The 57,034-nt window shown below is 40.5% G+C and overlaps 2 protein-coding genes and 1 pseudogene across 2 annotated transcripts; 1 reads left to right on the top strand and 2 right to left on the bottom strand.

The window, feature by feature from the left end:
• Positions 1-447: 447 nt before the first annotated feature.
• LOC117475438 (interferon-induced GTP-binding protein Mx-like) lies at positions 448-23,563 on the bottom strand. The gene is made up of 12 exons (XM_034121636.1): positions 23,138-23,563; positions 12,810-12,947; positions 12,521-12,675; positions 5,155-5,293; positions 4,541-4,739; positions 4,383-4,461; positions 4,167-4,289; positions 3,925-4,066; positions 2,301-2,459; positions 2,115-2,191; positions 1,782-2,039; positions 448-1,075 (listed from the first exon to the last, which is right to left on the bottom strand). Exons 1-12 carry the CDS (start codon positions 23,322-23,324, stop codon positions 803-805), a joined length of 1,929 nt encoding a protein of 642 aa, XP_033977527.1. The 5' UTR covers positions 23,325-23,563; the 3' UTR covers positions 448-802.
• Positions 15,765-17,066, top strand: LOC117475441. Its single transcript, XM_034121639.1, has 2 exons — positions 15,765-15,977; positions 16,113-17,066. Exon 2 carries the CDS (start codon positions 16,281-16,283, stop codon positions 16,905-16,907), a length of 627 nt encoding a protein of 208 aa, XP_033977530.1. The 5' UTR covers positions 15,765-15,977; positions 16,113-16,280; the 3' UTR covers positions 16,908-17,066.
• A 5,236-nt stretch (positions 23,564-28,799) lies between the features above and the next one.
• Positions 28,800-56,270, bottom strand: LOC117475337 (annotated as a pseudogene).
• Positions 56,271-57,034: the final 764 nt, after the last annotated feature.

The raw sequence follows: 57,034 nt of genomic DNA, 5'->3' as shown, positions 1-57,034 counted from the left end.
ATTGAGATGAACTATTTGTATGCATGGTCCTTGTTTAATAAAGACATAAACAATAATTGACATTGTATTGTGCTTATCATGTATTAGCTACATGAGAACTACAGAGGTGTCTATCTTCTACATAGAAAACATCGGCAAAGTTCAAACTGTACATTTGACAGACAATCCCTGTTTGTGCGGACACCAAGGCAACAGGTCAAATGTCTTCTGGTGACACTTCAGTCCAAATAAGACATTATTTGTAATATTATAAATTACAACTGTTCTTTTCTTTATGACATACAGCAATGTCAGTGAAGCGATTTCATGCAGTTGTACTACCGAAAAAGAAAAAGATCACTATAACAAACATGCCAGTTATTTTAATATGTTTGGACCTTATGTAGATTACTGTATCTGTGGCATGACATTCAAGCAATACGAAAGTTGAATGAAAATAAGACAAGATAAAATATACCTTTTATTGGTGCCCGTAGGGAAATTCAGGTGTTAAAGCTGCCACAGATTAAGAGAGAAACAAAGGACAGAACAGATAAGAGTTCACACAAGTTCAATAAGAACATAAGAGTAAACATGTAAGTGATATATAATATGAATAAGAATAACAAGTCATATTTATGAACAAAATTAATTAAAAGGCAAAGAATTAATAAGAATATAAAATCGGATCACTTATCAATAGCCACTCTTTATTTTACTTGCTGTTCTAGCTTAAGTGACTAATAATATCACAAATCTGCAAAAGAAAAGAAATGTGATGAATGTGAAAACCCAACCTACTCCTTCCATCAGGAATCTGATTTTAAGGTTTACGCTTTACTTGGGTTGTGTTGAAGTTGTATATGTTCATGCTGAAGTCATTCAACAGAACACGGGCCCCTGACATGCGCTTCAGGCTATTCTGAAGTTGTCTTCTCTTTGTTTCCATTGAAAAGTCCTCTTGAAGCAAGCACTCAGTTTTCTCCTTGTCCTGAGGCATCTGCAGCATCTCCCTGCGCAGCTGGAGGGCAGACTCCTGCATCACATGGTAGCGGATCACCAGCGGGATCTGGTCAGCCAAACGCTGGCCAGCAATCTTTAGTTTGGAGAAGAAACAAGTAGATATAACACAATGTTTAAAAGCCACCTTCAAAACACTTAACAAATAAGTGTGCATTTAATTGGGGGGTATAGATTCAAATGCATGCTGTTTTCCTTTCCATCTTTATATAGTAGGTGCAATATTTGGTGTATTACATTTGCGAGGCAGAACAATAAAAAGTACTGCATGTAGATAACACCAGTGGTGAAAAGTAACTAGTACATTTAGATTTAGACATATTTGTACTCTACTTAATGCTACTTTATTCTTCTACGCTGCCACATTTCAGAGGCAAATATTGAGCTTTTTACTCCAATACATGTATTTTAACACTCGTATACACTCATATATCAAAACACATAATATGCTGATATGGTATAATGCAGTACTGTACTACTAATCTACACAGTATTACACATATCTGAATTACTCCACATTGACCAACTACAATATATATTGCTCTCACATGTATAAAAACAGGATAATATAGTAAACAAAATAATATAATACTGTTGAAAAGAACCTGCAACAAGAACATTTAACTTAGCTGATAAAACTTCTTTATATTACTCTGAAATGGGACATTCTGCAGTATGAGTACTTTTACTTTTTGCACTTTAAGTATATTTTGAGGCTAATACTTTTTTACTTTTACTTAAGTAAAGGATCTGAGTACTTCTCAACACTGGATATCACTTACTTGGTAATAGGATTTAAGGTGTTTGAGCATCTCTTTAAGGGTGGCCCCACTGTTACTGCTGTTCACAGTACTGCTGGTGCTCATAATTTGTGCACCAAAGGGTGACGCAGCAGGCTGTTGTTCTTCCCTCTTCCTCTTCCCTAACTTCTTGCCGTATGTGCTGTCCTGGGTGTAAACAATCATCTCCATCTTAAACTGAGTCCTCAGCATGGACTCTGCAGCAGCCTCCTTCTCCTTTGTGATGGCTTCGATCTTCATCTGAAGGACATACACATTTGTCAGTAAACATTCAACAATACAGTACAGTAGCAAATGTTGCAATTCATTTGATACCTGGGCTGTTCTGATGAGGTTGGGAAGTCCAACGAGGCTGCTCTGCGCCAACTCTAACAGCTCCTTCTTCACAATTTCTGATTATTTTTTTTTTAAATCCAGAAAATAAAGATCAATTAAAAATAACTCAAAGGTCTCACATTTTCAGATGGTCTGCAATAATTGTAGGATCATGATAAGACATGCCTGTTACTCCCTTGAGTTTCAGTACAGCAGGCTCTTCCAGCCGTTTGATCTGCTCTTTGACCATGTCCTCAAACGTCTTGTAGTTGATGAAGCCCGGCAACTCTCTTCCACGGTACTTTCGTTCATACTGATTCACCTCCTTCTCAATATTCCAGTGGACTGCAATACAGATGAATACGAGAAAGAAAATGTAGACATAATTACACTTCCAAAGTCTATTCATAAAGTGAGAAGGAGATGGAAATGTTTTATTATCTTGCTTAATGATTTACTTAAAATATATGAATTAACCTGTTAAGCACCAAGCCTGTTTTTCATGTTTCAGGCTCGAAAATGACATGCCCAAAACAAATGACTACAACTTTTTAAAGAAAATTCAGATTTTACATAGTAAAAAACTGTAAATTATAGTGTCCGTCCAAAAATTATTTTTTACAGATAGTGAAAACTACCCTTGGATGATGGGTTAGTAGACTAAAAGCTTTAGGAATCCAAAGTACAACATATAATAAGTACCCTGTATCAAGATTGATGCAAAACAAGTGACATTTGACCTTTTTAGAGAGGTTTAGCCAAAACCACTCCACCTCTGAGGTGATTTGGGTGAAAATGTTTTTTTTCTCATATCTCTGGCCCCCCTTGGTCGATTTTGATGGTTGACACCTCTTTCTGACCGTTAGAGCCAATAGAATCGAAGGGGGAGGCCCCCACACACACACGTTGTGAAGAGAAAAGGTGGGGGCTGCGCGCATGTAAATGTGCAGCAGAGTGAAGCGATCTCTAGCTCTGGCATTTGGAAACGAAAAAGCAGTTTTATTGCTTATGGATTATCAGAAATAATTTCAAAGAGGACACAGATACATTGGATGAACCTATGGATTAACTGCAGCATCGTTTTTTCATCGTTTTAATGCCATTGAAGACCAGTTTTGACCAAGGTAAGCCATGTTAGCGTTTCTAGCTACCTAGCTCCACATGTTATGATGTACGCTTTCGTTTATAGCGTCGCAAATGTTTATCACTGAATGTTGAGGTTTTTTACACAGATTCTGTGTCTCCAGGAGACCAAAAACGAGTGGTTGGCTGTGCATCTAGGATAAGTAATAAGGGAGTTATTGTGAGTTTAAGTGCCGTTTTAGGTTAAATTTTTTCGCTCGTGGCTAATTCAGAGGCTGAGTGTTAGCATTGTGGGTTTTTTTTTGGATTTTTTTTTTTTAAAAGATCAGTTAGCTGAGTTTCTTCCCGTTACATGGATATAAAACATTCATAGTTTATTAAATATTAAGATTCCTTAGACGTTGTTTCCTGCAAATGACGCGTTTATCCGCCCGGTACCGGGGGGGGCCGTGCGTAACAGGTTAACAGCTTTGAAGAATCAGGAAAAGGTTTATTGCCATGCAGGTTTACACAAGGAATTTGCTTTGGTGTATAATGCTGCATACATAAACGGGTCAGAGGAAGTCAATTGTAAAAAAGGAGCAAATATAGAACTATTTGTTAAAGCTATTTTGAAAATATTATAAAAGTAAAAATAAATCTTTAACTTTAAATTATCAAAAGGTTTACAATATGGAGTATGGGAACATTACAAGTGTAATACTGACCAACTTGATAAGGCACTTACATGTTACTCCAGAGTCCTCTATGACAACTTTCCATGCAGCAAACTCTTTCCTGAGAATGGAAAAGATGTTTGGCCTGTCTCCAAATTGGAGTTCCTCCCCTGTGGTGAGACTGATGGCATCCTGTGTAAATGCTGTCACTCTCTGAAATATGACAAGTTTAGATATAAAAGAAGGCTAGTTATTAAGCTTTATTAACTATATCTAGAATGTGAGTCTGAAAACTGTCAGCTGGTAAACTCACATCAATGAGATAACCAATCCTCTCCATTGCGTCTGGTGGGGGTCCATGGCCACATTTGTCCAGATTTGCCTGAGTAGTCTTAAGTTTCTTCTCTATCTGTTCTTCCAGTCGAGGCAGAGATCTCTACAAATCACACATGGTTAAGACCAGTGACTTCTGAAAAGGGCAAAGCAATCTGTAGTTAACCATAAAGGTGAGGCACAAAAAACTAGTTACCTTGATATGATGCACCAGCTCAAGAGTGAGTTTCTCCGCCAGTTTAGGAACAGTGGCATGGCCTTCATCGTAGAGAGTCCTGCAGCAAAAGTTAAACCCTTCTTAACCAGTGAAACTGCTAATCATTGTAATTAGTACGTAAAAAATAATTAGCTTACTTGAAATAGGCATGTTCGCTGAAGAAGGCTTCCTCTCTTTCTAGCGCTTCAGTAAGAGACACTTTGTCTTTGATCTCCTTCTGACCCCGGCACTTGACGATCATGTAGCCTTTCTTCAGGGGGAAAACCTCATTATGGACAATTTGAACTACTGAATCCTCTGTGCCTTTGTCCACCAGGTCAGGCTTGGTCATGATCCCTAAAAGAGAAAGAGAGGGAGAGTCCACTTAGACCTACAAAAGTACATGAACGTTTTGAGTGAAAAAGAGTACAACTCGGTTTAGTCAATAAACCTCATCCTCATTGGTTAATTAAGGTTGGTTCAAACTCATTACTCTACAAACTGTGGCACTTACTGCGTGTTATGTCTGCAATGTACAGTATTACCTGATCCAATGATACTTTGCAATCTGATTTTCTTTCCTCAAATGTACAACTTTAATCTGTTTACTCTGAATATAAGACCACTAACGAGGCTCCATTATATACATAGTATATATATATATATACATATATATATATATATATATATATATATTTTTTTTACCTACAATAACTTACACATTCGTTCAAAATAATCCAAATCATTCTTAAAAGGCCAAGCTATTTATTACCCAGAGTCCTCTCTCCTTCAGGATCCACCTCCTGGGCCATCTTCAAAGCTTCTGTGGTTGCGATGTCCACATTGCAGGGGACAACCACCAAGCTGATGGTTTCTTGTCTTTTGATGAACCTTTGGATCAGGCTCTTTATCTGAAAGTATGAATTCATATCATATGAAGTATAATAATTTAAATCAGTGAGGATCATCCCAAAGACAGCTAAAGAGCGGCTTTTCCTCCTCCAAATGTTGTGGAGGTTAAACATGGACTGAAGGATACCCTGCAACTTCTACAGGGCATCAATATAGGATAGTGGTGGTCGAATGGATCGTGAGGTGGGGTGAAGATCGGAAGGTTGTGAGTTCAAATCCCGCCAGGAACACCACCACTAGTGTGCCCTTGAGTAAGGCACTTAGCCCTTAGTTACTCCAGGGAGAATGTCCCTGTAATTGGTAATTGTAAGTCGCTTTGGATAAAAGAGTATCCTGACCATCTGCATCCAACCCTGTCTCCTAGAAATTACGTTCCCACAAAACTCTCAATTCTCAAATACGTTTCGCAAGAAACGTATTTCCTTCCACGTTACGTTTGTTATGAACATATCTTAAATACGTTTATTTTCTACATATCTTCTAGAAACCTATTTTCTCTCACATGACGTTTGTTATGAACGTATCTTAAATACGTTTGCTTCTACCTATATTTGCCATTTCTTTTCTAGCTTATAATAATGATAATAGTCATTTATTAATATCATTTTAGAGCAAACTTATTTTCGCGCTGGCTGGCGGCTGACTTTTCAGTTGACCAAATCCGTTATTATGCTGGTTAATGGTTAATAATCACAATATTGTTTGTAGTCGTTTCATACAGCATTCTCATTTACGTTTAACAAGAAACGTCTTTTGTCCCACGTTACGTTTGTTCTGAACATATCTTAAATACGTTTATTTTCTACATATCTTCTAGAAACCTATTTTCTCTCACATGACGTTTGTTATGAACGCATCTTAAATACGTTTGCTTTCTACCTATATTTGCCATTTCTTTTCTAGCTTATAACAGGGTTGCCAACTTTGGGTACCTGGCTGGAGTGAGATTTTGATATCATGGGTTTAATTTGGTTTAATTACACATATGCGCACGAAATGACTGCTATCGTGTCAGCAGCGGGACCTTGGCATATAGGATATATATACAATATATACAAATACACAATAATGGACACAGACTATAAAGGGCACACAGTTTCATTCACTAATGAAAGTCAAACATGTTTGTTTCCACTGTTTTATTGTGTGCCTGTCGCGATAAGCAATTAATTGACTTATCGTACGATAAATAAAAATGAACTCGATAACTTTTCTGACCTCGATAAATTGCCATTTACATGAGGATGTGACTAGCAGTTTGAAAGGATGTACTTGAATTATTATTATATATTATCATTATGTCAGTGGTCTAAAATGGTCATACAACGGTGCCGACAATATTATCGTTTATCGCAATAATTTCCGGGAAAATGTATCCAACAAAATTAATTATCGTGAGAGGCCTATACATGAAACACACACACACAAACAAATCTACAGACTTACTCCAAACTGCCAAATATATTAATTAACACACTCTCACTCTCATATACTCTTTGACTCTATTTTGGCCTAGTAGAACAATAAGCAGCAGACTTTTACTTTTTTATAATTTCTACTGGATCTTAGATCTGCGCATGCGCAATACGGGTCGGCAGTTGCGGCTCCAGAGTATTTTTGTTGCGTAATCTATGGTAGGGCTAACGCATACAGTGGTGGGGCTCAAGTCAGTATTTGCAATGTAATTACATACACGCTCCCCCCTTGACAGTGAAACGCCACGCGTGAGGTTTAGATTATTTCCCTGTCTCAATCCAAATTGAACTGTATGAAATAAAAAAGGCACATTTGTCTTGTAGTAAATTAAAAGGGCGACCTGGAGCCAATCCTGCAATTTCCCCACAAGTGAAAGAGTTGACATGCTGAAAACCCAACCCCTGCAGGGGGGTCTGGGGGATTCTCCCCCAGGAGATTTTTTAAAATACTAACATAAAATACACATTCTGGTACTCTCTTGAGAAGAAAAATAAATAAATCTATTACTACACGACATATTTAAAAAAATGAATGCCATTTTTGTTTTGTGTTACTTTGTTCTGAAAGCTGAACCTGCTGCTCCTCACAGAGAGAAGAGGAAAGAGGCTGTGTGAATTACTTTACATTGTGGATAAGGGTGGATAGCCCCCATTGTTCTGTGTGTCAAAATGAAAGACAGCCCACACACCTATCAATCATCAAACCGTTGGGTCTTATTTCATTACATGTTGATTTCTATCAACACGTAATGTTGTATCGATGTATAGAGATGTACTACCGCAAAAGTATTCTCCGTCGGGACTTCCTGCAACAACACCACGCCGTTATCGTGATTCTGATTGGCCAGAAGACATTATCAAAGATGTTCTATTGAGAAGACGATCACTACGTGACAAAAGTTTTCAAAACCGTTTCTAGTCTTCGGTATTCTTGTTTTTGGCGTGAGAATAGTTTGGGCAGCGTGAGAGCGTGAGATTGAGAGTGAAAGCGTGTGTCACACGCCAGATGCGTGAGAGTTGGCAACCCTGTTATAATAATGATAATAGTCATTTATTAATATCATTTTAGAGCACACATTTGAAATCGACGATCGGGCTTGATATCCTATGGTTAAATTAAAATCAGTAGGCGAGGCTGTAATTTCGCCAGCTGCGAGGCAGAGTTTTAACATGCCAAAAAGCTGCTGTGTCGTTTATTGCACCTCAAACACCTCAAACTTCCTCTAAGGACAGCAGAAGAGCTCTGTGGCTTCAGGCTTGATCGCCGTTCAAATGACAGCGTTGGTTTCCCCAAAAGTGGGTGGGGCTGTGACGTAGATTTTACTCTCATCTATTATTCAAAACCATTCTATTTAATCCAAACGTAAATTACATGCCAGTGTTTTATCTTTTTATTAAGCGATTTGTTTATGTTGTTTAACTCATAGATATATATATAAAAATATGTTTTTATATATATCTATGGTTTAACTGGGAATGTTTTCACATTGAACCGGAAGTACGTCACTTCACTTTGTCTTCTTCGTCCCTTTTACGTTCCAGACAATGCATGGCTCAGCGTAACAGACTGAACAGCGACCCCAGGTGTGTCTACATTGGAATTACATCTTCATTACTGAAGGCAAGATACTTTACCTTGTGTTTGTTAACTGGGTTTTTAATGCAGTTGGCTTTTCTTAATGGTTACAATATTGCTATGAGTTACAGTATATATCTGAAGCAAATTATGCTTCTGAAGATGTGTAGTCAATTCCACCCTTCAATGTAGCATAAATGTGAACTCTCATTACAGGAACAATACCGGAAACAGACGTAGGAAAGATCCTCAGCTCGCTGATTGGATGTTTTAGCCGCAATGCACGTTGGGATATGGTGTTTATGCGATGTGAAATCCGAAAACATTAAAAAAAATAATAATAATACTTTATTCCGAGTGTTCTTGCTTTTCTCTTTGAAAGTCATCACATAACGGCATTGTAATACACGGTTCGGCTGCATTAAATATTACACATCTGCCATAGTTCTTTATTTATAGAGCCCTGATGAGAAGACTTCTGGACAAACAGGAAGAACTGCCGCCGAAACTGAATACGTGACGTGGATCATAAATATATCAACAATTAAACAACATCTTACATTTCTTTTCACAAAATACGTCTCCTTGCAGTATCAATACTAATACGGCTGACTTTTATATTTGATCCAATTGGTAGATAGGTTATATTTACACCATAACGGTGCACAGCAGATAGAAAAGGACTTGTAGTTTTTAAAGATATTACTGATTTTCTTTGAATATAAGAATGTAAATACTGAGTTGAGAGAATAGTCAGGGGATTTGGGTGATGGGAGACACATCTCTGGAATCACAATTTCAATAGCTTACCATTAAATGACGGATATACCTTTCTGTCTGTGATGTTTTACAAATCAGATATTAATGTGTAGAAGTAAACATGAGAAATAATATAGCAATATCCTGTACAATTATGTAAAAACATGAATACAACTACACATCTTCAGATGTTATACATACATAAGTGTCCTACACTAATAATACAAAGTTATTATTAGTATACTGTGTGTACCTTGTGTGCACCGCCTAGTGGTTAAAGCACGTTATTTAATTATTTTTGTTGAATAATGTTATTTTTGTTGAATAATGTTATTTGATGAATAAAATATTAAGAGTACATACTTTCATAGGGGGAAAGTAGAAGGTCAATGATAGAACTATAGAATATAAAAAATCAAGAAGATACTGTAAGTGATCTCTACAATAAAACAGTTTAGTGCCTGATGTACAAAGATATTAATATGAGGATGTGCAAAACAGACAAACTAAATAACCTTTATTAACACATTAAAGAATACTTTAGGTTTTCTTTCAAATAAGAAAAAAGCTTTGGGGGTATCTATCTACAGATAAATATTAAGCCTGACAAAGTACTTAACGTCTAATATATTGCTTTCCTGCAATGTTAACTGTGTTGAAGCACTTATTTTAACTGATATTATATATATATTAATTATACTCTTATGTATGTAGATAGTATAAGACATGTGCAGAATTTGAGTTTAATGCTGGAGGAATACACACATATTGATATATGTCTTGTAATGCACTGTTGAGGAACCTGTGACCCAAGTTTTTCATTAATTGCATAACTTCAACATAGTTGTGTATATGATATGTCAATAAACCTTAGAAAATCTTGAAAGGGATGTGCAAAATAGCTATTATATACAGTCTTTAATTAACTATTAGTAGAAAATAACGAGTAATGAATATACTTTATAGAGATCTGCAGATAAATGTTTAGTCTTCTCAAGCACCAACTAATATCTCTCCTGATTGTTGGCACTTGACAATCACCTTTCCCTGAATTTTACTCAGGTGTAACTAAAGTCTGCTTTAAGGGTTGTTTATATTTCACATCATTAATCAGAATCTGCAAAGTAACTAAAATAAATGTAGTGGAGTAAAAATACCAGGTTAACCTCTGAATTGTAGTGGAGTAGAATTACAAAGTAACAATGAGCTGGCATGTGGGTATATATTAATGCTTCCCATTATGGACACAAGCGATTTTCACCCATTTATTAATTACATGTTTTACATTTGTACACACCAATTTGTTTCCTATCCCCTAAACCTCCAGGGCTGTACACAGTTTAATACTGTCAACTTCTAATTTTGGGAAAAACGAAAACGTCTTTTAAAACTACAATTCCCAGTAGAGACGTGCCATAGAACATGTTGCGAAACACAATAGCCAGCATGTGTAGTTCTGGGGGGGCGTTCGAGTCCAGTTTTGGAAAGTCTGCCGTGGTTTCGTTCCATTTCAAAGAGCTGTTTGGCGCTCGGCGTAACCTTGGCGCACTGCCACTCCAACATCCAATCCCAGAGCTTGAAGATTAATCACGGGGTTTGTCAACGGGACTGTAGTCCCAAACGATAGCTGGGGATTATGGGTAGTGTAGTGTCTTCGGCCATCCTAAACTCTGATTGTTTTTTCGGATTTCATATCGCATTAACACCATATCCCGACGTGCATTGCGGCTAAAACATCCAATCAGCGAGCTGAGGATCTTTTCTACGTCACTTTACAGCCCTGCCCACTTTTGGGGAAACCAGCTGTCATTTGAACGGCGATCAGCCTGAAGCCACAGAGCTCTTCTGTTGTATACTGTCCTTTCTTCTTAGAGGAAGTGCAGAAACACGTAACTCTGGATTTTTTTTAATGTTTGAGGTGCAATAAACGACACAGCAGCTTTTTGGCATGTTAAAACTATTATTTTCTGCCTCGCAGCTGGCGAAATTACAGCCTCGCCTACTGATTTTAATTTAACCATAGGATATCAAGCCCGATCGTCGATTTCAAATGTGTGCTCTAAAATGATATTAATAAATGACTATTATCATTATTATAAGCTAGAAAAGAAATGGCAAATATAGGTAGAAAGCAAACGTATTTAAGATACGTTCATAACAAACGTCATGTGAGAGAAAATAGGTTTCTAGAAGATATGTAGAAAATAAACGTATTTAAGATATGTTCAGAACAAACGTAACGTGGGACAAAAGACGTTTCTTGTTAAACGTAATTGAGAATGCTGTATGAAACGACTACAAACAATATTGTGATTATTAACCATTAACCAGCATAATAACGGATTTGGTCAACTGAAAAGTCAGCCGCCAGCCAGCGCGAAAATAAGTTTGCTCTAAAATGATATTAATAAATGACTATTATCATTATTATAAGCTAGAAAAGAAATGGCAAATATAGGTAGAAAGCAAACGTATTTAAGATACGTTCATAACAAACGTCATGTGAGAGAAAATAGGTTTCTAGAAGATATGTAGAAAATAAACGTATTTAAGATATGTTCATAACAAACGTAACGTGGAAGGAAATACGTTTCTTGCGAAACGTATTTGAGAATGCAGTTTAGTTTTGTGGGAACGTAATTTCTAGGAGACAGGGTTGCTGCATCACATCCTGGTATGGCAGTTGCACCCATTTAATTGTAAGACTTTACAGGTGAAAAGTGCACAGTACATAACCAGGAAGGAGCTGCCATTCGTGGAGGACCTTTATACCCAGTGGTGAAGGGGGAAAGCACATTTTTATCGTCAAAAACTATGCTGTAACTATGCTTTGATTCAACTGATCCAGGTAAATATCTTATTACCTACCTACAGTAATGTCCCACTCCCCACCCAGCATTACTTCTTCGGCCAACTTGTATGGCTACAGGTTACAAATGACAAAAACCTGCCAACCACTGTAGTATTATCACATTGTGAAGAAGCAGTACCATTTTCATTTAAATTGACTGTACACATGTTTCTACCTTAACAGAATCCGTAATATTGATTTATTTAATGAGCCAATATTATAGTTGTTCACTATGTATGTGTTACAGTTTGGTTACAACTTGTTAAATCAATTGTATTTGTGTGTATTTCTATGATAGAACATAATTCGAATGAAGCCAATTTGCCCAGATGTAAACAACATTGTGATGAGTGGTACTTGTCATTTGAGTTGTCCACAACAAATAACATGGGAGAAAATGCTTCCACTTCTGGGGTCTTCTGCCATGAACTGATGTGTTGGGGAATTAGACATGTAACCTGTTAAGTGTTTTTGGCATCAGAGCACTCTGGGAACACCAAAGTCATTTGAGGATTCATCTTTGAGTACCATAGTTGTCTCTGGACCAAAGTATGGTCGAGCATACCTGATTTTCAATGTTTTCTTTTTGTCCCTTTACAGCCACCCTGGTGATGCCGGGCAGGTCAATGAGCGTCAGGTCGGGAACATTAGGAGAGGCGATCTCCAGACTGATGAGTTCATGACTGATCTCAGACCCGGGCCCGGCTATTTTATTCTGAGCTGAAGAGAGAAGACACGATGTATAATCATATCTAAGGATGGATGTGATTATTACAGAAAATAAAACTGCCTTCAATCTTCATCAATACTTGGCTTGGATAGTGACATTGATAGTAAAACAGTGTATACTGTACCTTCTCTAATCTTCTTCTCCACACCTGCAAGGTCTTTTAGCTCTTCTTCAAAGTCCTGGTAGCTTATCTTCCCGTACCACCCCTCTCCTTCTTTCCTTCTCTTCATCTTCAGTTCGAGAGGACATCTTGTCACAATGCCTGAATTAACGTAAAGTGAATACAGAGACAGTTAAATCCAGGAGTTCTCGGGGAAATTATAAAAGAAGCCCACAGCAGAAATCCTTTCAAATAAATAGTTGGATCTCTAATAATTTAATCTTGTCAAAAGGAACTCTTTGAATAAAAGAGTTGAATAAAAGATTCATTCAACTCCACGCTTTCTCCCTTTCAGCTTGTATAACTTGTATATTATTAGTATCATTAAGTTCCCTGCAAATAACAATTTGCTATTGAGATATAATGTAGTAATAGTGAGAGACCAATAACCAGTGGCGAGCCGTCAGGGCCCTCTAGGCCCTCTGTGAGGGCCTAAGATATTCCAAAAAATAATATATAAAAACATTAAAAAAAATAATATTTTTTTTAAATATATATGTTTTTAATATTATTTTTGTTATATTTTTCATTAGTTTTACCGAAAAAAACTTGATTTAATAAAATAACATTTCCAAATAAATAAATCCTTCGAATCTGCCTGTTCAGTCTCTGTTTGAATGTGGGTTACATGAAAGAAGCTCACCTGGCCCTCTCTGCGATTCACAGAGGGCCCGCTATAGTAACTGAACGAGAGAGTAATGTCAAATGACAGTACAATTGACCAATCATATCTTCCCTCTAAATGGGTGGGTTTTATTATCGCGGACTAGATGACAAGTTCCGCCCGCTGTGAAACTTTTCTTGTTTCCATAGCAACAACAACTTCCTGTCAACAGCGTGAACTCGCCTTCAAAATAAAAGCATGCCAATTTACACTTAAGACATACAACTGCAACGAAAGTAACAAACACAATGCAATATCATTTTCAATGTCAAAGAACACAAATTGGGTTCACAGGTGTTGTTTTGTGTGGTAGAGGGTCGCTGTCATTGATGCGTTTTGCACCCTGGGCCGTTGTTTTGATATTCCGCTGAAGTATACGCTGTGACGTAATAACTCTTTTTTTTTCTTTTTTTCGAGGGAAGGGGTGGGGGTCAGAGGGCCTAGGTATAAAGCTCACGGCTCGCCACTGCCAATAACCAACCAAGGTAACACCCGCCCACCTTATCACCTGAATCTCCTCCTAATTAGGTTTAACCATTGTGTTCTTTTTAACCAAATATCTCTCAGAGGGGCGTGGGGAGTGGCTCCTTATTTTCATCTAAAGTAACAGACAGAGAATCAGCACTTTTGAAACAGGGCTGAAATAGAGGGGTTTATGGGATTCTACAATGCATGATCTGTTTGGTATTTCAAGCCAAACACTTCAAACACATGTTTTGTATATATCTGAGACCTATAATATATTCATGAAAAACAGTATTATAGGGGACCTTTAAAGGTAGGGTAGGTAAGTTTGAGAAACCGGCTCGAGATACACTTTTTGTTATATTCCATGGAATGCTCTTAACATCCCGATAGCAATGAATATCTTAAGTGCTTTGACAAAAAATCCATTAAAATATGTCATCTGTGGAAGCCGTAGTACTGTAAAAAGCACGACCAATCATTTTAGCCGGCCCGGCTAAAATAACTGGATGGCCTACCTGCCTGTCTATGGGATTAGTTTTGTATCATAAAGATAAAGCAACACTTTCTCAGAATAAAGCAAAACTATGAGTTTAAAAGAAAAAAAAACTGAGTCAAGCAAAGTAAAATAAATTTCAAAAATAAAACTATAAAAGTTGCAAACAAATCATTTGTGTAATCATGTAAACTATAAGTATTTTTTCTTTGTTTTAACATAGGCTTTTTGTTTGCAGTTCTTGTTTCTTCTTTCTCAATGATCAGACTTTTGCTCTCGCTCCTTCACTTTTTGTTTGAGATTCTGACACAAACCTCCCAGGTGGGCGGGACTTTCAGGGGTGCGTCCCCATTGGCTACTCAGTTTTTGAGTTAAGGCCCAGACACACCAGGCAGTCACCAGAGAACTTGCCGACGCCGACGCCGACTGTTGCGTCGGCGAGTTCTCCTGCGTCTGGCCATGTGTCGCACTGGAACACACCGCAAAGACTTCAGCCGAGCACGTACGAACTGCGCATGCGTGAGTGGCAATAACTCTCCTTACCAGCAGGCGGCGGTAGTGTGTATTCGTCATTCAAAATAGGCAACAACCGGAAGACAGAGAAGAAGAACAGACTGTGATATAAACAAACAACAAATAGCGTGTGCGTTCCATTTTCACTCTCGTCCATCGAAAACATGTTTCGTGCGGCACTGGGGCTATCAGCCATTGGAGTGTTGCTTGTGCAAGACATTCTCAAGAAACAGTATCTCAAGAGGCAGAAGCGAAGAATTAGGAGAAACCGCACTAAATGGGTGAAATCATGGATACTACAGCGAGAAGCTCATGGGGCTTTCCCGGACCTGTGTCGAGAGCTGGAGTTAAATGAAATGCCAGATTTCAGAAATTTTGCTCGGCTTTTTCCTGTTCAGTTCCACATGTTGGAGGAACTCATCACTCCAATCATCCAGAGGGAAAACACCAACTACCGGGATTGTATCTCCGTGGGGACACGTCTGATGGTTACGCTGCGATTTTTGGCAACAGGTATGCAAGCTAAAGATGTTGCTATATTTAAAATTGCAGCACTTTGTATATTATTGTGTATTGTGCTTTAGTAGTAATACCGCAGTGTAATGTAGATGTACTAGTGTAAGTACAAAACCAAAGTACCAAAGTACCGCTTGGTTGCTTGAGTATTTACCAAGGGATCAATAAAGCGTTATCTTCTTCCTATAATAATGCATGTTCAAATATTTCATTATTATATTTTGTATCATTTGTCTGAATCTTCATAGTAGCTAAAGTAATCAACTATCTTGTAAACTATAACCTGTAGTTTTGTAGCTAATGAGTGTTTTGTTCAGCTGCTTGTGTAGATAACTCAGTTATGTGTTTGTTAATATTTGCAGGGGAAAGCTTCAGGAGCCTTTCCTACCAGTTCCGAGTGGGAGTGTCAACCATCCGGCAATTCGTTCCTGAGACCTGTCCAGCCATTTACGAGGTGTTAAAAGAGAAATACCTGAAGGTATAGTGTGGATGCTTACTAGTTTTACTGTGCAAACTGTATGTAATACAGTGAGGTCTCTAGGCATTTGAACAGCAAATGTTTGGTTTGCCATATGAAACATGGCTCTTAAAAAATATATGTTTTGTTTTTCAGTGCCCAGACACAGTGGAAGAGTGGCAGCAAGTAGCTGATGGATTCCAGGCTCAGTGAGACTTCCCAAACTGCCTAGGTGCCCTGGATGGGAAACACATCAACACCCGCCCCCCTCCAGGAACTGGATCAACCTACTTCAACTACAAACATACATTTTCCATAGTGCTAATGGCACTGGTCGACAGCAACTACAAGTTCTTGTATGTAGATGTAGGTTGTAATGGGAGGATTTCAGATGGTGGTGTGTTTGGTGGATGCTCACTGCAGGATGCCTTGGAGAACAGGACATGCAACATCCCTGCACCTGCACCACTTCCTGCTTCTGACCAGGCGGTTTGTTACCATATTGTGGCAGATGAGGTATTTCCCCTGAAAGAGTACCTCATGAAGCCCTATCCGAACCGCAGGCTAGCTGTAGAGCAATGCATCTTCAACTACAGGCTGTCGCGGGCTCGGAGGGTGGTAGAAAATGCCTTTGGCATCCTAGCCAACCGTTTTCGGGTCTTCCTAGCCACCATAAACATTCAAGACACTGCCAAAGTGGAGGCCATTGTTTTGGCTTGGCACAACTTCCTGCGCACAGAGAACTGTAGCGCATACATGGCGGGAGTTGTTGACCAGGAAGGACCCGATCATGGCACTGTCCCAGGAAGCTGGAGACAAGACCCTGACCTACGGCAAGCCACCCTGCCACCCACCACCAATAATCCAGCTCGAGCCAAGCAGCACAGGGATGAACTATGCCAATATTTTAACGGTATCGGTGCAGTGCCTTTTCAGTGGGATAAGATATAGCACCATCTTTTTCTCTCATGGTGGTTTGGCTCATAAAGGGGTTGTGTTGTGATATTTTCCTCAAGCTTTGGTAAAGTGTATTCTTTGAATGCAGATTTGGGTTCTGCCCGCTCTGTTGATAAAAGCTCATTCTAATGTTGTGTTATGTGTGTATGAAGGTACGAAATAAAGTTTTGCATTGCCTATCCTGCTATTTGTGTTTATTCTTTTAATCACACAGCGATAAGAAACAATAACAATGTGCCTACATAACTGTCAGTTGCAGCCCTAGCATTAGTATTGGTTATAGTAACAGCTACAACATTAAAATACTTCTAGGCAGATTGAGGAGGATAATGGGAGAATGAACAGAGGGGCAGAAACATCCATCTGAATAATAATAATAACTTTATTTGTATAGCACCTTTCATACAGGGGATTGCAGTTCAAAGTGCTTTACATCAGTACAAAATAAGACATAAAATCAGTGTAAAACAAGCAGCAAGAGCAAAGCATAAAGTGGGATAAAATAATGCAGATATATTATATATATATATATATATATATATATATATATATATATATATATATATTGTAATCCCAACAGGCCACCTTGTTTATGGTTTGATTCAGTTTTAGTAGAATATAAAATACATGAATGATGAAATGAGCACATAAAGTGCAGACATACTATAAATCACAGTTAAAAGACCTGCATCTGATGATCGCAGTGTTCTGGCGGGTGTGTAGTTTATTAGAGTCAGCAATGTAGTAATGTAATAATGGCCACTTCTTGCTAAATTTACATTTCCATGTGATGCTTTTATCCGAGGCGCCTCACAATAGGTAAATGAACAGCGGTAGACAGTATCTCATGTACTTAGACACTGTACTTAAGGAGAATGTTGAAGTACTTGAGACTAATCCTGCAACTTTATACTTCTGCTCCACAGCAGTTCGAGTATGAAGAAACCATCACGTATGAAAGGCTATATGTGAATAGAGGGGCAGAAAACCGTCTTGCACATTTACATTTCAATCTTGAACAAAGAACAGCGGTAGACAGTATCTCATTTACTTAGACACTGTACTTAAGGACAATGTTGAAGTACTTGAGACTAATCCTGCAATTTTATATTACTGCTCCACTCCCATTCAGTGTACTTTATACTGCGCTACATTTATTTGATAACTTCAGTTAACTTTGAAGATTCAGAACACTACAAAATATAATCAAGACATATTTTATCATGTATTATTATAGGTTAAGATAAAATGTGATTGATCCCATGGTGAATTTCCTAAGCTACCCAGCAGTATATAATGTAATTTAAATCAGCTCCTCCACTTCAGCTCTCTGAAGCAGAAATAAATCATTCTATGTTGTGTTATCTAATGGCTGTAGTATGAAGGTACGAAATAAAGTTTTGCATTTTGCAGTATCGGTAGAAAGTGGTTTATTATCAAAATAAACAATAATAATACAAAAAGTAAACAATCAACAAAAATACAATACAATAAAAATACTATGCAATACAAAAAAAAAATGTTATTGCCACAACTGTCTGTAAAAAGAATTAGCCACATCTTTAAAAATGAGTGAACTTTAAAAAAACGAGTCACATGTGAAGACAAGACAAGTGAAATGTCTAGAGACAAGTGAAATGACTAGAGGTTTGATTTCCCTCTAAGTACTCGAAGAAGGCATTTTCCACGTGATTCAGGAAGGGTCTAATCTGATGAGGTGGCAACAGCCGCAGTCTGTGTTCAAACACTTTGGAATGGGCCGCGAGTACGTCATCAAGTCCACTCGGGGCCAACTGTGCCAGAGTGTTTGTTATCCCCTCCAGCAATGTTTGTGACGCCTCAACGACAGACTCCTCCTGCAAATCCTGCATCATCCTGCGCTTCGCCGGAGTCCTTCGAGTGCTGAGTGTGCTTGGCCTCTCTCTGAGCGGTGCCGGTGCCGGTGTGGTGCAGATGGTGGATTCTGCCAGGGGGGTGCAGGGCTCAGCATCAGAGTGGAAGGACTCCTCAGTGGTGCTGGTCAAGGTTTCACTGCTGGTGCCACTGCTGGTGCCACCGGGGGGTGATTCTGCAGCCACCAGACGTTCCTTAAAAAATGTTAAATAAATTCACAGTTAGTTGGATTTAATACCATGGCTTCTTAAAACTGTTTACTAAGCATTCATAACAAAACAATACTCTGATATGTGTGTGCCATTAGTTCGGGGTGTGGTCAAGTGTGAGAGGCACATTGTAGACACATTGTGATGGCTCTATTCAGATGCTAAAACATACTTCTAGAAGATTCAGAACACTACAAAATATAATCAAGACATATTTTATCATGTATTATTATAGGTTAAGATAAAAGCGTTATTGATCCCATGGTGAATTTCATAAGCTACCCAGCAGTATATAATGTAATTTAAATTAGCTCCTCCTTTACCAGCTGCAACATTAAGGTGATGAGCACATCAATAATTATAATACAATAATATATATATTATTCTGTTATTGTTATATTTACCACTGTAACCACCAAATGAATGCAAATAATGTTTTTGTAAATGAAAGAAGCAAGAAACACTTATTTGTCCTCAACAAATAAAATAGTTACCGTGATGGTGAGGTTCGAAGTACTCTCCTTCCTTTTGTGTAGGGCTCTAAAAACTGCAGCCTGGTCATGATCCACTGCTGTCTGCCAGTCCTTTGTGCTCCACAACTACCCGAAGGGGCAAGTTTCCTGTACCGGGTGTACTGGGTTTGCAGAGAATCCCACTTCTTCCTCAGCTCTTTCTCTGAAGCACACAAATAAACGATGTAAGCATTGTGGCTAGTTAGCATGTTCAAATCATATCTATATGCAGTGCCAAACAAGTAGCAACAGCTAGCAACAAGATAACAACAAAACACAAGGTTGAAATAACAAATTACATTTCACATACGCTGGCAAACAATAAAAAACCAACAGTTTCTGCTAAAGAGCTCAATTGATGAAAAAAGAGATTCTTACCTGAGAAACCAAGTTGAGATTCAATCTCTCGCCAGAGTCCGGTTTTCACTACTCGGTTTGAGTACTTTGTCTCTGTAATGTCGTACAGAGCTGGCCTCTCCTGGATCAAGGTGATGAGCAGGTCTTCGATTCCTTCATTCCAGATCGCCATGGTGACAAATAAACCGATGAGATGAAAATGAATAGCCTTCTGTGTGTGTGCCTTCTTAAATCGTTTGTTTACGTCCCTCACTTCCGTTTCGCTTCTCATTCGCTAGCTGAACAGCCAATCAGAGTGGTTTCTTGGTCCGACTGCTTGTGTCCGACACACGGCCGATTCAACATGTTGAATCGGCCGTGCGTCGACCGTGAAAGGCCAAATAAGGCGTGTCACGGCCAACGGTTCGGGACACACCAAATTGAGTTTGTGCGACAGGGCACGCTTCGTCGTCCGACTAACGAAGACGGCCGATTTCGGCCTGGTGTGTCTGGGCCTTTACAGCCCAGTCCTCCAGCGATTGTACAGTGCAGGCAGCTGCGGTGCGGTAGCTGAGCGTGGACAGAAGACCCCCAGAAGAACCAGCATTTCAATTATTATAATACTACAAGTGAAAATATATGTAAGTATTGATCATTTGTGTTGTTTGTGCTGTACTATACGGTCTGTTTCTTTATTGTGTTAGTTAAGTGAGAAGTAAAGAAAAGCTGTGTTATGAAAGTTAGCTTTTGCTAACTTTAGATCCATAACAATGCAAGCTAGTAGCCTAATAGCAGGGACAGTTAGCTACAAAGCGAGCAGTGAGTGAGTGAGCGTTCAGACACCGGCGCACACACTCAAACGGACTTGTGTGCCTGTCTGACTCTACCAACAGGCTTTCATGATTCTGTTTAGATATGCAAGTATAAGCCATGATAGCTTATTTTTTTAACACGCTAATTTGATATGAAAATCAATGGAGGCTGAGTTAACTTTGTAGGAAAACCTACCGTCCATGATGCCCCTGAGCTGTGTTTTATTTGTTAACTTCATTTTTTTCATTTCCTAAAACATTTATTTTCCTCATATTAACAGTGTGGATCATTGAGACAGCGTGGTGTCCAGAGGTCTTATCCTGTTTTCCCACTTCCTCTGAGGGGACAGCACGGAGGGGGGGCATGAAGAGAGACCTGCACCATCTTAATCCACGCTGGCATTGCTGTTATCACTGGCTCAGTGTCATTTCATTTGACCACATTTCTTTACATATACATTTAATAGATGTTATTATTATCCACCTTTTTGTTTTATGTCCTTTTATTTAAAACATTCTTTGAGACTTCATCTTCTGGTTCAAATTTCAATAAATGTAATTTGTATAATCACTCTTTTGTCTTTATTCTACATGAAAATGTTAGAGACAGGGTTCATACACTTTTTCACCAATGATTTTCCATGACTTCTCCAGGACCTTTACCTCATTTTCCATGACCAAAAAAAGTACTCTTTCTCAGCGGTACCACTGAAACATTTTTATTTTAACATGGTAAGCTGGAAAATAAGGTCTGCATATGAAACATGTTGTGCCTATCTAAAACAAATCAAATAGTAGGCTTACTAGCTCCTACAGACTAAAGCCACTGTAGACTAGAGGGTGTGATTGTAAAAATCTCTCACCAGCAAAACACCTCGACAGTTAAATGCCATTTTACGTTTCATTACTATACGATACAGTATTTATTATCGTTATAGTATTACTATTTCGGCGATTAGATGAAATATAAATTATATTTGATGCAACTTTGGTTACATTTCCATGACTTTTCCAAAACTTTGGGAAAAATATTGTTTTCCATAACTTTTCCAGGACCTGGAATTTGCATTTTGAATTTCCATGACTTTTCCAGGTTTTTAATGACCGTAGGAACCCTGTAGAGATTCCATTCAAATCTGTTGATTATTAATATCTTCCTCAGGCTAGGAATAGTAGGCTATGTCGAATTTTTAATGCTAAATGTATATCATTTTCTCACAGGATATAGAATGAGACAACACAGTTTTTATCCATTGTGTATGAATGCTTCAGCTCTTCAGACCAACATAGTAAGATGTGAGCATGTTCCTAATTGTGTTGGTATGCAACCTAGGTCTGGTCTGTTTAATAAAGCAAATCTGCCACTTTTATATTGTAGAATTTGTTCAATTAAAGCAGTCTTTAATTGTTTGTCCTAAACATAGCAATATATGCTCTTGAAATGTAACATGTCTTTGAAAAAATAATAGTATGCAGTTTATATTGTGTATCACCTTTAGCTTGAAAATACATAGATGTGTTTTTTTAATCTATAAAATAAATAAATAGACAGACAGACACTTTATCAATCCCAAATTGGGAAATTATTTAACAGCAGCAGTGTGTTCAGGTATTAAAATATTTAAAGTTGGAATAAAGTATAAACTACACAACACAAGTATAATGCACAGCAATCCATAAGATAAGTCCGATATGTTCATGAAAACTCCCCAGGAGACACCAACACAAACGTGGCCGAGTGGACTCCGGAGTTTGCTGCATGAGTTGCACTGTATAATCTGTGGTGTAGTGGGCTGTCACTCAAAAACTGAGTAGCCAATGGGGACGCACCCCTGAAAGTCCCGCCCACCTGGGAGGTTTGTGTCAGAATCTCAAACAAAAAGTGAAGGAGCGCAAAAGAGAAAGCTGCAGCGAAAGCTGCAGCGAAAGCAAAAGTCTGATCATTGAGAAAGAAGAAACAAGAACTGCAAACAAAAACCTATGTTAAAAAAGTATTACACAAATGATTTGTTAGCAACTTATAGTTTTATTTTTGAAATTTATTTTATTTTGCTTGACTCAGTTTTTTTCTTCTTTTAAACTCATAGTTTTGCTTTATTCTGAGAAAGTGTTGCTTTATCTTTATGATACAAAACTAATCCCATACCTGTCAGCCTTCCATCTGTGCACAAATTTATCTCGTGCCCTCATTGGTCATGTGCGCGTTCGTGTGTGTTGGAGGAGGGGCTCAAGTGGCAGATTTTCTCCGGTTGTGTTATTTCAAATTCTAGCGATCTCGAGCCGGTTTCTCAAACGTACCTACCCTACCTTTAATGTCTAATAATTGTTATCACAATACTTTTTGTTTTCAATGAATCATTGAATTGATCCACCGCTAATGTTAAAGTAGGCTATGTGTTTGGAATTAGTTATTTCTAGCTATTAAGTCAGAAGTAGAAGTGTTTTTTATTTATTTAACTTACCACTTCCTCTTGGTAGAGCTACGCCTGACAGCGCCTCCAGCACGGAGCTCTTCCCCGAGCTTTGGTCTCCAATGACGGCGATAGCAGGCAGAGCCAAGTCCTTCTCTACACCCAGAGAGCGAAGAGAGTCGATGAGGTCGATGCAGGGACGCACCTTCTCCTCATACTGTTGGTTCAGAGTGTTCATAATGATGACTTCTTCTATCCTGTCAATACAGTTCTTGGTTGAATCTGCAGTAGCAGCAGGTCGGATGCTGATATTTGAGTGTGTCGGATGCGAGCTGCCGGGTAGCCTGTGCAATGAAAGGATAGGTTTCGTTTCTTTACCCGAGTTTCATTTCTTCGCAAAGTCTTTTCCAATCTTGTACAGCAGGGGCTGACCGGCTCGGTTCGCTGCCGGCACCGCCCTTTAGTTTTTTAAACGGCATCATTTAAGTTGGGCTGACAGGCGACAGTTTCCCCGCAGCGAGGCTCCCCCCGCCCTCCTGTTGACAGTTCACGAGCGTCTAGAAATCCCCCCCCACCCCCTTTGTTGTTTAAATTGGAGTTTATTGGTAGAATTTCGTACTTGTAGCCAACTGTTATTGCCATTCAGTTTCATGAAGTCTATTATTTTTTTCAACCAAGAACCTAAATACAATTCTCAGTAACTTGATTAAGCCAAAATATATTTTTTGAAAAAAAGGCACCTTTTTAAAACGAACAAACATGCCAGTTATTTTCATATTTTTAAACCTTATGTAGACTACTGTATCTGTGGCATGACATTCGGGCAATAAGAAAGTTGAATGAAAATAAGATATGATAAAATAGACCTTTATTGGTGCCCGTAGGGAAATTCAGGTGTTAAAGCTGCCACAGATTAAAGGTGGGGTAGGTACATTTGAGAAACCGGCTCGAGATACACTTTTTGTTATATTCCATGGAATGCTCTTAACATCCCAATAGCAATGAATATCTTAAGTGCTTTGACAAAAAATCCATAAAAAAATGTCATCTGTGGAAGCCGTAATACTGTAAAAAGCACGACCAATCATTTTAGCCGGCCCGGCTAAAATAACTGGATGGCCGACCTGCCTGTCAGCCTTCCATCTGTGCACAAACTTATCTCGTGCCCTCATTGGTCATGTGCGCGTTCATGTGTGTTGGAGGAGGGGCTCTATAAGGAAATGGCAGATTTTCTCCGGTTGTGTATTTTCAAATTTTAGCAATCTCGAGCCGGTTTCTCAAACTTACCTACCCCACCTTTAAGAGAGAAACAAAGGACAGTACAGATAAGAGTTCACACAAGTTCAATAAGAAGATAAGAGTAAACATGTAAGTATCAATATGAAAAAGAATAACAAGTCATAATATTTATGAAAAAAATGTATTAAAAGGCAAAGAATTAATAAAATCGTATCACTTATCAATAGCCACTGTTTATTTGACTTGCTGTTCTAGCTTTAAAGTGGACCTATCATGCTATATTTAAATGATATATTGCAGAGGTGGGGACTCGAGTCACATGACTTGACTCGAGTCAGACTCAAGTCGCATATTTTTTGACTTGAGACTTGCTTGACTAACATTGATAAAAGACTTGACTTGACTTTGACTTGGTATTCATGACTTGAGACTTGACTTAAGCTTGAGACAGATGACTTGAAAGGACTTGACTGTTTAAAATTAAATATTTGCGTCAGTTGACATGGCAGCGGCTAGCATTACTCCAAAAATAGTGAAGTTTGGATTCAAGGATTATGTTGTCGATGACGCTAATAAGAAGAGAACAGCGGTATGCAGGGTCTGCAGCATAAAGATCAGTGACACGACCACCACAACATCCAACTTCATTCGTCACTACAAAAAAACCCACAGAGAAAGGTGCGTGAATGTGTTGTGTTAGCTAGGAAGCTAACGTTAAGTTTAAGCTACATTAGACTTGGTTTCAAATCGATTAAGCATTGCAAAGAGAAGACAAAACGGTAAATTAACACTAGAACCTCCAAGGGATTCATTTTGACTAACCCTGATACTGACGGGCTGTCAGGAGAGGGAGAGAGAGAGAGGAAAAGAGATGCCTCGTTTATTTCCCCTGTGTTATTATCAGAAGTTACTGTAAACTTTTGAATAATGTAGTTCATCTACTTTTAGTAGTTTGTTTAAATGTATTAATTATGTTGTTTTTGTTTGTAGAAGTGCATCATTCCTTGATTTATTGTAAAATGAATCTGAACTTTTTGATCTGTTATGATGATAAACTGAAGCAATTTTTAAATTAACCCAATTAAGTGAGTTTTAAATCGTCCTACTTAGTTTATAAGGAAATTATGAAGAGGAACAAATGAAATGATTTGAAAATGATATCTATGTAGGTGCTGACGCTGTTGGCGGTTCTAGTGTTAACAGACATTTAAATTAAATATGTGTAATGGTAAATGCCATATATGATTTTCTTACCTGGAATTCTGCCTTTTTGAACAGACTTTTTGATTGAGTCCTAGCTATATTGTCTGCAGTTCTAGGGTTAATATTAATCTAATATGATTGTCATCGGTCTAAATTCGATTTCAAATGATTAACTGTGTATGTAATGAAGATCATAGTGTGGGTTAAATCCATTTTCATAACCACTGTCTTTTAACTGATTTAAATGCGGAAACTGGGCTTATTCATCAGAATTTCGTATGACTTGACTTGACTTGCTTGACCTGAGCAATGACTTGACTTGACTTGATTGACTCTCACCACAGTGACTTGGGACTTGCTTGATACTTGTAGGTCAAGACTTGAGACTTGCTCATGACTTGCACATGTAGGACTTACTCCCACCTCTGATATATTGTAGGTGTATAAAACTCCCCCATTACTTGGACTATTCCTTGCACCCCCTAACATAGGCCCGAATGGTTTCAACCATATTGCAGTACTAACTCGCACTTGTTGACGTAACAGGATTGCACGGACAATAGTAGCATCGGACAATTGAGAGTGTTGTTAACTTTGTGTGTTGTGGACATGCGTGTGCGTGCATGAAAATATAAGTGCATATATTCTTGCCTAGTTCTGTTATTTGTGGGTTAATGTTCATAATACAGAGCTTACTCTGCAATAGAAGGCAGTTAGCAATAGCCGCTAACTTTGCCATGCTGACTATGGGACAGCACGAGGTGCGGCCGCACCAGGCACGCTCCCTCACACTGCATAATGAACAATGTAACGCCAAGTTGATGCAGGGGCCAATGTATGCAGTGTTCTTTATATTGTAGTCATTATAGAGACTTCATTGTGTGCATTCCTGTATGTTGTTCATGCGTGATTGTTTATAATAGTTAATTACTTTATGTAATAACGTGTTACTTCTATCGCCATTCTGTTGCGGCCTTTGGCCAATAGAGGGCAGCATAGGCCAGCTAATTGTGCCATTTCTTTATCCACCTAATTTACTGTGTAACAATGTCACTGGTCATTATCCCTCTATAATACATGTTTATTCATACCTGTTTATCTTTATATTACAGATACCACACCCATCCAATTACCATTGCATGTACCATTCACTACCCTGGACAATTAATAAAGTAGTTAAATTGGAACAGCCTGTGGAAAGCCGTTCTTCCTCGCACGTCTGTCGCCGACACCTTCTAACAGAGGACAGGAAAATCTAGCTGCAGCACGACCCGTATACTTTTGCACGCCGTGTTCTCAACAGTAGGGCCATACCTATATAAGGTATATTTATACGTTTCTGTTTTCAAAATACCAAACGTACAAAAGTGCATTTTGCATGATAGGTCCCCTTTAAAGGTAGGGTAGGTAAGTTTGAGAAACCGGCTCGAGATCGCTAGAATTTGAAAATACACAACTGGAGAAAATCTGCTACTTCCTTATAGAGCCCCTCCTCCAACACACACGAACGCACACATGACCAATGAGGGCACAAGATAAGTTTGTGCACAGATGGAAGGCTGACAGGCAGGTAGGCCATCCAGTTATTTTAGCCGGGCCGGCTAAAATGATTGGTCGTGCTTTTTACAGTACTACAGCTTCCACAGATGACATGTTTTTATGGATTTTTTGTCAAAGCACTTAAAGGGGACCTATCATGCAAAATGCACTTTTGTACGTCTTTTATACATGAATATGTGTCCCCGGTGTTCCAGGGAACTCACCAAGTGTCAGAAAACACAACCCTCTCTATTTTCCTCCATACCCAAATCTCTAAAAAAGGGGCTTTAACGGATCTGATAAAAACTGATCCAGATTTGAACACTTCACTGACGTCAGTAAAGTGGCGCTACGGCTATTGGGCCAACTCTCCACCTATCGGGAATGTGGGGTTGGGCCACGGCCGGCCATTGCCGCTCGAAAGCGCTGGAGACGCTGTAGTACATATGCCAGGCCTGTAAGTGGCGCTGTAGTCTGCCACAAAAGCAGCGAAGAAGACTTTCCGCGCATGGGTACCATGGTTACCCTTCTGTTTATTCTCCGCTGTGTTTTTTTTCCTCCCTCCCCGAGGCAAGAGTTTGCTCCCGCTACTTTAATTCAATGCAATCCCTCCCCGTCGAGGCAAGCACTGTAATTCTCTCCGCTTAGTCCACCAGCATATGACAAACACCCACCTCTCCGCCTCTTCCAAGGAACGAGGGGACCGTGCGGCAGAGTTTCAGTTAGGTTTTCTTTCGCTGGTCAAGATGTCCGTTAAAGTTGAAATCTTCCGGACAAAATTAGAAAAGTGCCGGTCAAAGGTCTTCTTTGTTATTTATTGAGCTTTAAAACAAATGAATAACGACTCTATAGGCCTATAATAATATAATAAAACACGGAGGACGGAGATCTATTTTTCTCCCCCTCTTCTGACTTTATCAGAGCACGGCTCCCCTCTCCTGCAGGGGGGCGTGGTCAGCTGTAGCTCACAGAATCAGCCCCGTAGACAGCAAACAGCAAATAGAGCGAAATGAGGCATGGCTAAAATGCATGATCTGTTTGGTATTTTGAAAACAGAAACGTATAAATATACCTTATATACTGTAGGTATGGCCCTACAATATATCATTTAAATATAGCATGATAGGTCCACTTTAAGATATTCATTGCTATCGGGACGCATTCCATGGAATATAACAAAAAGTGTATCTCGAGCCGGTTTCTCAAACTTACCTACCCTACCTTTAAAGGTGGGGTATGTAATTTATTTCAGATACACTTTTTGTTATATTCCATGGAATGCTCTTAACATCCCGATAGCAATGAATATATTAAATGCTTTGACAATAAATACATAAAACAATTGCATCTGTGGAAGCCGTAGCGCTGTAAAAAGCACGACCAATCATTTTAGCCGGCCCGGCTAAAGTAACTGGATGGCCTACCTGCCTGTCAGCCTTCCATCTGTGCACAAACTTATCTCGTGCCCTCATTGGTCATGTGTGCGTTCGTGTGTGTTGGAGGAGGGGCTCTGTAAGGAAGTGGCAGATTTTTTCCGGTTGTGTATTTTCAAATTCTAGCGCACTCAAGCTAGTTTCTCTTGGCATTTAATTTATTCATTGCTATCGGGATGTTAACAGCATTCCATGGAATATAACAAAAAGTGTTTCTGAAATAAATTACATACCCCACCTTTAAGTGACTAATAATATCACAAATCTGCAAAACCAATGTGATGAATGTGAAAACCCAACCAATTCTTCCATCAGGAATCTGATTTTAAGGTTTGTGCTTTACTTGGGTTGTGTTGAAGTTGTATATGTTCATGCTGAAGTCATTCAACAGAACACGGGCCCCTGACATGCGCTTGAGGCTATTCTGAAGTTGTCTTCTCTTTGTTTCCATTGAAAAGACTTCTTGAAGCAAGCACTCGGTTTTCTCCTTGTCCTGAAGCATCTGCAGCATCTCCCTGTGCAGCTGGAGGGCAGACTCCTGCATCACATGGTAGCGGATCACCAGCGGGATCTGGTCAGCCAAACGCTGGCCAGCAATCTTTAGTTTGGAGAAGAAACAAGTAGATATAACACGATGTTTAAAAGCCACCTTCAAAACAATTAACAAATAAGTGTGCATTTAATTGGGGGGGTACAGATTCAAATGCATGCTGTTTTCCTTTCCATCTTTATATAGTAGGTGCAATATTTGATGTATTACATTTGCGAGGCAGAACAATAAAAAGTACTGCATGTAGATAACACCAGTGGTGAAAAGTAACTAGTACATTTAGATTTAGAGATATTTGTACTCTACTTAATGCTACTTTATTCTTCTACGCTGCCACATTTCAGAGGCAAATATTGAGCTTTTTACTCCAATACATGTATTTTAACACTCGTAGACTTGTACATATATCAACACACATAATATGCTGATATGGTAAAATGCAGTACTGTACTACTAATCTACACAGTATTACACATATCTGAATTACTCCACATTGACCAACTACAATTCTATATTGCTCTTAAATGTATAAAAACAGGTAAATATTTTGTTTACTGTTTTTATAGTAAACAAAATAATATAATACTGTCGAAAAGAACCTGCAACAAGAACATTTAATTTTGATACTTGAAGTACACTTAGCTGATAATACTTCTTTATATTACTCTGAAATGGGACATTGTGCAGTATGAGTACTTTTACTTTTTGCACTTTAAGTATATTTTGATGCTAATAGGATCTGAGCTCTCTACCTTTAGCTATCCTGTTTTTGTTTTATGTTTGTCAGAATGTCTCTGCTCTGCTCGTTTACGATCGCCAAGCTCTCCTCCACCTCAGACCCTCACTGGAGTTGATATTGCTGCCCAAACCTACATCTGGCAACCATAAATCGTCCCCCCCCCCCCCTCTACTGTCGAATATTCCCACCTACCTGCGCCGGTTGCCCTGCATCCTGCCTCGCCGAAAGCGCTTTAGACAACGGGGAAAGCGTGGTGGTGCACTGGTCCATCTTAAGGCATACCTGACGGCTTCTTCTGGGACTTATCCACGCCTCGGATGTCATGGCCCTCCCGCTGCACGCCATGTGAGGGATCGATGGATTCACCCTGTTTTTCCGGAGCTGCGGACTCTGCTGGGCCCGCTGGCAGCTCCTCCTGCCCGACTGACTGCTCCCGGCCCGCGCGGCGTTCAACACGCACATCTTCGTCAGCTGAGACGCACTACACCTTCGGCAAGCCCGGAGCGAAAACTTTGCATGGCTTTGCTAAATGCTAGGTCGATAGCAAACAAAACGTTCCTGCTAAACGACTTCTTCACCTCTCGTGAACTGGATTTTATGTTTCTGACGGAGACCTGGGTCCACGCTGGCGAGTATACACCGTTCTCTGAACTTCTTCCTCCTGACTGTACATTCTTCAGCTCCCCCCGTGCCACCGGCCATGGTGGGGGCATAGCATCAGTGTTTAGAGCTAGCCTCCAATGCCGATTGCTTCACACTGTAACTAGCTATGCTAGCTTTGAGTTGCAGCTTTTTGAACTGAACCCGGCCTCGCCTATACTCTGCGCAGTCGTGTATCGTCCGCCAAAGTGCAATAAGGATTTTATAAATGACTTTTCTGACTTTCTGTCTGGGATCATGGTGAAATATGATCGTGTTTTGATCTCCGGAGACTTCAATGTCCATGTGTGTTGCGAGTCCAAACCTCTGGTTAGGGCCTTTTTAAATCTCCTTGATTCAAACCCATGCACAGTACTGAAACAGCCCTTTTAAGAGTTTTTAATGATCTGCTCCTAGCCGCCGACTCAGGTAGCCCAGCTGTCTTGGTGTTGTTAGACCTGACAGCTGCCTTCGACACTCTGGACCATAGCATCCTGTTGTCACGGCTTGAACAGTCCGCTGGCATCACAGGCTCTGCCCTTGCATGGTTCAGGTCCTACCTGACAGACCGTAGCTTCTCAGTGCAGCTAGGTGCCTTCTCATCAGCCATAGCCCCTCTTACCTGTGGGGTTCCCCAAGGCTCGATTTTGGGCCCCATCCTTTTTCTACTGTACATACTACCCCTAGGTTCAATTCTCACAAAACACAACATCCCCTTCCACTGCTACGCCGACGATGTACAGATCTATCTGCCACTCAATTCAAATGTTAACTCATTACAGCTATTGATGGACTGCTTAGCAGAGATCAAATCCTGGCTGAGCCAAAATGTCCTCAACCTCAATGAGAGCAAGACTGAGGTTATCTTTTTTGGACCCCAACCTCTAGCCTCCCAGGTTGATATTCTGGGCTCCCTCAAAAATAATATCCTCCCCTCTGTCACGAACCTTGGAGTGACCTTCAATAGCGCTTTTAAATTTGATAAGCAGGTCAGCAGCGTAGTCAAAACCTGCTTTTTTTAAATACGACTATTGGCCAAGACTAAGTCGTTTTTATCATTTGAGGACCTGGAAAGGGTTATTAATGCCTTTGTTACCTCGAGGTTGGACTACTGCAACGCTCTGTACGTGGGTATGGACCAGGCGTCAATTAAACGCCTGCAGCTAGTCCAGAACGCAGCTGCACGTCTACTCACTGGCCACAAAAAGCGTGACCACATCACCCCAATTCTGGCCTCACTGCACTGGCTTCCAATTCGGTTCCGAATTGATTTTAAACTCCTTTTATTTGTTTTTAAAGCACTAAATGGGCTGGCTCCGGCCTATATAGCTGAACTCCTCCAGCGCTACACCCCAACAAGAGCTTTAAGGTCTGCTGACCAGCTGTTGCTGATAGTGCCCAAGACCAGGCTCAAAACCCGAGGGCACAGAGCCTTCGCAGCAGCTGGCCCGAGGCTCTGGAACAATCTGCCCCTCCATGTGAGGTCGGCCCAGACCCTAGGGGTTTTTAAATCTACTCTTAAGACACACTTCTTCTCCCTGGCCTTTTAGTCAGAGCGGAGCACGACTCCTGACTTTTCCCTGTGTTTTCTTTTTAAATATCTGTTGTAATTTATTGTCTTTTATTGTGCTTATAGAAATGTGTTTTTATGTGATTGTAGTTATTACATGTACAGCACTTTGGCCCGACCAAAAATCGCTTTTAAATGTGCTCTATAAATAAACCTTGATTTGATTTGATTTGAGTACTTCTCAACACTGGATATCACTTATTGGTAATAGGATTTAAGGTGTTTGATAATCTCTTTCAGGGTGGCCCCACTGTTACTGCTGTTTACAGCAGGCTGTTCTTCGCTCTTCCTCTTCTCTAACTTCTTGCTGTATGTGCTGTCCTGGATGTAAACAATCATCTCCATCTTAAACTGAGTCCTCAGCATGGACTCTGCAGCAGCCTCCTTCTCCTTTGTGATGGCTTCGATCTTCATCTGAAGGACATAAACATTTGTCAGTAAACATTCAACAATGTACAGTAGCAAATGTTGCAATTCATTTGATACCTGGGCTGTTCTGATGAGGTTGGGAAGTCCAACGAGGCTGCTCTGCGCCAACTCTAACATTACATTACATGTTACTTGTTAGATGCTTTTATCCAAAGCGACTTACATACTCAATACTGTGGACAATCCCCACAGGAGCAATTTGGGGTGAAGTGTCTTGCCCAGGGACACAACGACATGCTGACTGCAGTGGGGTTTGAACCTATCCGAACACACGACGCACAACCCACTGCGCCACACACCTCCTAACAGCTCCTTCTTCACAATTTCTGATTTATTTTTAAATCCAGACAATACAAGATCAATTTTAAATAACTCAAAGGTCTCACATTTTCAGATGGTCTGCAAACATTGTAGTATCATGATAAGACATGCCTGTTACTCCCTTGAGTTTCAGTACAGCAGGCCCTTCCAGCTGTTTGATCTGCTCTTTGACCATGCCCTCAAACGTCTTGTAGTTGATGAAGCCCGGCAACTCTCTTCCACGGTACTTTCGTTCATACTGATTCACCTCCTTCTCAATATGCCAGTGGACTGCAATACAGATGAATTTGTGAAAGAAAATATAGACATAATTACACTTCATAAGTCTCTTCATAAAGTGAGAAGGAGATGGCAATGTTTTATTATCGTGCTTAATGATTTACTTAAAGGTGGGGTAGGTAATTTTGGAGAAACCAGCTCGAGATCGCTAGAATTTGAAAATACACAGCCGGAAGAAATCTGCCACTTCCTTAGAGAGCCCCTCCTCCAACACACACGAACGCGCACATGACCAATGAGGGCACGAGATACGTTTGTGCACAGATGGAAGGCTGACAGGCAGGTAGGCCATCCAGTTATTTTAGCCGGGCCGGCTAAAATGATTGGTCGTGCTTTTTACAGTATTACGTCTTCCACAGATGACATTTTTGTATGGATTTTTTGTCAAAGCACTTAAGATATTCATTGCTATCGGGATGTTAAGAGCATTCAATGGAATATAACAAAAAGTGTATCTCGAGCCGGTTTCTCAAACGTACCTACCCCACCTTTAACCTGTTACGCACCGCCCCCCCGGTACCGGGCGGATAAACGCGTCATTTGCAGGAAACAACGTCTAAGGAATCTTAATATTTAATAAACTATGAATATTTTATATCCATGTAACCGGAAGAAACTCAGCTAACTGATCTTTTAAAAAAGAAATTCCAAAAAAAAAAACACAATGCTAACACTCAGCCTCTGAATTAACCACGAGCGAAAAAATGTAAGCTAAAACGGCACCTAAACTCACTCATAACTCCCTTATTACTTATCCTAGATGCACAGCCAACCGATCGATTAGCATCTCCTGGAGACACAGAATCTGTGTAAAAAACCTCAACACTCAGTGATAAACATTTGCGACGCTATAAACGAAAGCGTACATCAGAACATGTGGAGCTAGGTAGCTAGAAACGCTAACATGGATTACCTTGGTCAAAACTGGTCTTCAATGGCATTAAAACGATAAAAAAACGATGCTGCAGTTAATCCATAGGTTAATCCAATGTATCTGTGTCCTCTTTGAAATGATTTCTGATAATCCATAAGCAATAAAACTGCTTTTTCGTTTCCAAATGTCAGAGCTAGAGATAGGTCCACTCTGATGCTAAATTACATGCGCAAAGCCCCCACCTCTTCTCTTCACAACGTGTGTGTGTGATGGACTCCCCCTTCGATTCTATTGGCTCTAACGGTCAGAAAGAGGTGTCAACCATCAAAATCGACCAAGGGGGGCCAGAGATATGGAAAAAAAAACATTTTCACCCAAATCACCTCAGAGGTGGAGTGGTTTTGGCTAAACCTCTCTAAAAAGGTCAAATGTCACTTGTTTTGCATCAATCTTGATACAGGGTACTTATTATATGTTGTACTTTGGATTCCTAAAGCTTTTAGTCTACTAACCCAGGGGTTCCCAACCTTTATTGTGCCAAGGACCGGCAGATACATTAAAAAAAAATCGCGGACCGGTTGTCAATTTTAACTGATTTTAATATTTACTCACCACCAGCAGGTAGCAACAGAGGCTAATTGTATGTAACAGCCTGAACAAATACTAGAACAATATGCATCCAAAACATATTAACAAAGTTTAAAAAAGAACCGGTGTTGTTTTTTGGTTTTTCGGAAAACCAAAAAACCGACGTTATTCAGTTTTTAAACCAAAACGGGAAAACAGATAAATCAACATTTTGGTTTTGTTTGTATGATTTACGGATAATCCAGTGAATGCTGGGAAAACGAGGAGAAGGCGCATTATGAAGGAGATGTCCGGTCGCCAGTGTGTGTGTGTGTGTGTGTGTGTGTGTGTGTGTGTGTGTGTGTGTGTGTGTGTGTGTGTGTGTGTGTGTGTGTGTGTGTGTGTGTGTGTGGTGTGTGTGTGTGTGGTGTGTGTGTGTCACTGGCATTTGTTTTCAGAAGATATTATGATAGTGTCGTTCGTTCCGGTGCACTCCCGACAGCATAGCACTACATCGAGATTAAGATTAAACTAATTTATTTTGGGAACAGCCGCATATGCCGGTGTCGGACAGACACAAACACACCGAACACACAGAGCTGAGCTGAGCAGAGCACATACACACACACATCATGCGCCTTGGTGACTGACTGGACATATCCTTCATAAAACTAATAAAAGGGGGAGTAATCGGGCAGTTCGATGTGTGTAGATGTGTGTGTGGTTAACACGTAGCAGCCTGCAGTCACTCTTAAACTGTTCTGATTAAGTTAAACACAGCGAAGGCGGTGCGTAAAAAGGCACAGCTCTTTACCGAGTATACGTCCCGCTGCCTCCTGATGCTTCAGCCATTTCATGAAGTGAAGGAGGGTTTCCTTCTATAAAACAGCTGCGGGCAGCAGATACCGTGAGAGTCCCGGACATTAATTCATAGATCAAGGCAGACTGGTTTACTCTCCTGTTTTGCCAATCCGGTGCTTAAACAAATAGCTCTACACTCCTGGCCGACATGTCCTTAAAATGAAGTCCGAGTTTGAAATATATCTCAAATAATGTATGCACCACCATTTCCCCACATAAACATAACAGTCTGCAATCAAACGGTTGTCTCCTGTGCGCTCCTCTTCCTACTTGGCGCACCGGTAACATGCTCGTGCGCACAAGAGGCTGAGACCTTAGGCTGAGCCGCCGAATCCCTCGGAACATCATAAAAGCCATTTTCAACGGTTTTCTGGTGAAAGATTAACTAGCTACTGGATGAAATAATATGACTGGTGGCATAGGTGCGAAAATTAAACACTTTTTGAAAAAAATATTATGATAAAATATTTTTATATATTTATAATTCTGCAAATATTACGATAAACTCACAGCTATTTCGCGGCCCGGCAGTAACACCTCCGCGGCCCGGTACCGGTCCGCGGACCGGGGGTTGGGAACCCCTGTACTAACCCATCATCCAAGGGTAGTTTTCACTATAAGTAAAAAAGAATTTTTGGACGGACACTATAATTTACAGTTTTTTACTATGTAAAATCTGAATTTTCTTTAAAATAAAAAACATCTATATTGATTCTGACACTTCTACATCCAACTCACAGATGTATCCTTGCTTTGATAAAAGAAATTATTCATATATCCCTTTTAGAAGTTAAGTTGTAGTCATTTGTTTTGGGCATGTCATTTTCGAGCCTGAAACATGAAAAACAGGCTTGGTGCTTAACAGGTTACTATATATTAATTAACAGCTTTGTAGAATCAGGAACAGGTTTATTGCCATGCAGGTTTACACAAGGAATTTGCTTTGGTGTATAATGCATATAAACGGAGTCAGAGAAAGTAAGTTGTAAAAAAGGAGCAAATATAGAACTTTGTTAAAGCTATTTTGAAAATATTATAAAATAAAAAATAAATCTTTAACTTTAAATTATTAAAAGGTTTACAATATGGAGTATGGGAACATTACAAGTGTAATACTGACCAACTTGATAAGGCACTTACATGTTACCCCAGAGTCCTCTATGACAGGGCTTCTCAAACTCCGGACCAAACTGCAAATCAATCCGGACCGAACTCTGTGTTCCATTATAAAAAAAAATAATTAAAAAATAATTCTGATTCTGATAAATTAATGTACATCATTATGTACGCGCGTCTTGTGTCTGACGCATTGTGAGAATGAACGTGCATATATATTTACTTGTGTGCGCGAGCGTGACACGCATTGCAGTTAACCGCAAGTTTACCTTGACTTTCTAATACTTCTAATGCCTTTTTTGCCGAGGTTCAAGGCATTGACTACAGACAAACAGTGCCATTTCTCCCACTAGTTCAAGCCATCATACTGTATGTATGTATTGAATGTGTGTGTGTATATTACAGGGGCGCCGTTTGCCGACAGGCAAGGCAGGCAAGTGCTTGGACCAGAAGGGGGCCCCCAAAGAAGGTAGATTAAGAAGGTCCACAGCAACGACAACATGAAACACCCTTTAATTGACTGACATGTCGGGAAACCCCCTCAAGGGGGCCCCATGCATAGAGCGCCGTAAGAAACATTTTCTTAATTTCAGTTTCGTTGCTCCGCTCTGGGGGGGGGGCTTTACTGGCATTGATCCGGACCAGTGACCTTGTATAAAGTTCACAAGTGGACCTTTAATAAAAAAGTTTGAGTACCCCTGCTCTATGACAACTTTCCATGCAGCAAACTCTTTCCTGAGAATGGAAAAGATGTTTGGCCTGCCTCCAAATGTTAGTTCCTCCCCTGTAGCGAGACTGATGGCATCCTGTGTAAATGCTGTCCCTCTCTGAAATATGACAAGTTTAGATATAAAAGAAGGCTAGTTATTAAGCTTTATTAACTATATCTAGAATGTGAGTGTGAAAACTGTCAGCTGGTAAACTCACATCAATGAGAAAACCAATCCTCTCCATTGCGTCTGGTGGGGGTCCATGGCCACATTTGTCCAGATTTGCCTGAGTAGTCTTTAGTTTCTTCTCTATCTGTTCTTCCAGTCGAGGCAGAGATCTCTACAAATCACACATGGTTAAGACCAGTGACTTCTGAAAAGGGCAAAGCAATCTGTAGTTAACCATAAAGGTGAGGCACAAAAAACTAGTTACCTTGATATGATGCACCAGCTCAAGAGTGAGTTTCTCCGCCAGTTTAGGAACAGTGGCATGGCCTTCATCGTAGAGAGTCCTGCAGCAAAAGTTAAACCCTTCTTAACCAGTTAAACTGATAATCATTGTAATTATAAAATAAAAAAGAATGAACTTACTTGAAATAGGCATGTTCGCTGAAGAAGGCTTCCTCTCTTTCTAGCGCTTCAGTAAGAGACACTTTGTCTTTGAGCTCCTTCTGACCCCGGCACTTGACGATCATGTAGCCTTTCTTCAGGGGGAAAACCTCATTATGGACAACTTGAACTACTGAATCCTCAGTGCCTTTGTCCACCAGATCAGGCTTGGTCATGATGCCTAAAGGCCCAGACACACCAGGCCGATATCGGCCGTCTTCGGTTGTCTGGCGACAAAGCGTGCCCTGTCGCCCAAAGTCAATTTGGTGTGTCCCGAACCCTCGGCCGTGACACGCCTTATTTGGCCTTTCACGGTCGACACATGGCCGATTCAACATGTTGAATCGGCCATTTGTCGGACACAAGCTATCGGGCAAAGAAACCACTCTGATCAGCTAGCAAATGAGAAGCGAAACGGAAGTGAGGGACGTAAACAAACGATTTAAGAAGGCACAGGACAGCAGCTAAACACCAGCAGGTGATACTTAGGGCGCGTTTCCACTACAGCGCGGAGCACGGTTTAAGAGGGCTGTGACGTCAGCGGCCCGTTTTTGGTTGCGTTTCCACTTGGCCTAGTACCGGCCGGCGGGTCCTAATTCACAGTTTTTCTGGCCTCATAAAATCGTGGTTCTAGGGCCAGAGACAACGAGGCTGAGTCGGGCTGAGTATGCTAAACTAGAGAGAGAATCGCTGGCAAGGGGGCTACAACTACAACAAGATGGACATATTTGACCGTGATTTAATTGTAATACACGTTTCAAAATGATGCCGAAGTAACAACATACTGATACCGGTTAGTAAAAACCATGAATTAATGCTTTGACAAGTCTGCAGACAGACGGCAGGCGAAAAACCTTTTAAAATGCGTGTTTTCTAAATGGAGATTGGCTAAGCTAACGCAGTATATGCTCCGACCGTCCACACTCACAACAACGGCCTACAGACATAAATAAAGCAGCGACTGTATTCACCATGACACAGGCAGTCTGTGGTTTGTACTTGTTTAACTTTTGTCTAGTTTCTGAACATATATGAGGAGCTGTGAGCTCTGAGTGGTAACAGCTAACGGCTGTGTTGTTTTTCTGGGGTTCTCATTGAAGATGACGTCACGGCTCCGCCTACACTGCGTTACTATAGATACTACCCCAGTTCCTAAACTGTAATGGAAATGCGCCATAAAGTGAGCCAGTCCTAACGAGGCCTAGCCATACCGAGCGAGGCTGTGTAGTGGAAATGCGCCTTTAAAGACATCAAACATAGCCCTTAAATGTCCTCTCTTACCTCCCACACATAGCAGGGACATCTCTGATATCGGCGGGAGCGTCCCCGGCTGTCCTCTGCTGAGAGCTCCGTGATTTGTTTGGTCAAGTCCGGTTTTTCATCTCATCGGTTTATTTGTCAGTATAAAGTTGCAGGATTAGTCTCAAGTACCTCAACATTGTCCTTAAGTACAGTGTCTAAGTAAATGAGATACTGTCTACTGCTGTTCATTTACCTATTGTGAGTCGCCTCGGATAAAAGCATCACATGGAAATGTAAATTTAGCAAGAAGTGGCCATTATTACATTACATACATTACTACATTGCTGACTCAATAAACTACACACCCGCCAGAACACTGCGATCATCAGATGCAGGTCTATTAACTGTGATTTTATAGTATGTCTGCACTTTATGTGCTCATTTCATCATTCATGTATTTTTATATTCTAAAACATGTTTTCGATGGACGAGAGTGAAAATGGAACGCACACGCTATTTGTTGTTTGTTTATATCAGTCTGTTCTTCTTCTCTGTCTTCCGGTTGTTGCCTATTTTGAATGACGAATACACACTACCGCCGCCTGCTGGTAAGGAGAGTTATTGCCACTCACGCATGCGCAGTTCGTACGTGCTCGGCTGAAGTCTTTGTGGTGTGTTCCAGTGCGACACATGGCCAAGACGCAGGAGAACTCGCCGATGCAACAGTCGATATCGGTGTCGGCGAGTTCTCTGGTGACTGCCTGGTGTGTCAGGGCCTTAAAAGAGAAAGAGAGGGAGAGTCCACTTAGACCTACAAAAGTACATGAAGGTTTTGAGTGAAAAAGAGTACAACTCGGTTTAGTCAATAAACCTCATCCTCATTGGTCAATTAAGGTTGGTTCAAACTCATTACTCTACAAACTGTGGAATGTATGTCTGCAATGTACAGTATTACCTGATCCCATGATATGTTGCAATCTGATTTTCTTTCCTCAAATGTACAACTTGAATCTGTTTACATTGAATATAAGACCACTAACACAGCTCCATTATATACATAGTATATATATATATATATATATATATATATATATATATATATATTTTTTTTTTAACCTACAATAACCTACACATTCGTTCAAAATAACTTATGTTGATAAGTTGATGATATCCTCACAGAGCTTTTGTATGTTTAAAAAATGTTCAATAAAACATTTATAAATTTTCTTTTTTTTTAAATTAAAAAAACTTGACACAGTGGCTTTTGGCAAAGCAGAAAAAGAACCGAGAGAGATTATTGTTATTACAACGTGACTTCACTATTATTTAACAACTCTTTTTATTGGGTTCTTTTATTTGGGGTTAAATACATTGTCAGAATAAGTGAGACATGGATTTAACTTCTGTTAGCTGACAGCTATCATACTGAATAAATATTTACTGTGAATGTATGCAAAAATGTATGGCATATAGCTGTCTAACAGAAGTTAAATCCATGTCTCACTTATTCTGACAATGTATTTAACCCCAAATAAAAGAACCCAATAAAAAGAGTTGTTAAATAATAGTGAAGTCACGTTGTAATAACAATAATCTCTCTCGGTTCTTTTTCTGCTTTGCCAAAAGCCACTGTGTCAAGTGTCCTAGTAGAGTTGCTGTATGTAGTTGTCCAATATGGCGGACCATCTCGCACATGCGCAGTACAGATAGGACAGGGCGGCAGATCGGGTAGTGACGACAGGTGTCACTACCCGATCTGTCCCCCTGCCCGATCTGTACTGCGCAAAAGCAAAGGCAAAGCACACAAAGAAAACTCCGAAAACCGAGAGAGATGAGTTATTGTTATTACAACGTGACTTCACTATTATTTAACAACTCTTTTTATTGGGTTCTTTTATTTGGGGTTAAGTACATTGTCAGAATAAGTGAGAAATGGATTTAACTTCTGTTAGACAGCTATCATACTGAATACATATTTACTGTGAATGTATGCAAACATGTATGACATATAGCTGTGTCAAGTGTCCTATTAGAGTTGCCGTATGTAGTTGTCAAATATGGCCGATCATCTCGCACATGCGCACTGCAGATAGGGCAGGGCTGCAGATCGGGTAGTGACCATACAGTCTATGGTAGTGACACCTACACTAGGGCTGCGTTTCACTTCTCTTATTTTTCATTTCCTCGCTCCTCGGTCTCGGTCTCACCGGAAGTTGATTTGTCTGCGCTATCTTGAGTAGCGTCCCAATGGCCTTGGCCGTGTCTCAATTCAGGGGCTGCACCCTCCACTCCTTAAAAAGAAAAATCTCGACCCCTCCATTCTCGCAAATTTTAGGCCCATCTCCCAGCTACCTTTTTTATCAAAAGCCCTGGAGCGAGTAGTCTACGCCCAGCTGCAGTCTTTTTTAACCATCCATGGAATCCATGAAAAGTTTCAGTCTGGCTTCAAACCCATGCACAGCACTGAAACAGCCCTTTTAAGAGTTTTTAATGATCTGCTCCTAGCCGCCGACTCAGGTAGCCCAGCTGTCTTGGTGCTGTTAGACCTGACAGCTGCCTTTGACACTGTGGACCATAGCATCCTGCTGTCACGGCTTGAACAGTCCGCTGGCATCACAGGCTCTGCCCTTGCATGGTTCAGGTCCTACCTGACAGACCGTAGCTTCTCGGTACAGCTAGGTGCCTTCTCCTCTGCCAAAGCCCCTCTTACCTGTGGGGTTCCCCAAGGCTCGATTCTGGGCCCCATCCTTTTTCTACTGTACATACTGCCCCTAGGTTCAATACTCACAAAACATAACATTCCCTTCCACTGCTAGGCCGACGATGTACAGATTTATCTGCCTCTCAAAGCAAATGTCACACACTCACTACAGCAGTTGATGGACTGCTTAGCAGAGATAAAATCCTGGCTGAGCAAAAACTTCCTCAACCTCAACGAGAGCAAGACCGAGGTCATCTTTTTTGGACCGCAACCTCCAGCCTCTCCGGTTGATATTCTGGGCTCTATCAAAAAAAACATCCTCCCCGCGGTCATGAACCTTGGAGTGACCTTCACTAGCACTTTTAAATTTGACAAGCAGGTCAGCACCGTAGTAAAATCCTGCTTTTTTAAAATAAGAATATTGGCCAAAACCAAGTCGTATTTATCTTTTAATTACTTAGAAAGGGTTATTAACGCCTTTGTAACCTCGAGACTGGACTATTGTAACGCTCTGTATGTGGGTATGGACCAGGCCTCAATTAAACGCTTACAGCTAGTCCAAAACGCTGCTGCACGTTTGCTGACTGGCCACAAAAAGCGCGACCACATCACCCCTATTCTGGCCTCACTACACTGGCTTCCAGTCCGGTTCAGAATTGATTTTAAAATCCTTTTATTTGTTTTTAAAGCACTAAATGGGCTGGCTCCGGCCTATATAGCTGAACTGCTCCAGCGCTACACCCCAGCCAGAGCTTCAAGGTCTGCTGACCAGCTGCTGCTGGTAGTGCCCAAGACCAGGCTAAAAACCCGAGGGCACCGAGCCTTCGCAGCAGCTGGCCCTAGACTCTGGAACACTCTGCCCCTCCATGTGAGGTCGGCCCAGACCCTAGGGGTTTTTAAATCAAAACTAAAAACACACTTCTTCTCTCTGGCTTTCTAGTTAGAGCAGAGCACGACTCCTGACTTTTCCGTGTGTTTTATTTTTATTTTGTTTTTAAGATATATCTGTTGTAATTTATTGTCGTTTATTGTGATTTGTAGTAATGTGTTTTTATTACATGTACAGCACTTTGGCTCGACCAAAAATCGATTTTAAATGTGCTTTATGAATAAAACCTGATTTGATTTGATTTGGTTTGATTCGGAGTATGCAGCCTACGCGGTCCACGGAGGACCCAGCCCACGTAGACCGGGTAGGCTGGACCGAGCAGCCTATGAAATGAGACGGTCTAGCCTACGGAGGGCTTCGTATTTACGTCACGTGATACGCGCTGTTCGGTTGCGCTGCTCCAGCAGCCTGCTAGCAAATTAGCTTACAAGCTAACTCAGCTGAAAAGGATCCAGAAACTTTACTTTTACTTTTACATTTTTTGGAGATCACCGTCGGCGATGAATTAAAGAGGACCATGGCCAGGTAAATAAGATGAAGCTGTTCCTTTAGCCCCCAGTAATGTTACATTAGTAAGTTAACAAGTAAATGATATATAGCTGATGTAATTTAATCATATTATTTCTAGGGCTGTCAAGTTAACGCGTTAATAACGCGTTAACGCAAAAAAAAATTAACGCCACTAATTATTTTAACGCGATTAACGCATGTGTATTTTTTGTCCTCGGCCGCCGTAGTTTCAGGGCGCATCGAGTTTAAAATACCATCTACAAGCTGATGCTGACAGCCCCGCTCCTGCTGCCCGCTTGTGGCAGACCACACTTCCACGCTCACCGGCAGGCCCGGACTGGCCATCGGGAGGACCGGGAGGGTGTGTGTATGTGTGGCGTGAGCGAAGCACACCTTACGTGTTGTTGTTAGCATCTGGTGCTAGCTAGCTGAGCTAACGGATATAAGGAGCTGTTTCAATGAAAACAGAGGAGCGATATTTCGCCGACAACTGCGCCGAGCACTTGACTTTATGCAGGTAGCCAGACAGCACACTCAGCACGGATAGTGCGCGCAACACAGCTCATACACACAGGCATATATGCCTTGAGCTGCACATAGCTCCAACGATCCATCACAGTGTCTCCACATTCTCTCACACACACACACACACACACACACACACACACACACACACACACACACACACACAATATTTGTAATGTTCAGAGGTTGTTGTGTTTAATATTCATGAGAATATTTGTCATTGTTCAAATGATAATAAACAAACATATAAAGCATAGTTGTCCACTCATATGTTGATAAGAGTATTAAAAACTTGAAAAATATCCCTCTAAGGTACATTTAGAACAGATAAAAAATGTGCGATTAATTTGCGATTAATCGCGATTAACTATGGACAATCATGCGATTAATCGCGATTAAATATTTGAATCGACTGACAGCCCTAATTATTTCATATTTAAAATAAGTCTTAATTGTTCTGTACTAATAAAACAATATGTTTTTTAAATGAACAAAAGCATGTTGTATAGATTGATTCTTAACAATATTAGTGTTCTAATCTTAATAGCTGTGATCATAACAGTTTATATTATCCTTCTTCCCCTAAACCTGCCCAGCACCTCCAGGTCCAGCAGCACCGTGACCCCCCGCTCTGCTGAAATACACAATTAAACATTTTCTATGACCTATTTTTTGTATTAATAAAATTAAAATTAAGACAGTTTAATGACCTAGAGATATCCTATTATTCCACTGCGTATGTACACATGTTGGAAATAATGGTTAAAACCTCAGTAAATGAAATAAACAATGTGTTTAACAATTACAATTTAATATTGTATTTTCATCTTATCACAAAGTAGAGGTAAGAATATATCCATCCTCTCTCTGCAGCTTCGTGTCTTCTATTATTATAACTTTCATCATTGAGACCGAGGAAATCAATCATGTTATTTAACATCATCAGCAGTAAAACAAATATCAGCAAAAGTGTGTTTATGGAGTTGTTTATTTGTATTATATGTGCAGCAAGTATATAGAAGCAGTTGTTTGGGGAATCAGACAGACTCAAGCTATAATCGTTACATCTCTATTCAAAGAAAGGACACATACAAAATCTAATTCTGAAACTAAGACACAAGTCTAGGACGGCAGTAGAGGTCTGGGTGGATGATGTTCCTGATCGCCGTTTTGCTTTCTTCAGCACCACGGGGTGTCCAGGTGGATGGCAGCTCTGTCCTGATGATCCGCTGTGCACTTTTCAGATTAGGGGTTCTTCTCCAGCAGATCCATTTCTCCAGAATTTTACTAATTACAGAGAAAAACAAGAGAAAAATAAAAAAGTGAATTAATCATATTAAACACAGGGTTGCAAAAGTATTATTGCAAAATGTAACTCTAAGCATTTCAGACAAACAATCCCAAAAGGATCATTTAAAATGATGTACTGTTCTGGTTTTTAAAAAACTAAAGAGATGAAATGACAGTCACACGTGCATCCCTTTGACAGCACTGCACAAACTAACATCAAGCAAAAGGCTGCTGTCTATATTTGATTGTCTTATTATTATGGGATTAGGATACATTAAATAAACTTTAACCTTATAAAAGATGATCAAATCTGGTGGAAATATTTAAAATAGGCTTTTCTTTTAGCCCTACCTCAAAGCAGCATGAGCTGAACACAAAGGTTGTAATGTTGTCCCAAAGTTTAATAAACAGTAAAACATTGCAACATGTCAGAGAAATAAATAAAGCTAACAGCAGCTACACGTCAGGGTAGCATTTTATAAATCCCACCGTACTGTAGGCTATACCGGTCTAAATGTTTTCACTTTGGTTCATTTATGTAATATAAATTATAACTTATCTATAACAGAGCCAAGATCTCTGTATGACTTTAGTAAACTTCTGAATTGAATAAGTGTAAACAACAGTGCAGTACGTCCAGCTAGCTAGTTAGGGTCACATATTTATCCGTATTATTTAACGAAAATGTAAGTTTTAATGCCCCTTGGGTTTGACGTGTGTGACGTTAGTTAATTTAAAGTAAGTTAAAACCCAATACTCACATTTATTAGTGATTCCTCCGCTTGCTGCTGCTTTTAAATCCACTCTGCTGGGGAGACCGGAAGCCATTTCATTTAAAAAAAACTCACTCTTCCCTGCGCGCATTGCACCCTGGGATATGGTAGGCCGCGGAGTGTACATCAGATGTATCCTTCAAATTGGGGAAAAGTAGGCTGCATTCGTGGGCCGCATTCGGAGGAGTCTCGTCTTTTTTTTTAATTGGGACAGCCTTCTTTCGGCGGAAGTGACGTATGCGGTCTACGAATGCACCCTTCGAAGGATGAAACCCCTGAATTGAGACACGGCCCTTATTTTTTCCGGAGGAGCGAGGAGCGAGGAGCGAGGAGCGAGGAGCGATAACGGAGGAGCTATAATCGAGGAAACACCAGACCATCCTTCGATGAAATCCTCAGACACTCGCCCCGCCCCCTTACTGTGTATTGCTCACTGATTGGACGATGCAGCGCATGCAATGATCTGATGCTTCTTGACATGAGAGCAGTTTCCCAGCGGAGTGAAGAAAACACATGAAACTCACGGGACTCACTCCTCAGTTTATGCTGTGTTTTGTTTCAATGAATGTATCATTTAGTTACAAATATGTGATATATCTGAACAAAATACCTTTCAGGCTGGGCTTCTGGCAGTGCAAAGCGAGCTGATTAAATCCAACAGGCCTTCAATAAAAAAATAAAGAAAAACTTGTCGTCGTTGATAAACTGTACAATGACTTGTTGGGAGGCGTGTGGTGCAGTGGTCTGGTGCGTTGGTGTTCGGATCAGGGGAGCACAGGTTCAAACCCCACTGCAGTCAGCATGTCGTTGTGTCCCTGGGCAAGACACTTCACCCCAAATTGCCTACACCTGGGACAGTTAATTTTGTATTATTGTGATTATATATATATGCCGCTGTTATTAATACTGACACTTCACTTTGCACTAAGGTGTGTCTGCTGCTGAGCCCATCTATTGTTATTATATATATATATATATATATGTTTTGATACTGACACTTTATTTGATATTGAAAATGTTAACTTCTATTTACATGCATACGACACACCTGGGACAGCGTGATGCTGTTATTGATATTGTCTTGAGTGTGCAATAAAAGAGAACCTACATGGCGATTAAACGGAGCCTGTATCTTACATTTTTCATTACATTTCATGTAACTAAGCTTGCTTATTTATACTCTGACACTTTATCTTTACAGTGACCTGTGTAGCATCCTATACATCACATGTAAGTGATTATTCTGATACCATCATGTTTCATCGGTGGGCGCGGGAGGTTTTTCTTCTTTTTCTCTCGGTTTTTTGGCGGATTGCAACTTTAAGGTGCATACCGCTAACTACTGTACTCGCCGTGAAGTTGTTTGCGGCCTGCCAGTAAACCCAAAGCAGAAGAAGAAGAAGTGACGTCAGCGGTTCATTTGCCTAATCCACCCCCAGGAACTCATTTTGGTGTGAACGCGATCTGCTTTAGTTCATCAGAACTAAAAGAGCTCTCATGAACTAAAGTTCTCATGAACTATTGTGGAAAAAGTACTTGGTGTGAACGCGCCTAATGCTCTTAAAACTCATTTCCCTGCTTCTCATGGTTTCCTTGTGTCTCTCCATGCTTCCCTGGTGGGAGGGACTAAACACAGGGAAACGACGCAAGTGAGGGACCAAGCGGCAAACTCTGGGGAAGAGCCCTGGACGCCAATACGGAAGTGCCACAAACTGCAGTTCATATATTGGCCGATAGGCGATGACTGCAGAAAGGAGGAATTTCCATAGACCCCCATGTTAAAATGCCCAATTTTACAGCAGAAAAAAACATGTTTCTAGCCCTGGATGCAATAAATATTATTATTGATATAGTTAGATTCCACCTTCATGATTAGGAATTGTTTTATAACATGACCCTTTTATTTATATTAATAGTTTTTGCATCAATTAGGGCGTGGTCACATTGAGTGACAGCTCTGTCAAGTGACTGCTGCTGTAAGCTTGTTGTCTCTGCTAGCTGCTCCGTGAAGCTACAGGGACTCTGCCTGCTCAGCTCATCCAGGGAACACAACTTGAACCCGGCCGTGTTAGTTTGTTCTTCATGCTTATATCGGACTATTGTGACTCGCTCTGCGGTTAAAACAGACGGTGCATGAATGCGGTTTTGCGGTAAGTGAAATTTGAGTACTTTATTTATGTGTTTATGATTTTAATCAGCTACGTAATGAATGTTAAGGCTTGGGTTAGCGTGTAAGCGAGTGGTAGCTACATCTGTGCTAACGATGCTAATCGTAGCCTCCAAGTTAAAACCATAGACTGTGTATATATAAAGGTTAAAACGAAATAGACAAGTGTTAAGCGTTAAGTGGGATAATACTGTAGAACAAACGGCTTCTGTTTGAGGTTGGTAATATAAGGTCATCCTTGTAACTTAGAGAGATATGTTATTATGTAGGAACTGTATGCATCGCTAAGGTTAATTTAAATTGGCTATGCTCAAGTATGTAGACAAGCTAACGTCGAGGTAGTGTATGTGAAATCAACCTCACAATAAGATGTGTGTATATTACAATTATTAATGTCATATTTCAAGATGATTACTTAGATATTACAATAGGTTGGTTGAGCTGGAGTTCATTATTGAGCTTACACGTTAACGTCACAGTCATATCTGAAGAACGAACCCAAACCTTGTTGTTTTTATTAATTGTATTACCAAATTGGTATCAAATAAACAGTAAGCATTGGTAACACAACTTCCAAAGTTACAGTAAAATAAAAAGGACCCTGACTCGGCCAATACACAATGCAACATGTTCAACAGAAGATAATCAGTTCTATTGTTTGTACACATGGTTCTTTACATATATATCTGTTTGTTTAAAGTGTCCAGGTGATGCAGACAGACTGGACCAGAGCGTGAGAGACAGAACTGGACTCCTCACAGCAGTGAACTTCAGCACTTTCAAAACAAACTACTCTCCATTGGTGCGCTGGGTTTATGTAGCGAGCAAATAAAATGGCGGCTCTACAAAACATTTCAGAGTTTTACGGGGCGCGGTTTGCAATTCGCCCAGCCAATCAGAACTGGGGCACTTTTTTCAAAGTACGATCTCTCAGCAGGCACTAAAAATGGGGGTAAAAGTTCCCGAGATTAAGTGCTCTTTTTGGTGTGAACGCGACATAAGGGGTACTAACGGAACTAAACGTGAAAAGTACGGGAAAAAGTACTCCGGTGTGAACGCGGCTATTAAGAACCCTAAGACAGACGTGAAAGTCAGTAATCAGTTGTGTCAGCATGTATGGGTGTGTGAAAATGTGCAACAAAGAAAACGTGTGTGTGTGTGTATATACCCACACACACACACACACACACACACACATATATACTATATATATGTATATATAAATCATTATCTTTAATCTGGGACATCCCTCTTAAAGCATAATTTAGTTTTCAATTTCAAGAGCTGGAAAGGGTCATCTTGTAATGCATTTATATATGTAGAATGTCCTTATTTTTAGCTCTTCTGCATAGACTTTTTACAAATCAAGAGATGATGATGGATCAACTCAAAGTCATTCAGATGACCATGCAGAAATTCCAGGCGAACCTGCTGGTGGGCCGGATCCCCTTGGCAGAGATATACTGCCGCTAAAAGATATAACCTCCCTGCTGGCTCTGGAGAAACGTCTGAGGGAAGAGGCAGACCTTCAAAACAAAATGGTAATAATTGCCCTTACCAACTTAAAAGGATGGGGAACCCAATTTGAAACTATTGTTAATATTTTACTTGCCACTTAAGTTGTATGTTGGACAGCAGTGATGCTAAATACCAGCTAAGTGAAAAGGGAAATGTTTTTTAATGTTAATTCTTTTTTTAAATTAGGTTATTGTGACTAGTGATTATATAATGCATGTATCCTTAGCTTTTAAATTATCTTTTTCAGACTACTGCATTGAGTGTCATTGGAGGACTGGACATTTGCGTTTGGCGAGTGCTGAAACAGTTTTACCAACTCCCTTGCCAAACAGCTCAACTGGCGTGGCATCAATGGGAAAACAGCATTCCACAGACTGCAACTGAAAGATGTCATTACTGGTAAGTGTTACATTGCGCTGTCATCAGTCTAATGAGTCCAGTCCCCTATTCTTGCATGTTTGACACTCAGTTAGTACCAGAAGTGGGCCGGTCGGACAATTCACTCGCCGAATCTGGGCCAAACCTTTTTTGCTATGTGGGACTGAATAAATATTTACTGTGAATGTAAGCAAAAATGTATGGCATTAATCATGTATATCTAATCATTAATCACGTATATCTAATTGTGAATGTCTTTCATTTTATTTCAAATTAAATAAAATTACATAAAAGATTTTCTCGGGCATCCGTTTAAGTTTCAAACTCGCGCATGCGCAATGCATATTGGGCAGCCGTCTGTGTCAAGTGTCCCAGCACCGTATAGATAGAAGAGTTACGACAGCGGAAGTCCAAAAGGCTTGATCGTCACGTGGTTCATGGAGACTCAGATTGTTTCCGGAAGTTCGTGGCGGGCCGTTTGAATGCATTAATAACAGGAGATAGAACTGCGATTTTTGGTAATTAGTGGTCAATAAAGGTTTTGATTTGCAATATTTAAACAACATATCGATATGTGTATGTAGTTACATCAATATGTAAATAAAAATAAAATGTGCTAATATTTGAGGATTAAGATAAAATAAGAAGTACTTTATTGATCCCAATTTTGGAAATGTTTGCGTTGCAGCAGCAAAAGACAAGGCATTGTACATTAGACAGTTAAAAGACTAGAATTAAACAATCGAAAATGTAAACATCTTAAATAGAAATAAAATAGCATTCAAAAAGTAGAAAATATACATAGTGTGAACAGCTATCTTACCTGCCTTGTTAACATATACATGTTAGGCTAACGTTACCTTGGTTAAAGAGCGTGTTGCTGTTGTTTATTGCTTTGAATTCTTTAAAATGTACCTTGTGTTTTCACTCTCACTTAAGTCCATCTCCCTTTGCCATCAATCCAAAATCAGCTGAGCTGCAACATAATACAGACAGGTAATAATCAACAGAATCACAAGGACATTATATGACTCTGCTAAAAACACTCACTCATAAGTAACGTTTTTGTTTACTGTTTGGAAGTCTCAAATATGCACTCTAAATCCATATCAATAGCGATGTATCACAAAGATAGCTCTCTTCCTTATTATTGTGTAACGTTAACTATATTATACTAGCTTGAACTCCAAAATGGATATCCTAATTTCACCACCTCCACCCACTACAATCACATGCACCAATGTTATATTTAACTAATATTTAACTCCCTCCGCCCCGGATAAAAGCATGTTAAGAAGCCCTTTTTCTCTAATTCCACAACGTTGGATGAAATAACATTAGGAGAACGGATTAATAGGCTGTTAACGTTAACGTGTGTTGCTAACTTTATCCGGTATCCTAGCCTAATCTGTTATCTGTAAACGTTCCCAAAAAAAAGTAAGGCGAATTGCAAGCTCTCCTCCACTCTAGCTGTGACATCACGCACTCTAAGCCTTAACGAGCTGCGCAATAGAGTGCCACAGTGACACGTCCTAAAACCCGGAAGTAAACTCCTTCGCCAAAAAGCAATGCAATTTCTCCATAGGATTTTGGAAAATAGCTCGAAATAAGGTCTGTGGTTGACACACATTTAAGAGACGGATCATGTTTTATTCAGTCGGATAATATCCACATGTCTACCCTACTTTTATAATTTTCTAATCTTAAATCTAATCGCCAGAAGCAAAATGCTAACGTTATGCTATAAACGAACTACAGCAGGGTCGCTGCTTCAACGTCATGCCAACTTAAGATCCATATTCAAAAATACAGATTCAAAATTGTACAAGTTGAAGCGTTTGTTTTAAAGGGTGTTGTAGCAAACACCGTGGTGGTGGCTTAAAGCCCACCTCCGCTACGCGCCGTTCGTTAGATGAGCCTGGTTATATTTAATAAAAGAAGGAATTCAAAACACCGGAATAAAGGTTATAACAATAATCTGATTTTACTGGTAAAAAACAAAACACTTATACAAGTTTACAGAGTACTCTGGACTTTCAGTTCTACTGCCGTGCGATACAGGTATCGGGACCAGCCAGTCAGAAACAGGAAGCATTTTACATGAATAAACAACAGTATTCATATACATATTTTGGGGCGGAGATGTGTTGACTCTTCCTTCCCATTTTACTCCGAAGCGAATCAGAGAGTCCGTGGGGAGGAGCTGTGTGAGCTGCTCACTCCCCCAGGTGTTTTTACTGGTTGGATTCACTTCTGGTCGGGTCCAATACAGCGAATCAGAGTTCTGGGAAAAAAGTATGTTCTTCTGAGCAGAGCGTGAGATTCGGAAGTACACAAGGACAGAGTCAATCTTTATCTCTGCACCTGTATTCACTCCTTTACTTTCCCAAGGAATATTTCACACAAACTATTCTTTCCCAGACAACCAAACATTGTACACAGATATATTGATGCCCAGAAAGGACATTGAAAAGAATATGTGTGTGTGCTGGTGGGAGGAGGTGTATGTGTGTGTAACAGGATATCTGGGTCAGTGAGTTGTAAGTGAGAAGACAATATATATGGGATTACTTAAAACAGTTCAAACAATACATGTTCACTAAAATACAGTTCAAAATAATACATGTTTACTTCAATACAGTTTAGAACCATATCTGTTTACTTTAAGGGCCCATGTCATCCTTTTCCCCTTGTGTGTTATGAAGGTTTTTATGCATGTAAACGGTCTGCAGAGTCAAAAACCCTCAAAGTACACCCTGTAGCGAGTAAAACTCGAGAAACACAGAAAAGACCTGTCGATGCTGCCCCAAAACGCCTCGTTGGAGATTTCTCATTTTCCATTGTTTACTTCCTGGGTACTGTGACGTGTGAACACCCAGAGGCCACACCCTCTGCCAGCAGAACATATATACTGTTGGAAGCTCAGGTTCAGTTAAAAACTGTATCCAGTCATGCCAACGAGGGTCTGTGTCCTGTATTGTGAGGGGAAATCTTCAATGCATGCCTTACCGAGGGCAGAACCACGACGAAGTCAGGGGTTGAAATTTATTTTTAACACTGTTCCTTCAGATGTTCGAGCCGGTATTGTACTGTGTGCGCGGCATTTCACGAAACAAAGCTTCACAAGCCTTTCATCGATTCATGGCGGATATGTACAGCGTAGGGCACTGAAGAACGATGCTGTTCCTACTTTGTTTGGACCAACGGGAGATTCGGGTACACAACCTGTAAGTATTCATTGTTGTTTGTGTATGTATGATGTTTAAAACAAACAAGGTATCTACCACGACTGTTTAAATGGGTAAACGTTTTTCGGGCTGCTAAGCCATTGACACAGTGCTAACTGGGCTAACTAAGTTGCTAGCGTTCAACTCCAATGTCAGATGGCGTTACACAGACCCGGCGGCAGACATACATCTCTGGGCGGGCATTTGATTTACCAGGGCGGGCCCACCCCGAAACTTACATTTCCTGTGAAATCTGAATTGTCAACGGGGGGGGGGGGGGGGGGGGGGGGTTGTTAGACACTCGAGATTTGTCAACGGGGGGAGGGAGGCGCTCGTGAATTGTTGTTGCGGAAAGAGAGGGGTTTTAGGTTGCCATAAGGCTGTTGACGGTCTTATTATACATCCATTGGTTGGTTTTGTGGCACATTTGTAACGCTGTGCCAACTTGGGCAAGCACGCAGGCAAACTTGAGCGCACACAGGGTGGAGAGGTGGAGTGAGGTTGAGCGATGGAGAGAAAGGGAGAGAGAGAGAGAGAGATTGAGCGAGGCAGAGAGCGTGTGCAGCGGTCTGCTTGCGCACAGAGCAGGAGTTTGTGAGAGAGCCGGCTTGAGAGTCAATTTCTCTTCAAAATATAATTGATTGCCAGCCTCCCTTGTCCCTGGCTGGCTTGCTAGCTCGTTGGTAACATAACTGATTTCTTCTAATGTGCCTGCATCTGGCGCTGAGTTGCCATATTCCTTTCGTGAACCACTTCCTGATATCCATTGTTGCAGATAAATATAAATGATAATAGCCAAACTAACCTAGCAAGAGTAAACTGACAGGCTGCTGTGCCGCATCTCACTCAAAAACCCACACGACTCAACCCAGCGTAAAACCAGTCTCGCGCGCAGCTTTTCATTCAAAGATTTCCTAGCAAAATAAAAAAATGAAATTAAACTAATCTTTCAACATAGTTCAATACAAAAATAAATATTAGGACAAAGCCCTACAAATAACAACAATAAACATAATAATAAAACAATTAAAATGTTGTATTCAGCCCTGATTAAAACAGCAGGCCCAAATCCTGGCCCATGACGCCGGGTCTGGCCTTACATGTATCTCATAGCAGGAGAATGTCTGCATTCACACACGAAATGCTCATAGACAGTTTACTCCGGGTGATTTACCGTACGGTCAGTGGCGAGACTTCATTACATTATAGTTGGCGTTCCTAGCGTGTATGCTACCGAGCTAAAAAAGAAGGCTACCAAGAGCTAGACATGAGTTTGCTAGGGAAAACATTGTTTTTATGCCAGCTACAATGAATGACCAAACGTAGCAGACTACCCGTATAAGATTGCAATTGTAAACATGTTCTTGCTAGCCTAATATGAACCACTAGCTGTTGTTCATAGTAGGTTGGCATATTACACTGAACAACTAGCAAACGTAGGTTAGCATATTAATCTAGCTGGCAAGCTAACGAGCCTAAAACAACTAAGTTTCTCTAATATATTGTGATTTGCATTTGATTTCGTCCAGCCAGATCAGGAAACTCCTGGCGTATCCGGCGGACAACACATGACTGGATGACCACTCTGATGCCTAGTCCTAAAAAGCCCCAGCACCAGCTTACAAAGCTGCGATAGGCAAGATACCGAAAACGCCTATAAGGGGAGGAATGGATGATATACAGTGTATATATGTATATTTACTAGACCCTCCAGAAAAACGCGATTATGCGATCGCATAATTTACCGCATAATCAGCAAAATAGCGCATATTTTTAAAAGGCCGCATATTTCTTAAAAGGTCGCATAATCCCCGCATTTTTCCACACAAAATTGAGGGAAAAAAAAGTTAACGTGAAGTAGTGATGTCATCAGCTCGCGCAGGTAAACAACACCGTAGAGTGAATGTGTGGAACTCACACGAGAGAGAAAAGCAACAAGATCAGCGCCATATAGATTATTATATAGCCTACTATTATACTATTATTATTATTATATACTATTATAATTATACTATTATACGGCTCTGACCAAGATGAACAAATCGAATCCATCCCATTTGCCTACGAACATTTCTGCTAAAGACCGGGCAAAGCAGTACGCAGATGTCTTGCACGAAAGTGGGGGGAAACTATTCTGCACCCCGTGCAACTGTGTGTTGGAACATACAAGATTGAAGCTGGTCAGATAACGAACGGGTAAATGAAAACAGAATGAGGCGGAGGTGTGTGTGTGTGTGTGTGTGTGTGTGTGTGTGTGTGTGTGTGTGTGTGTGTGTGTGTGTGTGTGTGTGTGTGTGTGTGTATCATAGGAACTCTTTAAAAGGGCTTCCTTTCATTCAGTAGTAGCCTAGTAACAGGGTGTGGGAGAAGAATCACCTTTTTTCCGCCTCCCGCATATTTCGCAACTTTTCGCATATTTCCGCATATTTCGCAACTTCTCCGCATATTTCGCATAAAAACCCCGCATGTTTAATCGCATAATCAAGGATTTTAGCCCGCATAATCAAGGATTTTAGCCCGCATAATCAAGGATTTTAGCCCGCGTTTTTCTGGAGGGTCTAATTTACACATGTTCATTTTGTACATTTCTAAAAATAAAGTTTGATGGAAATACTTAGTAGCCTTTCTTCCCTGAATTATTTGCTCCTATAACATATCATTCATATATAGCAAACCATGATTTCATTTTTCATCAAACACAGTAGTAGTTTATTAAAGGTAAGAATAACATACTCTTCTTCCGTTCTACGCCTCAAAGGTCCATAATCAAATCTGTACATGTTTTACATGGTTCTGCAGGGTGTATGGGTTGAGACAGTTTGGCTCTAGTCCTGGGTGGTGTTTATTATTGGCAAGAAAATCTACAAGAGATTGTACAGTGCAATCAGAGAGATACAGTATGTCCACGTTTTTGAGCAAGTCCACAAATCCAGTCTTTGTCAAGTCTGTCACCACCTTCACGCAGCTGCTGGCGCCACTTCGTCTGGTCCTCCGCCAGCCTCTCCCAGTTGTCCGTCGCAATGTCCAGGGCCTTCATGTCACGTTTTACGACATCCTTGAAGCGCAGCAGTGGTTGTCCTCTGCCTCTGGAACCAGCGCTCAGCTCGCTGTATAATATGTCCTTTGGCAGGCGGCCATCAGGCATTCTGCGAAGGTGACCGAGCCACCGCAGCCTCCTGACCTTCAGTGTTTGGAACATTGACTTGCTGCCCGTACGCGCCAGCACCGCCTCGTTCGTGACCTTGTCCCGCCATGTGATCCCGAGGATGTTGCGCAGGCACCGCATGTGTAAAGCATTTAGCTCGCTTTCGTGCCGCGCGTAAGTTGACCACGCCTCGGAACCATACAGCAGGACGCTGACCACGCAACATTGGTAGATACATGTCTTAGTGCGCTCGGCAGCAGAAACGCACGAATAAGAGGCGTAACACATGGAGTTCAAAGTGAAGAAGATGCGTGATCTGGAGATTAAACTCCAAAATCAAGAGAGGAAGACGAAGCATGCAACTGACGCCCATTTCCAAGAAATCATCAAACTGAGGGCCGTTAACGTGGAGCTGGAGAAGAAGCTAACGCAGACGATCACCCATGCTGACGGAGTGGAGGCGGAGAGAAACCTCCACCTCCAAAATCAAGAGAGGAAGACGAAGCATGCAACTGACGCCCATTTCCAAGAAATCATCAAACTGATCACCCATGCTGACGGAGTGGTGGCAGAGAGAAACCTCCTCCTGCAAAAGCAGCGTGAGGACAAGGCGCAGCAATCTGAGCTCAAGGAAATTATTGATCAAAAGGATAAGAAACTCCAAGATAAGACCTGTGAGGCCGAGGTTCAGAAGGTGCAGATTGCCAGACGCTGAGGAAAGATCTGCACAGACGAGGGGATATGGAGGTGCAGCTGAAACTCAACCAGACGAGAAGCTGCCAGGACGCGGACAGACTCGTCACCACCAGAGAGCAAATGTTCCAAAAAACGCAAATCTTGCAGGATATTGGGATAAGTGAAGAGGAGCTCGCCGACCGGTACTTTTGGCTCCCACGGCTGGACAA

This window comes from Trematomus bernacchii, unplaced genomic scaffold (genome assembly GCF_902827165.1).
Source record: "Trematomus bernacchii unplaced genomic scaffold, fTreBer1.1, whole genome shotgun sequence".
Lineage (NCBI taxonomy): Eukaryota > Metazoa > Chordata > Actinopteri > Perciformes > Nototheniidae > Trematomus > Trematomus bernacchii.
This window is presented reverse-complemented; position numbering and strand designations above follow the sequence as displayed.

Coding starts and splice junctions, on each gene's coding strand:
- LOC117475441 (XM_034121639.1), top strand. CDS start 16,281: ATGGCACTGGTCGACAGCAACTACAAGTTCTTGTATGTAGATGTAGGT.
- LOC117475438 (XM_034121636.1), bottom strand. CDS start 23,324: ATGAACACTCTGAACCAACAGTATGAGGAGAAGGTGCGTCCCTGCATC. Junction 12,948..23,137: donor AGCTCTACCAAGAGGAAGTG/GTAAGTTAAATA, acceptor ACGTTAATTCAG/GCATTGTGACAAGATGTCCT. Junction 2,040..2,114: donor ACCTCATCAGAACAGCCCAG/GTATCAAATGAA, acceptor TATGTCCTTCAG/ATGAAGATCGAAGCCATCAC.